Here is a 70,528-nt window from a genome sequence, read left to right on the forward strand (position 1 = left end):
CCAGCAGAACTTCATGATCAGCATCAAATCAGTGCCTTCTCACTGTCAGTGGGTGGAACCCTTCATCAGTACTTGCAGAGTTTGAGGCACTCATGAACTCACGATCAGACTCTTTACTCAGGGACAGGATGTAAGCCAAGCAAAAGACCTTCCACAGGTGGTGAATTTGGAAGCCTGCCCAATGTGACCTGCAAGTTTTCACTGGCAATATGCAGGTGCAGATATGACAAAGAATAACCATGACCTTTACATCACCCCCAGCTGTTGAGGAATGGGATCCTTTTGACCCTTTCTGTCCATAGAACCAGGTTACTCATCTTGTGTGGCAACAACATATGTGGTCTACTTAACAGAGAAGAAGACTCTGTAAAAAAAAATGTTTATTATGAAGTAAGCAAAGAAATGGGAATAGATGTGAGATTATTTGGGGAGATAAAGGAAGTTGAAGGTTTTGAAAGGAAAAATAAGGAGGATTATACAAATTGTTTTGAAAGACTCATACTTGGTCATAAGGATTAAAACCAAAAGGGCATCAGTGCAATGTTAGATAGATTCCTCTTACACCCACTCAATAACCCCCAACACGTTCAGCAAGTCTTGGTTCACTCCCAGGTTCCCATTAAAAACCCAGCTCAACCCTGACCAGCTCCACCCTCACTTCCATTTGTAATTTTGACGTGACTTTATTACAGGACCATCAGGTTCCTATGCCTGCTGCACAGTAGCTTAGCAATATGCTGAGACAGCAGGGTTTGCAGCAGACAGTTTAATGATCACAAGGTGGCTGAATGAGAAGCTAGGAGGAGATCCTCAAATTCATCTCCCCAAGGAGTACTGAGCGTTTCCAGTGGATCCTGGATAGCAAGGGGCTGGAAAGTTGGGGTAGCGGTAAGAGGGAAGAAGTCAACAGGATGTAGAAACTGCATTCTTTGGTGAGTTGGTGCATTGCAGGGCCCTTCAGATCAGCTGGCATCAGTAGTTTCACTGACATGCAGAACCTGAAAGAATATCTCAGATGAAAAAGTTAATGTTTTCCAATGCGTAAATCGTTGTCTGCAGGGATGTTAAGGGGAACTGTAATCTAAGGTCTATATGATTTTGCAACAGTAGGTTGCCAGCAACCATGAGGAACCAGGTCAGAGAGCAAGAAGACCTCCTGATGAATGCTGAATGTGTTGCAAGCTTGGTTTATTTTTGTTTCTCTCCCTCCCTTCTTCACTGATTAAATTTATAAAGTTTACCGATGTGGTTTCAATTTCTTCCAAAGAAGCCTTAACCTAAGCCCTGAGACCACTCACGCCCTCAGTGGCACCTCTCCTCCACCAGCACGAGCATGTAATCTGCTACCTTAGGTTATACAAAATCCCGAAGACCATTCAATACATTGAGATTTTTATTCTGATTTTGTAGAGACGACACCTCTGTTTTTATAAAGCTTTTTAAAATAGAAAGCATTTTTATATTTTGATGTGGCCAAAGATCTCCTAACAACACTACTTTCAGATTTTATTTTTCTGTCTAATGTCGTAAACAGATCAAATCCTTCCCTGCCTCACACTCAAGACTATGAAGTTCACATATTAGTAAAATACCATCAGTGTTTGTGGAGTTCATGAATGAATGATTTTTTTATTTTTTGACAGAATGTCCCTCTGTCACCCAGACTGGAGTGCAGTGGCACAATTCTGGCTCACTGCAACCATTGCCTCCTGGGTTCAAGCAATTCTCCTGCCTCAGCCTCCCAAGTAGCTGGGTTTCAGGCACCTGCAATCACGCCCAGCTAATTTTTGTATTTTTGTATTTTTGTAGAGACAGGGTTTCACCTTTTTGACCTGGCTCATCTTGAACCCCTGACATCAGGTGATCTACTCACCTTGTCCTTCCAAAGTGCTGGAATTACAGCTATGAGCCACCTCACCCACCCTTGAATGAATGTATTCTTGACTTCTACCCTATCCCTAACACTGTCAATTTCTTGCTTCACGAACTGAATACAGATATGTGATATGAATGGATATGTGACTCAATCCATTAATCTGGGGAGAGCCAAAAACCCAATCAGGATTAACTGGGTGGAGCTTCACAAATGCAATCAGATATCACTTTTTGATTGGAAGGTAGCAGCGGATACGTGGAGGGGCGTGGGTGGGAGTTGTGATTAGAAAGGTCAATAAAAGCTTCTAAAGACCCACAGGAGAGACCCAAAGTCTTCAAGCCTGGAGTTCCTGCTTGGTTCTTCCTGAGGTCTGAGCACCTTCTAGACTACATCCAGATCTGGTAAGTCACTAATTTCTGTAAGGACACTCCCATCTGACCTATAGTCAGCTGGTCTGGGATGGTGACAGTGCAGCCTACGATGGCACAGAGCTATATCCTGTCCTTTTTTTTTTTTTCATGTGAACAATTTGAAGCTTTGAATGTTTTCCTCTAAAAACAGTTCTGTCTTTGTTTCAAAAAAGTTGATTGTGCTTTGGTTTCGGTCATTTCAGAATTCTTGAAGGGAGCAGTGACTCATGCCTTTAACCCCAACACTTTGGGAGGCCAAAGTGGGAGGATCATTTCAGCCCAGGGGTTTGAGACCAACCTGGGCAACATGACAAAAACCCTCCTCTACACAACGTTTTTTTTTTTGAGGGTGGGGATGGAGTCTCACTGTGTTGCCCAGACTGGAGTGCAGTGGCACGATCTCAACTCACTGCAACCTTTACCTCCCGGGTTCAAGCAATTCTCATGCCTCAGTCTCCATCCTCAGAAGCTGGTGTCACAGACATCTGAAACCATGCCTGGCTAAGTTTTGTATTTTTAGTAGAGGTGGGGTTTCACCATGCTGGCCAGGTTGATCTCGAACACCTGACCTCAAGTGATCCACCTGCCTTGGCCTCCCAAAGTGCTGGGATTATAGCTGTGAGTCACTGGTGCTTGGCCTCTACTTTTTTTTTTTTTAATTAGCCGAGCATGGTGGCATGCATCTGTAGTCCCAGCTATTTGGGTGGCTGGTGTGGGAGAATCACTTGAGCCCAGAAGATTGAGGCTGCAGTGAGCCATGCTCACACCACTGCTGTACTCCAGCCTGGGCAAAAGAGAGAGACCCTGTCCAAAAAACAAAAACAATATCTTAACCAAAAAGGATCTATGACCTTAATTTTAAGCCAATCACGTCCTCACTGTAATTCTTCCACTGGAATGGAGACATGGGTGTGGGGGTGCATGCCTGTAATCCCAGTTACGTGGAAGGCTGAAGCATGAGAATTGCTTGAATCTTGGAGGCCGAGGCAACAGTGAGCCGAGATGACACCACTGCACTCTAGCCTGGCCGATGAAGTGAGATTCAGCTCCCTCAACACCAAAAAGAATTATGCCACCTAGGTGATCATTGAATATATGAAGATTTCCATTGTGTTTTCTTAGGGACTGTCATCTCTGTCTTTGAAAACTGTTTTAGCTCTGAAATATTTTGATAAATTTGATGTGGCCAAGGATCCCTCAACAAAGATACTTTCAAGTTTTCTTTCTTTCTGTCTAATATCAGGAAGAGATTCAACCCTTCCCTATCTCACACTCAGGACTTTGAAGGACACATATTAGTAAAACTCCATGTTTGTGAAGGGAATCAGTGAATGAGTCCTGGACTTTCACCCTATCCCTAAATCTTTCATTTTGATGGATGAATATCTAATTCGATCAGTTAATATTTAAGAAAGGCAAAAATCCAATCAGGATTAACTGGGTAGAGATTAAGAATTCGAATCAAATGTAGCTCTCTCTGTCTCTCTGTTCAGTCTAGCCTATTTCCCAGGCTGGAGTGGAGTGGTATGTCAGCTCACTGCAACTTCTGCCTCCTGGGTTCAAGCAATCCTCCTACCTCAGCCTCCCTAGTAGCTTGGACTACAGGCGCAGACCACTGCACCTGGCTAATTTTTGCTGTCTTAGTAGAGGCAGGGTTTTACCATGTTGGCCAGGCTCATCTTGAACTCCTGATCTCAGATGATCCACCTGCCTCAGCCTCACAAAATGCTCAGATTACAGGTGTGAGTCACTGCACCCAGCCAAAATGGTTCACTTTGAATATGTGTAAGAGGTGTGCATTGGAAGCATCTATCTTGTGAGTGATGCATAACAGTGTCACACAGCTTTCAGAGCTTCTCACTGAAATTTTCAATAATGACGCTGGGGCGGAGGCTCACACCTATAATCCCAGTATGTTGGGAGGCCAAGAGGGATAGATTGCTTGAGACTAGGAGTTCAAGACCAGCTTGGACAACATAGCGAAATCCACTGTCTTTACAAAACGTCAAAAAATAAAAGATGAGCTGGGTGTGGTGATGCATAACTGTGGTCCCAGCTACTTGGGGGGCTGAGGAGGAAGAATCCTTTGAGCTGGGAGGTCAAGGCTGAACTGAGCTGAGATCCCACCACTACACTCCAGGCTGGGTGACAGAGCAAGACCCTGTCAGAAAGAGAGTGAGAGAGGGAGAGAGAGAAAGAGAGAGAGAATGAGAGAAGGGAGGCAGGGAAAGAAGACAAGAAAGAAAGAAGGGAGAGAGAGGGGGAAAGAAGGAAAGAAGAAAGAGAGAGAAAGAGAAAGCAAGCTTAAATAATGAAAAGAAAACAAATAGAACCTGTTCTAGGGATGCCCCATGAATGTTCCCAACAAGCTTATTTGTAGGAACTGAAAATGTGGGCATGTAGGCTTGTGACACTCCCATTCCCGTTGTTTTAGAACCCTCAACAATTAGTAATTTCCCCCAATGGTAGGAGGGGTTCACTTTCAGGTTCCTCCACACTCACTAGTCACTGGATGGAGCACTGGATAGAAAGGAAGGGCTAGTGGTGGCCCTGCTTCCTCACTGCTTCGGAGACACTCATGCTGATGCAGCAGAGGCAGAATGCTGGCTTAATGGCCACTGAGTACAGAGCAGAATTGGAGTAAACTGAGGGCTCTTTCACCATTGCTAGAGCAGTGACTTTGGCCCTGGGAGAAGATGATATTGCATGGGCTTGGCCTGAGAGTGATGCCTTTTCTCTGGGTTTGTCCTCTGGAAGTTTTCCCTGCAGATTCATGAAGATGAGCATCCGGACTCCACCCAGACTCCTGGAGCTTGCGGGGCGGAGCCTGCTGAGGGACCAAGCCTTGGCCATGTCCACCCTGGAGGAGCTGCCCACGGAACTTTTCCCCCCACTGTTCATGGAGGCCTTCAGCAGGAAACACTGTGAGGCCCTGAAGCTGATGGTGCAGGCCTGGCCCTTTCGCCGCCTCCCTCTGAGGCCTCTGATAAAGATGCCTTGTCTGGAGGCCTTCCAAGCTGTGCTCGATGGGCTTGATGCACTGCTTACCCAAGGGGTTCGTCCCAGGTGAGGTGGCCCAGGTGGGCTGGTGGGGAGGGCCCAGGTGTCCAACTGAAGGAACAGCTGGGTCATGACAAGTGAGGAGGCCCAAGGGGGATGGTGGTGGTGAGGAAGCTGAGAGGACTTGGCCATTCACCAGCTCCTCAGGGAAAGCACTGCTGACCATGCCAGGTCCATGGAGGTAACAGGAACCTCTCCTCTAATGGCACTGAAAGGCACCATGAAAAGTGAGAACTGGGCCAGGCACGGTGGCTCACAATGTAATCCCAGCACATTGGGAGGCTGAGGTCAAGAGTTGGAGGCCAGCCTGTCCAACATGGTAAACCCCAACTCTACTAAAAACACTAAAATTAGCTGGGCATGGTGGTGGGTTCCTGTAATCCCAGCTACTTGTGAGGTTGAGGCAGGAGAATCATTTGAACCCGGGAAGCAGAGGTTGCAGTGAGGTGACATCACAGCAGTGCACTCCAGCCTGGGCGACAGAGGGAGACTTGGTCTCAAAAAAAAAACAAAAAAATATGGAAGTGGGTAGGATCCAAGGGGAAAACAGGGTGAAGAAAAGTCAGAGAGAGGGACAAGAAGCAGGGAGGGGAGGAGCTGCTATCCAGGATGTGGAGTTTTAAGTTCAGAAATGAGTTCTGAAATTCTCAGTCTCACCTCTACTTTCCCACAGGAGATGGAAACTTCAAGTGCTGGATTTACAGGATGTCTGTGAGAACTTCTGGATGGTTTGGTCTGAAGCTATGGCCCATGGGTGCTTCCTCAATGCCAAGAGGAACAAAAAAGCAGTGCAGGACTGTCCAAGGATGAGAGGACAGCAGCCCTTGACTGTGTTCATAGAACTTTGGCTCAAGAACAGGACTCTGGATGAATACCTCACCTACCTCCTTCTATGGGTCAAGCAGAGGAGAGATTTACTACACCTATGCTGTAAGAAGCTGAAAATTTTGGGAATGCCCTTCCGCAATATCAGAAGCATCCTGAAAATGGTGAACCTAGACTGTATCCAGGAGATGGAAGTGAATTGCAGGTGGAAACTGCCCATCCTGACACAGTTTACCCCATACCTGGGCCACATGAGGAATCTTCAGAAGCTCGTTCTCTCCCACATGGGTTTCTCTCGCTACGTTTCCACAGAGCAGAAGAAGGAGATTGTTACCCAGTTCACCACTCAGTTCCTCAAGCTGCGCTGCCTCCAAAAGCTTTATATGAACTCTGTTTCTTTCCTCGAAGGCCACCTGGACCAGCTGCTCAGGTGAGGGAGGGTGGTGAGCTTTCTCTGCAGACCACAGCGGAGCCTGTTACACTAAACGCTAGTGGGCATCTACTGTGAGCCAGCCTATGAGGATGTAACAGTGAAGGGGACACTAGAATGTCCATGCATTGTCCTGTTGGCGGCCCTGTCCTGTAGTGGGTATCACGCAACCATCCCAATAGAGGCAGAGGGATCAGCCAAGGGAGATGCTATAGAGAGGTTGCTATAATAGGAAGCTAGCTACTGGGGGGTTCAGATCTAGTGAGGGTGCCTTTCTGAATTCTTCCTGAGGAAGTGTGTCTAAGTTAAGATGATGAAAAATAGGCCAGGGGCGGTGGCTCATGCCTGTAATCCTAGCACTTTGGGAGTCTGAGGCAAGAGGATAGCTTGAGCCTAGGAGTTTAAGACCAGTCTGGGTAACATCCCAAGACCGCTGTCAGAAATGAATAAATAAAAGTAAAAACAAACAAGATAACTTTTTTTTCTGAGATGGATTTTCACTTTGATTGTCCAGGCTAGAGTGCAGTTGTGACATCTCAGCTCACAGCGGCTTCTGCCTCCCAGGTTCAAGCGATTCTCCTGCCTCAGCCTCCTGAGTGCCTGGGATTACAGGCGTGAGCCACCACACCTGGCTAATTTTTATATTTTAAGTAGAGACAGGGTTTCACCATGTGGCCAGGTTATTCTCCAACTCCTGACTTCAGGTGATCCACCCACCGTGGACTCCCAAAGTGCTGGGATTATAGGCGAGAGCTACCATGCCCAGCCAACAAGATAATTTTTAAGAAGATGATGTGAAGTAGGGAAGTGAAGTGGGCACTGAAGAGGGGAATGCTCAGCAAACCTGCACATGTCAGAAAATCAGCTTTGTGCCCCACAGTTTCGTGAACATGAATGATCCCATCTCTAATTCCCTGGTGTAAAAAGTTTCTTTTGAGCTCCAGGTAAATTAATTACCTAGGAAATGCATGATTCTGAAACAGAGGGTCAGGGAGCAGGCACAAAGAATGGTGAAAGTGATAGATGGTTTGCTGATGATACAGGCATGTCAGGGACGCCTGCAGCCCGCCCACCCCAGCTGATGTTGCAGGATCCTGCCTCGGTTTGTCCTTTATGCCTGAATCTCCACTGGGCTCCTGTGGCCCAGGGATGTGGTTTTCTGCCTGACAGATGAGGAAAGGGAGCTTTAGGGATTCTGTGAACTTGATCCATTCCTGTTTTTTTTTTTTAACACAGAGTCTCTCTCTGTCACCCAGGCTAGAGTGTAGTGGCATGATCTCTGCTCACTACATCCTACACCTCCTGGGTTCAAGCGATTCTTCTGCCTCAGCTTCCCAAGTAGCTGGAATTGCAGGCTCCCGCCACCACACCTGGCTAATTTTTGGATTTTTAGTAGACAGGAGGTTTTGCCATGTTCAGCAGGCTGGTCTCAAACTCCTGATCTCAAGGAATCCACCAGTCTCAGCCTCCCAAAGTTCTGGGACTACAGGTGTTAGTTACTGGGCCGGGTCTAACGTGGAATTGACCTCGGTGGCAAAGCTCTTCATCACGCATCATCCTAAGTGTTGACCATCAGGCCATCAGAATGACCCTGGACTTGGGCAAAAAGGTCTCCATCCATTACCTTGAAGCCATTCGCCACCACCCTCCACTCACCCCTATGATTCCCCAGAATTAACTTCTTGCTCTCTCTCCCCAGCTGTCTGAAGACCTCGTTAAAGGTCCTCACAATAACTAACTGTGTGCTTTTGGAATCAGACTTGAAGCATCTATCCCAGTGCCCGAGTATCAGTCAACTAAAGACCCTGGACCTGAGTGGCATCAGACTGACCAATTACAGTCTTGTGCCTCTCCAAATTCTCCTAGAAAAAGTTGCAGCCACCCTCGAGTACCTGGATTTAGATGACTGTGGCATCATAGACTCCCAAGTCAATGCCATCCTGCCTGCCCTGAGCCGCTGCTTTGAGCTCAACACCTTCAGCTTCTGTGGAAATCCCATCTGCATGGCCACCCTGGAGAACCTGCTGAGCCACACAATCATACTCAAAAACTTATGCATGGAGCTGTATCCTGCCCCGCGGGAGAGTTATGGTGCTGATGGTACTCTCTGCTGGAGCAGATTTGCTCAAATTAGGGCTGAGCTGATGAAGAGAGTGAGGGACTTAAGGCACCCCAAGAGGATCTTGTTCTGTACTGACTACTGCCCTGACTGTGGCAACAGGTCATTTTATGACCTGGAGGCAGATCAATACTGCTGTTGAATGCCTGCCTATTTGGGTGGATATGTCAAACGCTTTCTTCTGGACACTTGGAAACTAAAATCTAGGTCTTAGGTACATCCTAAAGGGAGCACAGAACCCATCGTTTCACACATGGGCTCTGAAAGTGGGAAAGGAAAGGTGATCAAGCAGGGGCCGGACTTGGGGGAAATGTTGCCATGGATTCGATGGGACTTTGGGCACCTGTGTCCTGTAGAGTCGAAAATGGGAATCTGAATGTCTAGAGTGGAGGCTTGAGAATACATGAGGGAGTTACTCTTGCATGGATGGTTGTAAGGAAACAATCAGAAATAAAGGAAAACTGAGCAGAATCTGTCTGGTGCCCTCTATTATTAAGTAACCTTTTTTCCAGTTTAAGCCTCAGGAATCTTCAGTTATTGATGGAAAAAACAAAAGGCACTGAGTTGTCCAATCAATAAGATGCAGCCCAAGAAAATCAAGGCATTTAAATGAAATTTGGTTATTGTAATCAGTTTCCTCCCATTCTTTTATTTGAGACAGAGTTTCACTCTTGTTGCCCAGGCTGGAGTTGAGAGTGCAATGGTGCCATCTCAGCTGACTGCAACCTCCACCTGGGGTTTAAATGATTCTCCTGCCTCAGCCTCCCAAGTAGCTGGGATTACAAGCATGCACCACCATGCCCAGCTAATTTGTGTATGTTTAGTAGAGACAGGGTTTCCTCACTATGTTGGTCAGGCTGGTCTCAAACTCCTGACTTTGGGTGATCCACGCAAGTAGGCCTACCAAAGTGCTGGGATTACAGGTGTGAGCCACTGTGTGAGGCTTGTTTTTGTTTTTGTTTTTTAAAGGTCTCCTGTCACTCAGGCTAGAGTGCAGCAGCACAATCATACCTCACTGCAGCCTCAATTTCCTGGGTTCAAGCGATCCTCCCACCTCAGCCTCCTGAGAAGCTAGGACTACAGGCGTGTGAGCAACCATGCCTGTTTGCTTGTTTTTTTAAGTGGTGACAAGTTCTCGCTGTCTTGCCCAGGCTGATCTGGAACTCCTGAGCTTGTGATTCTCCTGCCTTGGCCTCCCAAAATGCAGGGAGTATAGGCGTGGACCACCACGCTTGGCTTGGCCTCCTCCAGTTCTTCACTTCTTTAGATGTCTGTTAACTCCTTGTTAGTTTCTGTGGCTGTTCAGTGGGTTAATACACACTAGGTGGACACCAAGGGCCTGGAACATCACTGGGCAAGAACAGTGAGCCAATCCACGTGGAAAGCACCTTCTTCTCAGGTCTTTCACTGCTAGCCAGATGCTGAGACCCTGCCCACTCCTTGTGAGTCTCCACATGGTTCCAGAAGCCTTAGTTGGTGGACGTCAGCTTCACTGCACAAGGAGCCACTCTCTTCCCGCTGCCCTGGAAGGGGATGTCCATATTGTGTATTAGCTGGAGACTCTGGGCAGCACCAACCCTTGCTTGTTCCCCTGACGACTAGCAGCCCTTCTTGAATTAAACTGGTTGTAGCCAGTAAAGACAGCCACATTCCCTTTAAGTAAAATCTAAAACTACACAGGTATGTAACACTTTTTAAATATTTCCATCTGAAATTTAAAAAGTGACTTCTTATTAGGGAGCTAGGTCAGATCGATGAGAGATTTTCTCGTAACACCTCCCCTCTCTCCCTATCAAGGAAGAGACTAGTGCAGCGTGTTCTGGAATCTCACATCATCAAAGGGTGGATAACAATCAAGTGCCTGTGGGTGATGAGTGACCTTCCCTGTGCTGAGGAAGCCTGCATAATGGCCACCCAAGTGAAGGATCCTGCTGAGTACTCAGGGGCTGGTGTTGCTGTCAGGGATGTTAGCCAAGAGCCTCAGTTCCCTGTAAAATGAGGATGATGATGTCCAACAGCTTATAGGACCCTGGAAGGATCCAATAAGATGGTTCATGTTTAGGGCTTGGCATGGGGCCTGGCATACAGTAAGATCAATACATCTTGTTCTTTTTTCTCTTCTCAGCAGAAGTCCCAGAAATTTTCATCTTTCAATCTCACCTCCTATTCCTGACAACAGGGAGGCAACAAGAAGCCAGGGCATGCAATGGGGCTCATCTTCTACCCTCTGCCACAACTTCATCATGACTCCCCCAAACAGCAGAGCCCCAGGAGCCAGCAGGGGCCAGGGTGGGAATTTCTGGACTGGATTCATTCCTAAGAAGAGTAAAATGTCCAATCCATGGGTTTCGCGTTCCATCTGCTGGTAGATCAGACCAGATGGTGTAATTTAATGTTGCAAGGATTATATTATATGGTATTTTTTAAAATTTACTATTATGAGCCAGGAGCGGTGGCTCATGTCTGTAATCCCAGCACTTTGGGAGGCTGAGGCTATTGTCATGGCCAGGCTTGGTGTCTCACACCTGTAATCCCAGCATTTTGGGAGGCTGAGGCGGGCAGATCACTTCAGGTCAGGATTTTGAGACCAGCCTGGCCAACATGGTGAAACCCCGTCTCTACTCAAAATACAAAAAAAATTGCTGGGCGTGGTGGCATTCGCCTGTAATCCCAGGTATTCAGGAGACTGAGGCAGGACAATCGCTTGAACCCGGGAGGCGAAGGTTGCAGTGAGCTGAGATTGCACCACTGCACTCCAGCCTGGGCAACAGAGCAAGAAAAGAAAATTTACTATAATGTAAATACTAGTTGAGTATAAATATTTGTGTTGTAATTTATGTATATGAGAGATATAAAACTTTTAAAGAATGCAACGTGATATTTTAAGAATGGTTAATGGCCAGGCATGGTGGCTCATGCCTGTAATCCCAGCACTTTGGGAGGCCGAGGCAGGCAGATCACGAGGTCAGGAATTTGAGACCAGCCTGGCCAATGTGGTAAAAACCCGTCTCTACTAAAAATACAAAAAATTAGCCTGGGGTGGTGACGGGCCCCTGTAATCCCAGATAGTCAGGAGGCTGAGGCAAGAGAATCTCTTGAACCCAGGAGCAAACGCTGTTGACCACGTGATGCATGGAAACGTTTGTCATGGGTACAGTCACTAAATTGCTAACTTGCGGACGTCAACATTAGCTCACTACCAATAATATAAATAAATTGGATTATGGAAAAAATTGCCTTTGTGATACCATATCCATGTGTGTCATGAGAGTCCAGCAATTGGCCTGGTGTGGTGGCTCACGTCTGTAATCCCAGCACTTTGGGAGACTGAGGCGCATGGATCACTTCAGGTCAGGAGTTCGAGACCAGTCTGGGCAACATGGTGAAACTCTGTATCTATTAAAAACACAAAAATTCTCACCTATGAGTGAGAACATGTGGTGTTTGTTTTTTGTCCTTGTGATAGGATGGGAATTGAACAATGAGAACACATGGACACAGGAAGAGGAACATCACACACTGGGGCCTGTTGTGTGGGGAGGGGGGAGGGATAGCATTTGGAGATATACCTAATGTTAAATGACAAGTTACTGGGTGCAGCACACCAACATGGCACAGGTATACATGTGTAACTAACCTGCACGTTGTGCACATGTACCCTAAAACTTAAAGTATAATAAAAACAAATACAAAAATTAACTGGGCGTGGTGGCACGTATCATCCCAACTCCTGGGGAGGCCGAGGGAGGCGAATTGCTTGAACCCAGCAGGTGGAGGTTACAGTGATCAAAGATCGTGCCACTGCACTCCAGCCTGGGCAACAGAGCTAGATGCCATATCAAAAAAAAAAAAAAAAAAAAAAGAGAGAGAGAGAGAGAGAGAGAAAAGAAAACAAAACAAAAGAAAGTCCAGCATGGTAAAAGGTACATAGAGGTACATGTGGGTGAGCTTCCTTTGTTTTTCATTCTTTTTCCCTTCTCTGGACAGAATTCTCAATGCAAAACATTCCAAAAACACAGAGCAAATGTCTTCTATAATCTTCCCTTTTTTTGAGACTTCTCTTCACAGTGTATGTGCTAGTGTCTTCCAGAGTTTTGTATGACGTGCTATACAGAACATCAGATCAAACGGGCACATCCCTAATAAGTGGTGACTTGCCAGATCTGGACTCACTTTGCAGGGTGCTGGGACCTCTCCGAGAATCAAGCAGTAGCTCCAGGAGCCAGGGCTTTGGGTCTCTTCTGTGCATCTTCAGGAGTTTTATTGACTTTTCTTACCACGACCCCCTTCTCAATTACCAACTTCCAATCCAAAAATGACATCCAACTGGATCCTGAACTTCCACCCAGTTAACGGTGATTGAGTTTTCAACTTTCTTCTTATTAAGTGATTAAATTAGATATGGATTTATGAAAGTGACAGAATTAATAATAGGGTGAAGGACTAAAACTCATTTATTCACTTATTCCATAAATATTGGTAAAGTTTGACTAATATGTGACCTTCATAGTGATACAGGGAAGGTTTTAATCTGTTTCTGACATTAGAAATACATATATTTATATATATGGTATCTTTATTGGAGAACCTTTGGCCACATCAAAAGTATCAAAACGTTTCAGAGTTAAAACAGCTTTAAGATAGACAGTGATATCATCCCTAAAAACACAATAAAAATCTCAGTGTATCCACTGGTCACCTGGGTTTTGTGCTACCTAACATGGGAGATCATATGCTCATTCAGGTGGAAGATAGGAACTACTGAGGGTGTAATTTTTCTCAAGGTTAAGGTCAAGGCATCACTGAAAGCAATCAGGCCTAAATTACAAAGTGAAGTGGAGGTTGGGCTGGACAGTACTGACTGTTCTAATGGCACCCTAGGAGGGAACCAAGACAACATAAAACATGGCAGGTATTTTGTGGGCATCTAGACAAAAGGATTGAAAGACTTCCTTCTGGATTGAGTTTAAAAATTAAAAAAACCTAATTACAAAAGACATAATGCAGACTCGTAAAACATCACAGTGTCTTTGAGGGCAGAGAGGGCAGATACAGTCTTGACTCCTACTGGAAGGTGAAGCATCATTACTCACAAACGTGATGGGCTTCCCTCAGAATACCAGCTTGGGAAGAGTGAATCTGAGTGTGTGAGCTGGGGCAGAGCCCAGAGAGGAGCAGTGTGGTCAGACATAAGGAGGGAGACTTTTCAATCTGGAAGCATGAATGGTGCAAGCTGTGTATCTGAAGAATTTGGGAGAAAAATGAACCCCTTGGGGAAATCCTGCACCATCCTCAGGACCCCAGTGAGAATCCTGCAGTTTGGGGGGTCTTTCTACCATGTTCTTGTTGCCTGTGCTTCTGAAGGTGCTCCTCTGCTGTCCAGGTCAGAGTAGCTTTCAGAGCCCATCTGAAGGGATGGCCTGACTTCAATTCCACTCACAGAATTTCTACTGGGATTCCAAAGCTTCTCCAGGCTTTTGATTGGGGTCTCTAAAATATTTCTGAACTTCTGTTTTCCTCCCCCAGCCTGAGTTGTCAGAGAAGCTGAATCCTCTGCTCCCTGGAAATGTCAGCCGATCTCTCCTGCACTGAGGACTATGGCCACAAACAATGCTAAGAGACACTCTCCCTGGAATCAGCAGTGACTCATACATTCTCCCCAAATTCTACTGAGCTTTTTGGGTGCACATAGCAAGGCACAAAGCAGGGAGCTCCTCAGCTGCTCTTCTGGACCTAAAGAGGCACTCAGGACCAATGGAGGGGAAGTTTGTCTGCCTTCCACAGGAAGAGCTGACTCCTCTGGTTTTCCTAGAAGTGCCAGGCTGTTGGCAGAGCCTGGAACAGGTCCCAGTGCAGGGGCCCATCCCTTCTAGGATCCCCTTGCCCAGCCTTAGAGCTGAGGAGGCTGCACCTGGAATGCAGTGAGTCTGTTTCTGAGTCAGCGCTTTCTTTGCCTGTGGTGTTTGCCCTCTCCATGTTTCTAGCAGTAGAAATCACTGCTCAGGCCCTGCTGGACTTCTTTAGTCCTCAGCAGGATCTCATTCCAGGTCGCATTTCTGACCGTCTTTTCCAAGATCAGGGGCTGCCCCTCCTTTTTTCCCCAATAAAGATCTGAGGAGAAGCTCACTCTGAGAGCAGAGTGGATGCCTAAGAAGGTGCTTGTGGCAGCCTGGGGTGGGGGAGGTCTGGGAACTCGCTGCAGGCTGGATGGAGCCAGGGGGACTAAGGAAAAGAACAGGGCCCAGAAAGGGAGTGGCCCAGAGGAGCTGACGTGGGCCAGAGTAAGTGCAGAGGAGAGAGATGGCAGCAGGGTAGGGGGCCGGGTTATTTGGCTTTCACAGAGCCGTGTCCCTGATAAGCTGTGGACTTGTGTCTGAGATCCTCAAAGGACCTGTGCCTGGATGTGGAGCTGTGAGTTTCTAAGGCCCTTTGATTTCACCCTGGTCTACATGAGGCTCCAGTGTCTGCCCCATCTCACCCCAGGGGCAAAGAGTCAGTCTAGCAGGGAGACATGGGGAGAGAGAGTCAATGGCAAACATCCACCCTGGATGCAAAGACAAGGGACATGTCAGAGGGAGGGAGACTTGGTGTGAGGCCAGGGGAAGGGAGGCACGTTGGATATGATGCAGTTCTGTCTCTGCACTTGCCACAGCCTCATAAGACTGTGAGGATTGAACTTTGCAGGAGGGAATGAGGTAGAATGGGGTCTGGACTGGAGTCCCTGTCATCCAAGTGACCCCATATCTACTCCTGCCAACCAGGTGAAGGTCTTGCTAGATGTAAGTCAAACCAGGACCTATCAGACTGCCTGGCACTTTCTGGTGGATCTAGAAGGAGCACAGTGATCCTCAGTCAAACAAATCTTGCATTGTCCAGGGCTGAGGATTTTCAGGTGGCCCTGGAGGGGGAGACTCTGGGGAAAAACCACAGAGAAGATTTTGGCACATTTGACACTATTAACATCCAGTGCCTCCCCTTCCTATTGGTCAGGTGTGGTGGCAGGAGAATTGCTTGAACCCGGGAAGCAGAGGTTGCAGTGAGCTGAGATCACGCCATTGCACTCCAGCCTGGGTGGGCAACAAGAGTGAAACTCTGTCTCAAAAACAAACAAACGAACAAAACAAACAGACAAAAAAATGTGAAACAACAACAAAAAAAACCTTTGACTGAGTGCCTGCAATGTGCCACCTACTATTCTGGGTGCTACTTAGGATAAACAAGAAGCAAGGCAGCTGCAAAGTGAGCTCAACAGAATACACCTGGCTTGGCAGTGCAGTGCAGATCAGAAAAAAAATGCCTGTGCAGCATAAAATGTGAAGAGACATCTTCTTTTCTTTTCTTTTCTTTTCTTTTCTTTTCTTTTCTTTTCTTTTCTTTTCTTTTCTTTTCTTTTCTTTTCTTTCTTCTTCTTTTGAAAGACAGAGCCTTACTCTGTTTCTAAGGCTGGCGTGCAGTGGTGCAATCTCGGCTCAGTGCAGCCTCGGCCTCTCAGGCTGAAATGATCCTCCCATGTCAGTCTTCCAGTTAGCTGGAAATACAGGTGTGTTGCATGGAATATCTTTTTCTGCCCCTTCACTTTCAGACTACATGTGTCCTTATAGGTGAAGTGAGTTTCTGGAAAACAGCATATAGTATGGTCTTATTCTTTTACTCATTCAACGACCCTAAGCCTTTCACTTGCAGAACTGAGATAAATTATCTTCATTGTTGTTATTGATAAAGGCTTAGTACTCCCATTTCATTTCTTGTTTTCTGGTTGGTTAGAGACTTCTCTCTTCCATCCTTCTTTTCTTATTGTCTTTCTTTGTGTTTAAGTAATTTTCTCTTATGAAATCCTTGGGATGTGACTTTGCTGGCCAGAAGCCTCTATGGCTGGGGGCACCTTTGCCGGAGTTTTGATGGGATTCACTGGGTTTGTTCTGCCCACTCAGACTGGTAGACTATGCTTGGCTCATGCTTCAGGCCTGGATCACATGCCTATTAAGGGAGGGTCAGGACTGGAGCAGTGAGGGGTGTGTGAGTGAGCAGGGGGTCTGGCCACTTTGGACAGTCACTGGCTCCCGCAGCAGTGGGGCAGGCAGCTCCAGGTGCCAGCACAGGTGCCAGATTTTTGCAAGGCTGCAAATGAAACAGGCACAGCAAAAGCAGCTTCCATGTTTGTCCCTGGAGTACACAGTGGTGTCTGCTGCTCTTTCCAGGAAAGTCATCTCATCTTCTCCACAGCTCTCAGTAGAGAAAAGGTACCGGAGTGGATTGCTTGTCTCTGCAGGAAAATCATCCCAAGAGTGGGTAGTTTCACTCTGCCACTGTTCATCCTGATATTTTCCCTGAGTCTGGGGCTTTTGGGGCATCATGGGGAAGGAAGTATGTGCTGCTTGGGTCATAGGTAGCCATTGGCAGGCACAGAAAAGGCACCACATATTCCCACTCTGGTCCATAGCACTGGTGGACCAGCCCACAGGCTTCAGGCCCTCCTTGGTCACAAGGTAGAGCCTCACCAGGTACCTTCGTCTTCCCATCCAGGAGTCTGTCTGCCTCCCACCACCACCCATGGCACCCGGGTCACTTGCATCAAGGAGCATCCAAAGGCCAGCACTGATCTGTCCTCAGCCCCCTCTCAGCCTCCCTCCCATGCTCATCACGGCCCAAAGCCCAGAGTGTTCAAGACAGCAGGCGCACGGTGCATCAGCACGAACCTGAGCATGCACACACTCATCTGGGCTGCCACAGCATACATGCTTGACCCCAACCCCGCTCCAAAATTACAGCAGGTGCCAGGAGGGACCACACAGTGGGAGCAGACACCCCCATGCTGCAGGAGAAGGGGAGACCTCCTGAGCCCTCAAGAGCACTGGGGGACCTTGGTTGGAACTGCGACCTGGGCAGCTTCAGTTGTGCCTTTGGAGCTACTGTCCTGCCAACTCGGGAGGGCCAGGACTCCCTCTTGTCCCAGGATCCCATCAGGTTCAAAGTGTACATAGCCTCAGTTATGCCCTCTCTCTGTGTTTCTCCACAGAGGTGACAGGTGAGATGCAGGTTCACAGCAGCTCTGGCCAACCCTGCAAAAACAAACCCAATGCTTCTGGGTCTGGTTTAATGAGCCCCAACTGCACTCTAGTTAAGAATATTGCAGGCTAACAGCAGGCAGTGAGGAGTGAGTTTGAGGCTTTGTAGAGGCTCCAGACCTGGGAGCGGGTCTCATTAAGCCATGAGAGGGTGTGAGTGGCACAGCTGTCTGCCTCAGGAACACGGGGCACAGGCCTGGCTCACAACCTGCCAAGGTGGGGTGCCTCCAGGAGTGGACCGTGGTCCCCAGACCCAGCAATTAGGAACGTCAGTCTCTGTGGTCACCCCTGTGGGGGGCAGATCTTGGAAATGCAGCCCCAGGAGGATTAGCACAGAACCTCCCTTCGACACCCAGGAACTTGGCACTGTTAGCAGGGGGGGCACAGTGGCCCCATAGCTGGCCAGGTCATTGAACTAGGTGCCATTTCTGCTTCCCAACAAAGGCCCCTGTAGCTTGATTCCAGCTCTGCCTACCACCTCAAGCCCATCTTCTCCTCAGGGCCCCTCTCTGCCCGTCCCTTTGTGCCTGACTGAGCTGCTCCTTGCAGGCAAAAATGTAAGGAAAAAACAGATGACTGAAGAGAAGTAAAGAATGGGTGGAGATCATTGGCACACCCGTAATCCCAGCACATTGGGAGGCCAAGGTCAGCAGATCACTGAAGCCAGGAGCTCAAGACCAGCCTGGTCAACATGGAAAAACCACGTCTCTACTAAAAATACAAAAAATAGCAGGCTTGGTGGCACTTGCGTGCAATTCCAGCTACCAGAGTGGCTGAGGCATGAGAATCACTTGAGCCCCGAAGGATAGGATTGCAGTGAGCCCAGATGGGACCACTGCACTGCAGCCTGGGTGACAAAGCAAGATGTTGTCTTTTTTTAAAAAAAAAAAAAAGCAAAGAAAAAGAATGGGTGGGAATTAAATGTTTTGCAGCTGAATCTCAATCACAGACAACAGAGTACTTTGATACTTTTCCATCAGTAACTCAATAACTAGGGATTTCTGATGTATAAATCGCTAAAACAAGTCAATCAAATACAGAGGACACCAGAAAGTTTTCATTGAGGTTATTTCTGATATTCCTTGGTAACCGTCCCTGCAGGGATAACACTCTCATCACTGTAGAACTTTAGCTTCTCTTTCTGACTCTGTAGGACATGGGTCCTGTAAGGTCTCATTGACTCCACCTCAACATTTTCCTCTAGTCTTGCCCCCTGCTGTTATGTTTTTTCCCTCATACTGAGCACCTGCCTGAAGCAAAGAATTCTGTGCTTCCTGTAAGTTGCATGTGGCCTGGTCACAATCACTCATGCCAGTAATCCTAGCACTTTGGGAGGTCAAGGCAGGAGAATCCCATGTGACCAGCAGTTTCAGACCAGCTGGGGCAACACAGCGAAACCCTGTCTCAAATGTTCTTTAATAAAATTTTAGAATTATTAAAAAAGGAAATAAGAAAAAACAAACACAACTTGCACTTAACATACTAGATTTTAGTGTCCAAGTGCCTGGAAAAGAACTTTGGATTTATCAACCCCACTAGGCACGCCTTCCCTACCAGCAAAGATGGAGCTCCAGTTCCTCAGACGGTGATGAGCCACAGGAAGGGCAGGGAGTGGGAGCAGTGAAGATCCTCTTGGGCTGCCTGACTTCCCTCAGTGTACACATCAGCTCAGCCCAAAGTGGGGTGAAGATCTCCCAATCGACACTAACCAAGGAATTCAAACTCTCCTCAGGGGCAGGATACGTCTCCAGGCTTAACTTGCTCAGCCCACTGGTGTGGCGCAGCAGGTCCTTCAGGGCGTCCATAGACATGCAATTTCTGCCAAAGTAGAAGGTGGTGAGCTGGGAGCAGTGGCTCAGGCCAGGCAGGATGGCACTGAGTTGGGAGTAGTGGATCTGACAGCCCTCCAACACGAGGGTCTCGAGAGAGGCAGCAATTTTCTCCAGCAGAGCTCCGAGGGATTCAAGACTGATGCGGAACAGCAGCACGTAGCTGAGATTCAGATGCTTTAAGTAACCGAGGCTTGGGTACTGAGACAGACACTTCATGTCCTCTTCCAATAGGTAGCCATAAGTTAACTCCAAGTTCTCCAAGGGGTTCTGGAGGCACCTGTGGAGATCAAGAAGTTAGTTCTGGGCAATGGTACCAGTTAGATGAAGGTGGTGGGGAATAACTGAAAGGGAAATGTCTGCTTCACCCAAACACAAGTTTACTCCCATCATGTGATGATGGTCCACATGCAAGTTGCTGTGTGATGAGGACTCTGATCATTCAGGGGCAGTCCCAGTTTAGCCTCAATCCTTTCACCATTGCTTGTGTGATTGGTTCAAGGCCACAAAATCACATCACTAAAGCCTCTTTTCTTCATCTTTTAGCAGAAAATTTCATCTCCGGGCCACAGGTACCCGGTGGGAGATGTGCACGAAGAACTCAACTGAGCAAGGTCTAGGGTCATCAGCTAGGGCTACCTACTGGCAGGGGCTCCCTGACGTGCCTGCATCTGCAAACCAGCTATCACTTTTTACCACTCTCACGCCTACTCCCTCAGCCTCTGTTCAAGAAGCACACATTTCCCATGTCAGTTACCTTTCCTGGGGTTGAAAACAACCTTTTACAGACAGGGAATTAGAGACAGGATCATTTGTGATCACTAAGCTGGTGAGGACAGAGATTCTACTGTGAAATGCACAGGTTTGATGCGCTGTCCCTCCTTTCATACCCTCCTCTATTACCTCTTTTATATCATATCAACTTGAAACACACTTTGTAACAAGAAATTCACATATGCACCCCCCAGTAGAGCTGAAACCCCCACAACCTGGCTTGTACATGATGTAGCTCTCTAGCCTCTACCCCAGGTGACCCCGCTGCCCTCATTGCAGAGATCCTGTGATAGCCACTCCAGAACATGGAGCACTGAATGGGACAATGTGTTGATATTCTGGTGTCCCCTTCACTGTGATGTCGCCACTGGCTGACACAAAAGTTATGCCTTCTAGCGTTTGCTGTAACAAAAAAAGGCTGTGCTGTGGTCTGCAGAGAAAGTGCACGATCCTTTCTCACCTGATCAGCTGTTCCAGGTGCCCACTGAAGAAGGTGATCAATTTTACTTTAAGCAATTGGAGGTGTTCCAGCCTGAGGAACACAGGCTGAATTTGGTGAGTAACCATTCCTTGAGGTCATTGTCCGACGAGTAATGATGGCACCTGGAGAAAACGAGTTTGCGAAGATTCTTCATCTCCTTCAGGTAACAATGAAACTTTCTTATCAGATGCAGCCAGGACATGTTGTGAATTTCCAGCTCCTGAATACTATTCAGGTGGACTATTTTCAATGACTTTCTAAGATATTTAATGGGTGTTAGATAATTCACCAACTTACTACAGCACAGGTGTACTAAACCTCTCCTTTGGTAAACCCACTGGAAGAGGTATCTCAGGCATTCATCTTGGGGTGTTTCCTTGAGGCAGACGTCTATGAACACCTTTAAGGGCCGGTGCTCTCCCATCCTTGGATAGTCCTCTGCTGTCTGCCTCTTACTCATGGCCTCTGGGGAGGAGGACAAGGCCTAGCCTCCAGACCATCTGGCCCAGAAATTCTCATCAACATCCAGCAAGTCAAGCACTTGAAGTTTCCACCTCCTATAGGTAAAGTAAGGGAGAAGCTCAGAATTTAGAAGGACCCATCCCTGACTTTTGCTTTCATTCTCATTGCTCCCTGTTCTCTCTCTGACTTTTCTCAGTCCGTTTTCTCTTTCGATTCAGAAAAAGCAGGCTTCTGTTCCCACAGTGGACCCTGTATGGTGAGCAGTCCTTTCTCTGAGGATCTGGACAATGGCCAAAGCCTCCCAGAGCTTCCTCACCAGCACCATCAGAAGACTCTGGGCTACCCTGAATCAGGCTGGAAAACAAGCCGCTTTATTTTATGTATTTATTTATTTATTTATTTATTTATTTATTTATTTATTTATTTATGGATTTTGAGACCGAGTTTTGCTCTTGTTGCCCTGGTTGCAGTGCAATGGTGTGATCTCAGCTCACCACAACCTCCATCTCCTGCATTAAAGCGATTCTCCTGCTTCAGCCTCCCGAGTAGCTGGGATTACAGACATGCACCACCATGCCCAGGTAATTTTGTATTTTTAGTGGAGATGGTGTTTCTCCAAGTTGGTCAGGCTGGTCTCCAACTCCTGACCTCAAGTGATCTGCCCGCCTTGGCCTCCCAAAGTGCTGGGATTACAGGGGTGAACCACTGCGCTCAGCCTCAAGCCACTTTATATAGGGTTAAATAAACCCCCTCTGAGGGGACTTTGTGATTTGTAGAAGGTGACTCCCCAGGCCCTTTAGTTAGGAATTGGGGACCTTCATGTCCCAACTTCACCTTTGGATGCAGAGAACCTAATTATAATGCATTTAAATGTAAAGCCTCAACCACCAGGTGAACCTGGGACGTATGTGACATGTATATTTGCTCACCATACATGCATGCATCCCCCCCCTGTGAATTTTCGTAGCTGCTCCAATAACCTGCTGAATATGCACACTTGGCGGCCAACAGGTTCAGCATAGTTCCTGGGTCACCTTCCCTCCCTCCAAGCGCTTGCCTCAGGTCCTGCCTGGAGGCCCATTTCCCAGCGAGCAGGTTGTAAACCTTTAGAAGAAATTACGCTCCTTTTTTCTAAATCTATAGACCCCATAATTTTTAGTGGACCTCATTGGTGTTAGAAGTGGGATTCAAAGGGGACCTCTGATCTCTTCCTGATGCCTCCAGAACCAATGCATCCTGCACTGGCAAGAGCCCCGTGAGCTCTTCTCAATTGCGCCATGGGAAGGCCTCGGGTAAGTCTTCCTGAATTCAGATGTCCAGCTCTTAGGTGGAAGATCTCAGAGACTTTAATTCTTCCCAGCTGGTTCTCTCCAAACAGTTTCTGGAGGGGACCTTCTCCATCAGTTCCAGGTTTTGGGACCTATGGTGCCTTCCCTTCCCTGTTCCCTCTCAGTCCCTGTCCTGGCTCCCTAATTGGGATCTTGGAGGGAATCTCTTTGTTGGTCCTGGGTTTGAGGAGACTCTTCCAGTTCCCTCCATCTGGACTGGATAGAAGATTCCTCTGAGGACCCCTGCCTAGCAGGGAGACATTCAGGTCGGACTCCATGGGTCCATCAGATTTGGTGAAGATGCTCGCCCTCTAGTGGTGCTCACAGGGACGCCTGTGGTAGGTAAGTGCAGTTATGAGGGCCCTTAGTTCCAAGGGGACAGACTCAGGCCAGTGGCCATCAGGAACCCTGGTGACTCTTTGTTTAAAGACTGTGTCCTGTATTACATGGGGGGAAATCTATAAAAAACAGATGAAGTTCATCCATGTGATGACGGCACTGCCGTGACACACAGGTAGTGACCCTGGCAAAAGGAGGGTGACTTCATCCACATTCAATGTGTTTATATTATTGGTGGCAGCTCATGTTGACTGCCCAACATTTGCATTGTAGTGGCTATAAAGTGATTTCTAAGCACTATGTGATCAATAACCATTTACAGCCACCTGCCAGGCTCCATGCTCTGCTGTAGGACCACAGGGTGACAGAGACACAGTCCCTGCCCTTGAAGAAGCAGTCTCTGTCTACATGAGATTGTCAAGGAAAAAATCATTATCAAACACAACCTAGGCACATGGTCCAGCAGCCACGCTCCTTGGCATTTACCCAAATGAGAAAACCTAAAACCTGGATGTTTTTAACCACTACATTCGTAATAGACAAAACTTAATAGGGACCAACATATTCTTCAGCAGATAAATGGATGAATAAACTGTAGCACATCCTGACAGTGTAAATTATTAAGCCCTAAAAGACATAAAAAAAAACTTAAATGCACATAACCAAGTGAAAGAAGCCAACATGAAAAGGCCACATGACATTCCGGAAAAGGCAAATCTATGGACACAGTAGAAAGCCCAGGGGTTGCAAGGAGTCAGGGTAGAGTGGGATGGATAGAAAGAGAACAGATGATTTTTTTAGGGCACTGAAGCTACTCTGCATGATGCTATAAGGGTGAATACATGTCATCATCAATTCATCAGAACTCATAGAATATACAGCACCAGATGTGAACCCTTAATGTTAATTATGAACTTTGGGTGATAAGGATGGTTCGTGTGGTTCATGCATTGGAACAAATGGACCACGCTGGGGCAGGATGTGGATTCTTCAGGAGTCCGTGCTAGAGTGGGGTCATGAAGTATGTGGGAATGATCCACTTTCTGCTCAACTTCACTGCAACCTTATACCTGCTCTAACAAAATAAATCATATTTCCCTAAAAATATTGCACTTCCTTCCAGCTCCAAAATTGTATAAATTTAAATATTTTTAAATAAGAGCAATTCTTATTCATTGATCTTCAAAATCAGTTTTGAAGGTGTCATTTTATTTGAGACTCAACACCACATTAAGCATTTTCTAAACATACTTTAAGTTCTGGGATACATGTGCAGAACGTGCAGGTTTGTTACATAGGGATACATATGCCATGGTGGTTTGCTGCACATATCAAGCCATCATCTACACTAGGTATTTATCCTAATGCTAACCTCCCCCACCATCCCCACCCCTCAACAGGCCCCAGTGTGTGATGTTCCCTGTATCCATGTGTTCGCATTGTTCAACTCCCACTTATGACTGAAAACATGTGGTATTTGCTTTTCTGCTCCTGTGTTAGTTTGCTGAGAACGATGATTTCCAGCTTCATCCATGTCCCTGAAAATGACCTGAATTCATCATTTTTTATGGCTGCGTAGTATTGAATGTTGTATATGTGCCATATTTTTTTTTATCTAGTCTATCACTGAAGAGCTTTTGGTTTGGTTCCAAGTCTTTGCTATTAAGAACAGTGCCACACTAAACATACGTGTGCATTTGTCTTTATAGTATAATGATTTATAATCCTTTGGGTATATATCCAGTAATGGGATTGCTGGGTCAAATGATATTGCTAGTTCTAGATCCTTGAGGAATCACCACACTGTCTTCCACAATGCTAGAACTAATTTACACTCCCACCAACACTGTCAAAGCATGCCTAATTTCTCCACATTCTCTCCAGCATCTGTTGTTTCCTGAAAAATATGGAACTTGTCACGAATTTGCACATCATCCTTGCGCAGGGGCCATGCTAATCTTCTCTGTATCATTCCAACTTTAGTATATGTGCTGCCCAGGCCAACACAAATATTTTCTTTTTTTTTTTCTTTTTTTTTTGAGACGGATCTCACTCTGTCCCCCAGGCTGGGGTGCAGTGGCACGCTCTCGGCTCACTGCAAGCTCTGCCTCCTGGGTTCATGCCATTCTGCTACCCCAGCCTCCTGAGTAGCTGGGACTACAGGTGCCTGCCACCATGCCCGGCTAATTTGTTGTATTTTTAGTAGAGACAGGGTTTCATCGTGTTAGCCAGGATGGTCTCCATCTCCTGACCTCGTGATCCACCCATCTCGGCCTCCCAAAGTGCTGGGATTACAGTCGTGAGCCACTGTGCCCAGCCTACAAACCTTTTTAAAATATTGCACTACATACTTTAAAATACTAAATTCCCACTATAATTTAAAATTTCAATATACATATATTCAATATGTATAAAATTATATATATTCAATATGTATAAAATTATGTACATAAATTTATGTAAAAATATGTATTCAATATGTATAAAATTATATATAAATCACAATATTTATTCTCTATAAACACTTACATAACAGCAGATTTTTGGAGATACCACTCAATATCATCCTGTTTGCATCAATAAATTACACCAGATGGTCTGAGCAACCAGCAGACGGCGCATGAGTCTCATGGGTTGGAAATTTCTATCTCATGATCACCAGAGATGAACTCAGTCCTGCCCTGCCCATCCCAACCTCTGCTGGCTGCTGAGGCTCTGCTGTTTGGGGGAATCACGATTAAGTGGTGGTGGCGTGTAGAAATTGAGTCCCATTGCCTGCCCTGGGTTTCTGCTGCCTCCCTATTATCAGGAATAGAAGGTGAGATTGAAGGGTGAAGAATGCTGGGACTTCTATTAGGAGGGGGAAAAAAAAAAGAACAAGATGCATGTATTGAGCTCTTACTGTATGCCAGGCCCCATTCCAAGTCCTGACCGTGCACCGTCTCATTGGGTCCTACAATAGTCTCATAGGGTGGTGGCATCATCATCTTCATTTTACAGGGAAACTGAGCCTCTTGGCTGTTTCGTGCCCAACAGCACCAGCCCCTGAGTCCTCGGCAGGGTTCTACACTTAGGTGCCCTTTGTATAGGGTCCCTCAGCACAGGAAAGGTCACTAATTACCCACAGGCACTTGATCGTTATCCACCCTCTGAGGATGTGTGATTCCTACTGCGATGCACTAGTCTTCCTTGACAGGGAGAAAAAGGAGGAGTTAAGAAAAGGTCTTTCATTGATGTTACAGGTATTATATGCCTACATAATGTCAGCATTTTGCTAAAAGGGAATTTGGATGTCTTTATTGGCCACAACTACTTTAATTCAGCAAGGGCCGCTACCCACCACGACAGGCATGGGTTAGTGATGCCCTGAGGCTCCTGCTCATAGAGTGTGGAGCTCTCCTTCCAGGGCAGGGGCCACGCCTTGGGCAGTGAAGTCCTTTCCCAGCACAGGTAACGGTCAGGAACTGAGAGCTCTGAATCCACCCACTGAGAGTGAACAGGGTCTTGGCATTGGGACAGAATGAGGGCACCTGAAGGGGCTTAACTTTGGAGGCTGACACTCACTTTGCACTTAGAATGCTTCAGGCCCTGTGTGCGTCTCTCATGTGTATTAACCCATTAAATAGGCACAGAGAATAGCAAGAAGGTAACAGACGCACAGAGAGAAGAAAAGAAAAGGAGGGAATTGATCCAAATGATCAAATTCCATTTTGATGGCTTGATTTCCAGGAGCTGAACCTCATCAGTCACAGACAAATCAGTGCCTTATTAGCTCGATCAGTAACTGGACTTTTTTAGGTTTAAATTGTTTAATTGTTAAGCCATGTTAAGCAATTATGGAGGACACCAGATAGTTTCCACTCAGTTTCCCTTTATTTCTGACTGTTACTTTACAACCATCTGTGCAGGGGTAACCCTCTCATGTGTCTCTCCTACCTGATTCTCACTCTAGCAATTCAGATTCCCATTTCTGATTCTCTGGGACACAGGTCTCTGAAGAGCCCATCTACTCCAAGTCAACTTTTCCCCCAGTCCTGCCCCTCCTGCACCCTCATTCCTTTCCCATTCACACTGAGGAGGCATTTGAAACGATGGGTCTGTGCTCCCTTTAACATGCACTCATGGCCTAGGTTTCAGCTCCGAAATGACCAGAAGAAAGCTTTAAATATATCCACCTTGATGGCAGGCATTCAACAGAGGCAGTGACTGGGCTCCAGGTCATAGGAGGCCCTGATGCCACAGCGAGGGCAGGGGACAGTGCAGAACACAATGATCTTCGGCTGCCTTAAGTCCCTCAGTGTCTTCATCAGCTCAGCCCCAAGTTCAGCAAATCTCCCCCAGCAGAGAGCACCCTCGGTGTCATAACTCTCCAGAGGGGCAGGATACAGCTCCAGGCTTAGCTTGCTCAGCCCGACGGTGTGGCGCAGCAGGTTCTCAAGGGCAGCCATGGAGATGAGGTTCCCACAGAAGCTGAAAGTACTGAGCTGGGAGCAGCGGCTCAGGGCAGGCAGGATGGCGCTGAGTTGGGAATCCACGATCCCACAGTCCTCTAAGTCCAGGGTCTGCAGGGTGGCCACAACTTGCTCCAGCAGAACTGCGAGGGGCTCAGGGCTGAAATGGGTCAGTGTGATGCCCCTCAGGTCCAGCTCCTTTAATTGACGGATGCTCGGGCACCAAGAGAGATGCTTCAAGTCCGACTCTGACAGCAGGCAGTCGGTCATTACGACCGTCTCCAAGGGGGCCTGGAGACACCTGGGAGAGAACAAGAAGGAGTTAGAGGAGAGAGGTGGGGATGACTTCAGGGTGAGATGACGCTCTCCATAACCCAGGGCTGCTCTGCTCATCTGAGGATAATCAGCACCTGGGGTTTGGGAATGGAGACTCTGTTCCTTCAGTGCAGTCCCAATCGAGGCTCAGTCCTTCACCATCACCGAGGTGATTGGATCAAGTCCATGAACTCTAAGGCTCCCTTTCCTCATCTGTCAGGTAGAAAACCACATCTCTGGGCCACAGGAGCCCGATGGAGACACAGGCATAAATGACAAACCCAGGCAGGATCCTGCAACATCAGCAGGGGTGGCCAGGTTGCAGGGGACCCTGACATGCCTGTACCATCAGCAAACCATCTATCACTTTCACCATTCTTCGCTCCTGCTCCCTCACCCTCTATTCTATCATCATGTATTTCCCATACATTAATTACCTGACCTGGAGCTCAAAACAGGGTGCTGACAGGGAAACACAGGATTTTGCCTGTTCACTAGGCAGGTGAGGATAGACCTCATATTTTAAAATATAGGAGTGTGATGGGCATTCTCTTCTTTAGTGCCCTCTTCACCTCCCTATTTCCCATCATCTTAACTTAGACACACATCCTCAGGAGGAATTCACAAATGCACTCTCACCAGATCTAAACCCTGCAGTAGCTAGCTTCCTAGCTTGGCACCTTCTCTATAGCATCTAGGCCAGGAGATCCCTCTGACTTTATTGGGATGGTTGTGTGATACCCGTATCAGGACAGAGCCACCAACAGGATAATGCATGGATATTCTAGTGTCCCCTCACTCTTACTTCCTCACAGGCTCACAGTGCACACCCACTGGTGTTTACTGTAACAAAGAAAGGCTCTGCTGTGGCCTGAAGAGAAAGCTCACCATCCTTCCTCACCTGAGCAGCTGGTCCAGGTGGCCTTCGAGGAAAGAGATGGAGTGCATAAACAGATTCTGGAAATAGTCCAGCTTGAGGAACCGAGAGGTGAATCGGGCAATGAACTGCCCCTTGTTGTCTGGGGGAATGCAGGCAGATGCATGGATGTTGAAGAGAACAAGTTTGCGGAGATTCCTCATCTGGCCCAGGTAAGGGGCAAACTTGACAAGAATGGACAGCTCCCAGGGGCAGCACACTTCCACCTCCTGGATACAGTCAAGCTCCACCATGTTCAGGACCTCTATGATACTGTGGATGGGCATTCCAAAAACCTGCAGCTCCTTGCAACACACATGCAGTAAGCCTTTTCTCTGCTTGCCCCACTCTAAGAGGTGGGTGAGGCATTCATCCAGTGTCCTGTTCTTGAGACAAAGGTCTATGAACACCATGAATGGCTGCTGCCCGCCTGTCCCTGGACAGTTATCTGCTGTTTGCTTCTGACTCGGAGCCTCCGGGAAGGATGCAGTAGCTCCAGACAATACATCGCAGAAGTTCTCATCCACATTCCTCAGGTCCAGCACTTGAAGTTTTGACTGCCTGTGGGTAAAGGAGAAGAGAGGCTCCAAACTAAGGCAAGGACCTGAGCTTTTATTTACATCCCAGACATCAGCTGTTCTCCTCTCTGCCACTTTTCCCTCTCTGATTTTGTCCAACCCCTTTTCCCTCCGGATTTTGCCTCACCCCCATTGCCTGTAGCTTTCAGAGCCACTAGAAGAGAAGTTTCTGTTTTCTCAGTGGACCCTGCATGGTGAGCAGTCCTTTCCCAGAGGGGCTGGGCAATGGCCAAGGCCTTCCTGAGCTTCCTCACTGGCACCATCAGAAGCCTCTGGGCCTCCATTGTGCCCCTCCTCCTCCTGAAACAGCTGTCCCTACCCTGGACAAAAGGGCCCTCCCCACCTGGACACCTGGGTCACCTCACCTGGGGCGAACCTCTTGGGTCAGCAGCACATCAACCCCTTCCAGCACAGATTTTAATGACTCCAGATGAGGCGACTTCATCAGGGACCCTAGAGGGAGGTGGGTGAAGGGCCAGGCCTGCACCATCGTTTTCAGGGTTTCACAGCGTCTCCTGCTGAAGGCCTCCATGAACAGTGTGGGGAAGAGCTCCCCGGGCAGCTCCTCCACGGTGGAGATGGCCAAGGCCTGGTCCCTCAGCAGCCTCTGCCTTGCCAGCTCCAGGAGTCTGGGTGGGGCCCTGATGCTCATCTTGATGAATCTGCAAGGGAAAACTCTAGAGGACAAATCCAGAGAAAAGGCATCACTCTCAGGCCAAATATGATCACCTCATCTTCTCCTATTGCTAATCTCATTGCTCTGGTGGAGGTGGAAAAGCCCTCAATTCCCCCCAATTCCATTCTGCACTTGGTGGCCACAAATCTGTATCTGTGCCCCTGCGACTACCACAAAGAATGTCTTCCAAACACCAAGGAGGGGACAAGGTGGCCAGTGGCCCATTAATTTCTATGCATTGCTCCACTGAAACTCAGGATTACTGGGATCTGTCACTCAGGATCCTGAAAGCTAAGCTCCACCTTATTGAGGGAAATTTTTTTGTTACTTAACACCCAAAAACAATGAGAATGACTGTCCTGTGGCCCCACACAGCCTGCATTCTCAGTTTACACAATTAGCATGCTTGGGGAAGACTGAAGTGACTCCCTAAAATCAATGCCACTTGTTTTTATTTTGAAAAATTATAAGAGAAACTATAAAAGCAGTGTGGCAGTACTCTAGAGCATTTGGAAGGTACGGATGGAAACACTAAGTCTCAGATGAAGGATCCAATATGCATCCCTTCCACATACTCACAATCACCCACTTAGGGACAGAGTCTAAGGGCAGAGATAAATCCCATGTTCAGAACAAGACTTGAGAAAATCACAATACCACCTAGTGTGTGAACTGTAGCTGAAGGGCACAGAAACCAATAACTTCACATGTCAAGACATAAAAATTCATCCAACTGTAAATTTTTAATATCTTTTTTAAAAAACTGCTTCAATAAGAATTTTGAAATGAGAAAAATGAAGCAGAAATCAAAATTTGAGGGATGAAGTCAAAACTATATTTAGAGGAAAAATCAAAACCTACATCTGTTTAATTGAAAAAACAGACAGGAAATTCTCTGTGCCACTTTGGGCTGTGTGTCACCATCCCTGACTGGCTGGCTGCAGATCAGATGGGCATGTTCCTAAGGAGGTGGTGACTTACCAGATCTGGACTCAGTTTGCAGGGTGCTGGGACCTCTCAGAGAATCAAGCAGTAGCTCCAGGCACCAGGGCTTTGGGTCTGTCCTGTGCAAACCCAGGAGCATTTGTTGATGTTTCTAACCACACCCTCCCCTTCTCAGTCACCAGCTTCCAATCAGAAAGTGATACCTGATTAGATCCTGAAGTTCCACCCAGTTAATCCTGATTGAGTTTCACACTTTCTTCTGATTCATTGATTAAATTAGATGTGCATTTATGAAAGTGAAAGAATAAATAACAGGGTGAAAGTCCAAAACTCATTAATTCATTTATTCCCCAAACACTGATGAAGTTTGACTAACATGTGACCTTCATAGTGACGTGGAAGGTTTAATCTGTTCCTGGCATTAGAAAGAAAAAACAAAACCTGATGATATCTTTATGGGAGAATATTTGGCCACATCGAAATTATCAAAACGTTTCGTTAAGACAGTTAAAACAGCTTTAAAAAGACAGTGATGTCAACCCTAAGAAAACGGATTAAAAAGCTCCTTTATCCAATGGTCACCTGGGTTTTATGTTTTATAACGGGGCAGGACATATGCGGGTTCAGGTTGAAGAGGGGAACCACTGAGGGTGTTATTGATCACAAGACTAAGGTCAAGGCTTCACTGCAGGAAATCAGGACAGAATGACAAAGTGAGGTGGGGGCTGGGCAGGATGGGACCTGGTGTTCTAATAGAACCCTGGGAAGGAACCAAGACATCATGAAACATGGTGGGTATTTTGTGGGCATCTCCACAGAAGGATTGAAAGACTCTGTCTAGATTGAGTTTAAAAATTAAAAAGGGAATAATTACAGAAGAGGCAGTGCAGACTCTTCAAACACAACATTGTCTTTGAGGGCAGAGGAGGCAGATACAGTCTTGGCCTCTACTACAAAGGAAAGCGTGTTTACTCCCAAAAATGATGGGCTCACCTCGGAAAATCAGCCTGGGAAGATGGCATCTGAGAATGTGAGCTGGGGCAGATGCCAGAGGAAGGAAGGAAGGGAGGGAGGGAGGGAAGGAAATAAGAAGAAAGAAAGAAAGAAAGAAAGAGAGAGAGAGAGAGAGAGAGAGAGAGAGAGAGAAAGAAAGAAAGAAAGAAAGAAAGAAAGAAAGAAAGAAAGAAAGAAAGAAATAGAGAAAGAAAAAAGAAAGGAAGAGAGAGAAACTCAGCCTTCCTGGCTTTAAGAACGGTGCACACATCTGGTTGTATTGTGTGCAAATGTACAAGACATTTCCCCAACAAAACCTGGAAGCTCTATTTCATGTTAAAAGATCTGCTAAGTTCAGGAATGGCTCCCATCCTAAGCAGGATCACACAGTCATTCTTCTGATATTTTAGGACACAAAGTAGCAAGAACGTCCCCCACCTCCAGAAAGTCCTCCAGGCCTTTCTCTCCCGTTCCATATGAAACCCAAACAGCTCGGAGATGCCACTGGCTTCCAAAACTGCAGTACTTTGAAGGATGTTCTCTATCATGGAATATTTCTGTAAATGTTCTTTCTCCACATTTCTGATCTCACTATCAATGCCCTGCTATGTGTGCAATCGAGTTAAACTGAAACGTGCTCAGTGCGGCTTCTACTTCACCTGCCCTCACTTTGTGAGCCTGAGGTTGAGGGTGAGCTCAGCACCAAAGGTGATCGTGAGTGTCTCTGTTGATTGAGCATGCACAAGGCACAGCAGGGACTGGTACCATTCATCCAAGATCTCAGCTCTCCCTCACGAGGAATCTAAAGCATGTTGCTATATTCCCCATTTTTAAAGTGGTGACCCTGAGACTTGGCTAGGGAGAGGAGCCTGCCCATGTTCAGGCAGTAAATGATGGACAGACCCCTCAGGTGAGGGGCTCAGAGGATCCCCTAAGGATTTCAATAATCTAAATGTTTGAAAAGAACTGATTGACAGACTTTCCCTTCCTGCCCAATTCAGAAGGTCCAGCACCACCCCCAGGACCCCAGTGAGAATCCCGCACTTGGGGGCATTTCTACCACGTCCTGTCACCTGTTCTTCTCAAGGTGCTCATCTGCTGTCAAACTCAGAGCAGTCTTCAGAGCCCCTCTGAGAAGATGATCTGACCCCTTCTCCACTCACAGAATCTCCACCAGAATACCAAAGCTCCCCCAGGCCCTTGCTCAGGGTCTCTAGAATATTTCTGAGCTTCTGTTTCCCTCCTCCAGCCTGAGCTGTCAAGGCAGGCATCTCTTTATGCATCCTGGATACCTCAGCCCAAATCTCCTGAATAACAGAACATGGCCACAATGCTGGCAGACCCTCACCCCAGAGCAGTCATTGAGGAATTCTCCCAAAATTCTGTCGAGCTATTTTGGTGAACATGACAAGCCATAAAGCAGGGAGTTCCTCAGCTGCTGCTCTGGCCCTAAAGAGGCCCCTGGGACTGGACTGCTGGAGGGTGACCCTGCCTGGCACACAGAAGGAGACCTGACTCCTCTGGTCTTCCTATGGGTGCCAGGCTGAGAAGAGGTCCTGGGAAAGGTCCCGGTGCAGGGGCCTTCCCTTCCCAGGCTCCCCTGGCTCAGCCTTAGAGCTGACAAGGCTGCACCTGGAATGCAGTCAGTCTGTTTCTGTCCAAGTCAGGTCTCTTCTTAGCCTGAGTTGTTCACCCTCTGTGCATTTCTAAGAGTCAAACTCTCTGTTCTGGCCCTGTTGCCCATCTCTGGTCCTCAACCGGGTCTGATTCCAGGTCAGATTCATGCACATCGTGTGCTAAAATAGGGGCTTCCTCTCTTTCTTCCTCCAATCAAGTCTGAGGACAAGGTCACCCTGAAAGCAGACACTTGATGCTGAGGGAGGTGCTCAGAGCCTGGGGTGGGAGGAGGTCTGCACCCTCACTCCCGGCTGGACGGAGCCAGAGGGACTGAAAGTAGGAATGGGGCCAAGAAGGGGAGTGACCAGAGGAGCTGATGGGGCTGAAATAAAGGGGAAGGAGGGAGGTGGCAGCAGAGCAGGCAGCCAGGTTCTCTGGCTCTCATAGAGCTGTGTCTCTGAAAGGCAGGGACTTCTGTCTGAGACCGTGGGGCACTGGGGCTTGGACTTGGGTCTGTGAGTTCCCAAGACACTTTATGTGCCCTGGTCTGCATGAGGTTTTAGTGACTGCCCTATCCTGCCCCAGGGGCACAGAGTCAGGAGAATGGGGAATCCCAGGAGAGGAAGAGCGGGTGGCGAGTGTCCATCCTGGATGCAAAGACAGGCAGCAGGTCAGAGGGAAGCAGCTGCGGCTTGAGGCCAAGGAAAGGATTCTCTTTGGAAATCATGCAGCTCCATCTTTTCACTGGTCAGAGCCTTATGGGATGGTGAGGACTGGGCTTTTCAGGAGGGAATGAAAGAGAATGGGGTCTGGCTCAGAGTCCCTGACATCCAAGTTATTCCAAACCTCCTCTGACAAGCAAAGGGAAAATCATGGAGGATGGAAGTCCAACCAAGGCTCATCTGGCTGCCCAGAGCTTTCCAGTGGATCCAGAGAGGGCACAATGATCCTCAGTCAGAAAAGTCCTCCAACATCCAGCACTGAGACCCAACAAGAGTGCCTGGAGGGGACTCTCTGTGACACGTCTGAAGAGAAGATTCTGGCACATGTGACTCCTCCCACAGCCTCTGCCTCCCCCTGACTCCTCTCCCCTTGATTCATTCAAAGACCTTCACTGAGCACCTGGGATTGCTTCCTGCAATTCCTGGTGCTACCAGAGAAGACGAATAAAATGCAAGGAAGCTGGAAGATGAACTCAGCAGAGGACACCAGGCTCAGCACTGCAGTCCCGGTCAGAAAAATGACTGTGCAGGCTGCGCGGTGCAGAGCGATCATAATAACCCATGGGGATAATCACAGGTGTCCCAAATCCTTTAATCACTTTTTGTTGGAATATGAAGAGGTCTCTCACTGCTGAATATAAATATACAGGGAAATGAAAAACATTAGTAAAACGAACATTTACTAAGTGCAATGTGACTCAAAACACTGAGAAGCCAAGGGCTTTATTTCTTTGAAACAACTTGCCAAGGCAGTTTGAACAGTGATCATCTTCCTCCTGGGCTCAGCACCGCAGAGGCAGCTGGTGTCTTCTCCACCTGGGAGAGTTGTCCTGCTTTTTTTTAAGTTGGGATAGGCCAGTGAGTCGGGAAGTTTGTTCATCTTGGGCTTGGGGTACAGGAGGATTTGGTGGGGTGCCTGTGGCCACTCCACTGCCCTCTGGGATTAGGAGGAGACAGTGGGGTCAGGACTCACCCCCTGGCCTGTGCTTCAGGTGATCCCTCTCTGTCCTGTGGATGTGGGGTTGGGAGCAGGTTTGGGGTCCTCGCCTATCCCCATTGGCTCTTCTTGGGAAGATGAATTTATGGGGCACCTGCAGGTGGCCACGTGTGGGAAGGAATCTCAGAACTTACATGGATCCATGCAAATGAGGCTTCCTTCAGGCAGACACAGGAACTCTGAGCCTCCCTGATGCTGCAGGCACCTGGGTTTGGGGACCCTCTTGGAGACAAATGCATGGAGCATCCCAGCAAGTTTCCCTGTCTCCCAGCTCCTCCCTGGGCTTCTGCATCCGGGAGTCAGGGCCGGATCAAGAGAAGCCCTGTGGGGAGTGGGAAGGACATGGGATTCTCAGGGTCTCAAGTTCAGCTTTTAACATTATCCTCAAAGGTGGGGTTTTTCCCAGAGGCCTCCTTTCCACAGATCCCATGCCTTCTTGCTGGACTCACGGGAGACTTGCCCTGCTAGAGACATGGGATATTTTACTTTTCTCTGCCATGGAGCCATGCTGGAGAGCTGTGACTTCCTAGCTGACCACACACACACATAAACATGCAAACACCATGAGGTCATCGTAGGGATGCCCACTGGGCCTGCGGTTCTCCCATAGCACGCAGTTCATAAAAGCCTCTCTTCCACTCACCTGGGGCCTGGAGTCATTGGCCTCCTCCTGTCTCATTGATCCAGCATTTGGCCTTGACTGGCCAGTGACTCAGACCCCAACAAGAAGGACAAAATGACTAGTGATGAGACTGGAGAGGTGCAGCCAGGGACAAGGGTGACTCAGGGGTCATTGGCAGTTTGGGATTAGGGTTGTGAGGCCACTTGAAGCCTATTTTCCACATCCCTGAGGTGGCTGAGAGGACCGTGTTCCCTGGGGGAGATAACCAGAGGGCAGGGACACGCATCAGAAGATTCTTGCACTGTCTAGACAGGAGGTCCTGGTGTCCACTTGAGTGGCCATGGACAGCATGGGGATGTCCTGGAGGCAGAATCAGCAGGACTTGCTCTTAATTCTTCCTGGGGTGGATGTGAAGCTTGTGTCCTGGCAGAGGGAGTGGCTGGCACAGGAGAGGACTCTGCCTTAGGGCTGAGTTATCCCCTGTGGCCTCAACTGTTTTCCTGATTATGCCTGTTGTCTTTGAATGTCAACAAAAGTAGCCAACATTTATGGAGGGTTTATTATGCCCCATGCTTTGGGCTCAGCATTTTTACCTGAAGATTGAGATTATCCTTCTACACATTTGATGGAGAAAGAGACAGATTCAAAGAGAGAGGGAGAAATTTTCAAGGCCAGACAGCCTGTAAGTGTTGGGACTGGAATGACGGAATGTCTGTTTGTCAACATCTTTGGCGGTGACATGATACTGTCCCAGTCCCTGCAATCTGCTGCTCATTTTCATCCTTTCAAATAAAACTCCACAGTCAGAGGCTTGTGCAAGAGTTGGGGTCCAGAGCATCAGGTCTAATGTTTGCTATGTTTATATTCACTGCCAAATCTGTTATTCCAAAGAAATTTTACTAGTGAAATAGAAATACGTTGTCTGACAGCATTACCCCCTGTGATATGGGTTGGATCGAACCATTGCTCTCCAGCCTGGCAACAGAGTGAGACTCCATCTCCAAAAAAAAGCAATTAATTATAACAACACGTCCATTCACTCTCCAAAGTGTCTGGGACTGGACAATTAATTGTCAGGCCCTCTTCTGTAGCACCATACACTAGAGCATATACGTGGATTAAAATAAATACACACACAAAATGCAAGTATATATTCTTTTTTCATTATTATTATACTTTAAGTTTTAGGGTACATGTGCACAACGTGCAGGTTTGTTACATATGTATACATGTGCCATGTTGGTGTGCTGCACCCATTAACTCATCATTTAGCATTAGATATATCTCCTATTGCTATCCCTCCCCCCTCCCCCCACCCCACAACAGTCCCCGGTGTGTGATGTTCCCCTTCGTGTGTCCATGTGTTCTTATTGTTCAATTCTCACCTATGAGTGAGAACACCTATGAGTTTTCTTCTAGGGTTTTTATGGTTTGAGGTCTAACGTGTAAGTCTTTAATCCACCTTGAATTAATTTTTCTATAAGGTGTAAGGAAGGGATCCAGTTTCAGCTTTCTACTTATGGCTAGCCAGTTTTCCCAGCACCATTTATTAAATAGGGAATCCTTTCCCCATTGCTTGTTTTTCTCAGGTTTGTCAAAGATCAGATAGTTGTAGATATGCGGCATTATTTCTGAGGGCTCTGTTCTGTTCCGTTGGTCTATATCTCTGTTTTGGTACCAGTACCATGCTCTTTTGGTTACTGTAGCCTTGTAGTATAGTTTGAAGTCAGGTAGCATGATGCCTCCAGCTTTATTCTTTTGGCTTAGGATTGACTTGGCAATGCGGGCTCGTTTTTGGTTCTATATGAACTTTCAAGTAGTTTTTTCCAATTCTGTGAAGAAAATCATTGGTAGCTTGATGGGGATGCCATTGAATCTATAAATTACCTTGGGCAGCATGGCCATTTTCACCATATTGGTTCTTCCTACCCATGAGCATGGAATATTCTTCCATTTGTTTGTATCCTCTTTTATTTCATTGAGCAGTGGTTTGTAGTTCTCCTTGAAGAGGTCCTTCACATCCCTTGTAAGTTGGATTCCTAGGTATTTTATTCTCTTTGAAGCAATTGTGAATGGGAGTTCACTCATGATTTGACTCTCCATTTGTCTGTTAGTGGTGTATAAGAATGCTTGTGATTTTTGCACATTGATTTTGTATCCTGAGACTTTGCTGAAGTTGCTTATCAGCTAAGGAGATTTTGGGCTGAGACGATGGGGTTTTCTAGATATACAATCATGTCATCTGCAAACAGGGACAATTTGACTTCCTCTTTTCCTAATTGAATTCCCTTTATTTCCTTCTCCTGCCTGATTGCCCTGGCCAGAACTTCCAACACTATGTTAAATAGGAGTGGTGAGAGAGGGCATCCCTGTCTTGTGCCAGTTTTCAAAGGGAATGCTTCCAGTTTTTGTCCATTCAGTATGATATTGGCTGTGGGTTTGTCATAGATAGCTCTTATTATTTTGAGATACGTCCCATCAATACTTAATTGATTGAGAGTTTTTAGCATGAAGGGTTGTTGAATTTTGTCAAAGGCCTTTTCTGCATCTATTGAGATAATCATGTGGTTTTTGTCTTTGGTTCTGTTTATATGCTGGATTATGTTTATTGATTTTCGTATGTTGAACCAGCCTTGCATCCCAGGGATGAAGCCCACTTGATCATGGTGGATAAGCTTTTTGATGTGTTGCTGGATTCAGTTTGCCAGTATTTTATTGAGGATTTTTGCATAAATGTTCATCAAGGATATTGGTCTAAAATTCTCTTTTTTTGTTGTGTCTCTGCCAGGCTTTGGTATCAGGATGATGCTGGCCTCATAAAATGAGTTACGGAGGATTCCCTCTTTTTCTATTAAGTGGAATAGTTTCAGAAGGAATGGTACCAGCTCCTCCTTGTACCTCTGGTAGAATTCGGCTGTGAATCCATCTGGTCCTGGACTTTTTTTGGTTGGTAAGCTATTAATGATTGCCTCAATTTCAGAGCCTGTTATTGGTCTGTTCAGAGATTCAACTTCTTCCTGGTTTAGTCTTGGGTGTGTATGTCGAGGAATTTATCCATTTCTTCTAGATTTTCTTGTTTATTTGCATAGAGGTGTTTATAGTATTCTCTGATGGTAGCTTGTATTTCTGTGGGATCAGTGGTGATATCCCCTTTGTCATTTTTTATTGCATCTATTTGATTCCTCTCTCTTTTCTTCTTTATTAGTCTTACTAGCAGTCTATTAATTTTGTTGATCTTTTCAAAAAACCAGTTCCTGGATTCATTGATTTTTTGAAGGGTTTTTTGTGTCTCTATTTCCTTCAGGTCTGCTCTGATCTTAGTTATTTCTTGCCTTCTGCTAGCTTTTGAATGTGTTTGCTCTTGCTTCTCTAATTCTTTTAATTGTGATGTTAGGGTGTCAATTTTAGATCTTTCCTGCTTTCTCTTGTGGGCCTTTAGTACTATAAATTTCCCTCTACACACTGCTTTGAATGTGTTCCAGAGATTCTGGTATGTTGTGTCTTTGTTCTCATTGGTTTCAAAGAACATCTTTATTTCTGCCTTCATTTCGTTATGTACCCAGTAGTCACTCAGGAGCAGATTGTTCAGTTTCCATGTAGTTGAGCAGTTTTGAGTGAGTTTCTTAATCCTGAGTTCTAGTTTGATTGCACTGTGTTCTGAGAGACAGTTTGTTATAATTTCTATTCCTTTACATTTGCTGAGGAGTGCTTTACTCCCAACTATGTGGTCAGTTTTGGAATAGGTGTGGCGTGGTGCTGAAAAGAATGTACATTCTGTTGATTTGGGGTGGAGAGTTCTGTAGATATCTATTAGGTCTGCTTGGTGCTGAACTGAGTTCAATTCCTGGATATCCTTGTTAACTTTCTGTCTCATTGATCTGTCTAATGTTGACAGTGGGGTGTTAAAGTCTCCCATTATTATTGTGTGGGAGTCTAAGTCTCTTTGTAGGTCACTAAGTACTTGCTTTATGAACCTGGGTGGGGCAACCCGCTCGGGTCCCCTTCCACAGTGTGGAGGCTTTGTTCTTTCGCTCTTTGCAATAAATCTTGCTACTGCTCAAAAAAAAAAAAAAAATATGAATCTGGGTGCTCCTGTATTGGGTGCATATATATTTAGGATAGTTAGCTCTTCTTGTTGAATGGATCCCTTTACCATTATGTAATGGCCTTCTTTGTCTCTTTTGATCTTTGTTGGTTTAAAGTCTGTTTTATCAGAGACTAGGATTGCAACCCCTGCCTTTTTTTGTTTTCCATTTGCTTGGTAGATCTTCCTCCATCCCTTTATTTTGAGCCTATGTGTGTCTCTGCACGTGAGATGGGTTTCCTGAATACAGCACACTGATGGGTCTTGACTCTTTATCCAATTTGCCAGTCTGTGTCTTTTAATTGGAGCATTTAGCCCATTTATATTTACGGTTAGTACCGTTATGTGTGAATTTGTTCCTGTCATTATGATGTTAGCTGGTTATTTTGCTCGTTGGTTGATGCAGTTTCTTCCTAGCCTTGATGGTCTTTACAATGTGGCATGTTTTTGCAGTGGCTGGTACTGGTTGTTCCTTTCCACGTTTAGTGCTTCCTTCAGGAGTTCTTTTAGGGCAGGCCTGGTGGTGACAAAAATCTCTCAGCATTTGCTTGTCTGTAAAGTATTTTATTTCTCCTTCACTTATGAAGCTTAGTTTGGCTGGATATGAAATTCTGGGTTGAAAATAATTTTCTTTAAGAATGTTGAATATTGGCCCCCACTCTCTTCTGGCTTGTAGAGTTTCTGCCAAGAGATCCGCTGTTAGTCTGATGGGCTTTCCTTTGTGGGTAACCCGACCTTTCTCTCTGGCTGCCCTTAACATTTTTTCCTTCATTTCAACTTTGTTGAATCTGACAATTATGTGTCTTGGAGTTGCTCTTCTCGAGGAGTATCTTTGTGGCATTCTCTGTATTTCCTGAATTTGAATGTTGGCCTGCCTTGCTAGATTGGGGAAGTTCTCCTGGATAATATCCTGCAGAGTGTTTTCCAGCTTGGTTCCAGTCTCCCCATCACTTTCTGGTACACCAGTCAGACATAGATTTGGTCTTTCCACATAGTCCCATATTTCTTGGAGGCTTTGTTTTTTTCTTTTTATTCTTTTTTCTTTAAACTTCTCTTCACACTTCATTTCATTCATTTCATCTTCCATTGCTGATACCCTTTCTTCCAGTTGATTGCATGGGTTGATGAGGCTTGTGCATTCGTCATATAATTCTCATGCTATGGTTTTCAGCTCCATCAGGTCCTTTAAGAACTTCTCTTCATTGGTTATTCTAGTTATCCATTTGTCTAATTTTTTCCCAAAGTTTCTAACTTCTTTGCCATTGGTTCGAACTTCCTCCTTTAGCTCGGAGTAGTTCAATCTTCTAAAGCCTTCTTCTCTCAAATCATCAAAGTCATTCTCCATCCAGCTTTGTTCTATTGCTGGTGAGGAGCTGCGTTCCTTTGGAGGAGGAGAGGCACTCTGATTTTTAGAGTTTCCAGTTTTTCTGCTCTGTTTTTGGCCCATCTTTGTGGTTTTATCTACCTTTGGTCTTTGATGATGGTGATGTACAGATGGGTTTTTGGTGTGGATGTCCTTTCTGTTTGTTAGTTTTCCTTCTAACTGTCAGGACTCTCAGCTGCAGGTCTGTTGGAGTTTGCTGGAGGTCCACTCCAGACCCTGTTTGCCTGGGTATCAGCAGCGGTGGCTGTAGAACTGCGGATATTCGTGAACCGCAAATGCTGCTGTCTGATCGTTTGTCTGGAAGTTTTGTCTCAGAGGAGTACCCAGCTGTGTGAGGTGTCAGTCTGCCCCTACTTGGTGGTGCCTCCCAGTTAGGCTACTCGGGGGTCAGGGACCCACTTGAGGAGGGAGTCTGCCCGTTCTCAGATCTCAAGCTGCATGCTGGGAGAACCACTACTCTCTTCAAAGCTGTCAGACAGGGACATTTAAGTCTGCAGAGGTTATTGCTTTCTTTTGTTTGTCTGTGCCCTGCCCCCAGAGGTGGAGTCTACAGAGGCAGGCAGGCCTCCCTGAGCTGTGGTGGGCTCCACCCAGTTCCGGCTTCTGGGCTGCTTTGTTTACCTACTCAAGCCTCGGCAATGGTGTGGGCCCCTCCCCCAGCCTCGCTGCCACCTTGCAGTTTGATCTCAGGCTGCTGTGCTAGCAATGAGCAAGGCTCCGTGGGCGCAGGACCCTCCAAGCCAGGTGTGGGATATAATCTCCTGGTGTGCAGTTGTTACGCCCATTAGAAAAGCGCAGTATTAGGGTGGGAGTGACCTGATTTTCCAGGTGCCATCTGTCACCCCTTTCTTTGACTAGGAAAGGGAATTCCCTGACCCTTTGTGCTTCCCAGGTGAGGCAATGCCTCACCCTGCTTCGGCTCATGCACGGTGTACTGCACCCACTGTCCTGCACCCACTGTCTGGCACTCCCCAGTGAGTTGAACCTGGTACCTCAGTTGGAAATGTAGAAATCACCCGTCTTCTGCATCACTTATGCTGGGAGCTGTAGATTGGAGTTGTTCCTATTCGGCCATCTTAAGTATATATTCTAAATACTTGCTATATACTTATATTCTAAGAGGTCACATGCAAATTCAAGGCTAGGTCAAAGAGTAGAGTGGCTATCTATGGAAAGGGGAGTGGAAGTGAATCACGGTAATAAAAATTAAGTATAGATATAGATAGGAATAGATAGACATACACACATATAGATGCAAGAAAGGGGAATGTCATGGACCAATGATGACAGTGAGCCATGTAAAAAGGCTACAATTCTTGTGATTATGTGTCTGTTTTCAGGATGGGTTGTAGCTTACCTCTTTAGAAAGGCTGATGCCACAGCCATAGTGAATAAATGATTATAAAATGTGTTTCCTTTCTGGGGCGTCTCTGGAGAAATCTCCAGTGGTAGGAGAACTCCGTTTACTGGGTGGGTGATCACACAGATAAGATTTTTCAGATCCAATGGCACTACCATTAACTTCATTATCCTTGGTATCCTACAAAGGTCGAGTGAAGAAATGGTATCTTGAAACTAAAATTAGCTAAACTAACAAAGGAGACTGGGTTAATTTTTTTTTTTTTTTTTGAGACAGAGTCTCTGTTACCCAGGCTGGAGTTCAGTGGTGCTATCTCAGCTCACTGCAACCTCTGCCTCCTGGGTTCAAGTGATTCTCATGCCTTAGCCTCCCAAGTAGCTGGGATTACAGGTATACCACCACACCCAGCTAATTTTTGTATTTTTAGTAAATAATGGGGTTTCACCATGTTGCCCAGGCTGCTCAACTCCTGGCCTCAAGTGATCCACCAGCCTCGGCCTCCCAAAGTGCTGAGATTACAGGTGTGAGCCATCATGTCCAGCAAGACTGGATTACTTTAATGAAATTTTTACCACCCCCTGTGGGAAAACACAGCCAGATCCCCCAGAAGGTATCTTATTTTCACTAACTGCAATCAGAAACACTGATAATTAAGTATTTACTGGAGAACCTATGCCATTGATAATAGAACCTCATGTATCCCCTGCACTTTTTAGCTCTGATCATGTAACCAGAGGATCAACTCCAACAGATTAGTCATTGCTTAAGTTGTTACAGGTGATGACGCAAAGCCCAAATTGCTCAGGCATGTCCGATGGGAAAAAGGTTTAACCTCTTAACTATTAACACAGCCAGGTGGACTGTTTGAATTGGCATCATCTGAAACCAGTTGGAAAGATGATGCAAGCTTGCTCCACCATCCCCATATTGGGGAGACAGGTTTAGAACTTGTCTCCTATCTGCTTGTCAGTTAACTCTTTTTTATTTTTATTTTTATTTTTTTCTTTGAGACAGAGTCTCGCTCTGTTGCCCAGGCTGGAGTGCAGTGGCATGATCTCAGCTCACTGCAACATTGGCCTTCCAGGTTCAAGTGATTCTCCTGCCTCAGCCTCCCCAGTAGCTGGGATTACAGGCACGCACCACCATGCCCAGCTAATTTTTGTATTTTTAATAGAGAGGGAGTTTCACCATATTGGTCAGGCTGATCTGGAGCTCCTGACCTTGTGATCTGCCCACCTTGGCCTCCTAAAGTGCTGGGATTACAGGTATATATAACATATATATATAAGCCACTATGCCCAGCCCAGTTAACTCTTAATAAATTTTTTTTCCCAAAATGGAGTCTTGCTCTGTCACCCAGGCTGGAGTGCAGAGGTGCAATCTCGGCTCACTGCAACCTCTGCCTCACAGGATCAAGCGATTCTTCTGCCTCAACCTCCTAAGTAGCTGGGATTACAGGCATGGGTCATCATACCCAGCTAATTTGTGTATTTTTCATAGAGACAGGGTTTCACCATATTGGCCAGGCTGGACTCAAACCGCTGACCTTGTGATCCGCCTGCCTTGGCCTCCTAAAGTGCTGCAAATATAGGTGTCAGCCACCATGCCCAGCCTCTTTTGCTTTTCTCTGCACTTAGGAGAGTGAGCCCATCGTTCAGTAACAATATGACTCAGTACTGCAAGACCTTTCAAAGCCTATTTCCAGTTGGTGAAGGAGGGTTTTGATGATCACTGGATCTTCATGCCCTACCATTTGGAGACTGCATCTTTTATTTTTTTATTTTTTATTTTTAATTGATCATTCTTGGGTGTTTCTCGCAGAGGGGGATTTGGCAGGGTCATAGGACAATAGTGGAGGGAAGGTCAGCAGATAAACAAGTGAACAAAGGTCTCTGGTTTTCCTAGGCAGAGGACCCTGCGGCCTTCCGCAGTGTTTGTGTCCCTCGGTACTTGAGATTAGGGAGTGGTGATGACTCTTAACGAGCATGCTGCCTTCAAGCATCTGTTTAACAAAGCACATCTTGCACCGCCCTTAATCCATTTAACCCTGAGTGGACACCGCACGTGCCCCAGAGAGCACAGGGCTGGGGGCAAGGTCACAGACCAACAGCATCCCGAGGCAAAAGAACCCCTCCCAGTACAGAACAAAATGAAGTCTCCCATGTCTACTTCTTTCTACACAGACACAGCAACAATCTGATTTCTCTATCTTTTCCCCACCTTTCCCCCTTTTCTATTCCACAAAACCGCCATCGTCATCATGGCCCGTTCTCAATGAGCTGTTGGGTACACCTCCCAGACGGGGTGGTGGCCAGGCAGAGGGGCTCCTCACTTCCCAGAAGGGGTGGCCGGGCAGAGGCGCCCCCCACCTCCCTCTCGGACAGGGTGGCGGCCGGGCAGAGGCATCCCCACCTCCCTCCCTGACGGGGCGGCTGGCTGGGCGGGGGCTGAATCCGCACCTCCCTCCCAGACGGGGTGGCTGCAGGATGGAGACGCTCCTCACTTCCCAGACGGGGCGGCTGCCGGGTGGAGGGGCTCCTCACTTCCCAGATGGGGCGGCTGCCGGGTGGAGGGGCTCCTCACTTCCCAGACGGGGCGGCCGGGCAGAGACGCTCCTCACCTCCCAGATGCAGTCGCAGCGGGGCAGAGGCGCTCCCCACATCTCAGACGATGGGCGGCTGAGCAGAGACACTCCTCACTTCCTAGATGGGATGGCGGCTGGGCAGAGTGGCTCCTCACATCCCAGACGATGGGCAGCCAGGCAGAGACGCTCCTCACTTCCCAGATGGGGTGGTGGTCGGCTGAGGCTACAATCTCGGCACTTTGGGAGGCCAAGGCAGGCGGCTGGGAGGTGGAGGTTGTAGCTAGCCGAGATCACGCCACTGCACTCCAGCCTGGGCGACATTGAGCACTGAGTTAACGAGACTCCGTCTGCAATCCTGGCACCTCAGGAGGCCGAGGCTGCCGGATCACTCGCGGTTAGGAGCTGGAGACCAGCCCGGCCAACACAGCAAAACCCCGTCTCCACCAAAAAAATACAAAAACCAGTCAGGCTTGGCGGTGCGCGCCTGCAATAGCAGGCACTGGGCAGGCTGAGGCAGGAGAATCAGGCAGGGAGGTTGCAGTGAGCCGAGATGGCAGCAGTACAGTCCAGCTTCAGCTCGGCATCAGACGGAGACCGTGGAAAGAGAGGGAGACCATGGGGAGAGGGAGAGGGAGAGGGAGGGAGAGGGAGAGGGAGAGGGACTTCATCTTTTAAAATGACACCAAGGGAAATCTGCCCATGAGCAGCATTGGATGGGACCATACCAGGTGACTTAAAATTAAGGATAACCAAGGAACAAAGCCTTTCTTACAAGCAGACATCATCACATGGTAGACAGCTTTTTTAAGAAAATGGGACAAAACTCCATTTGATCTCCTTCTATTGACTGAGACTTGGTTTTGTTTTGTATTAACACAAAATGATCAAGCCTACATTTTATTTTGTTGCGTACTTTCACCAGTCAAAGCAAACACTTTCTAAGTTCTCCTATTCAAAATTTAGCCACTATCACTAACCAAAGCAATTGCTGGCCTATGGAGTCATTTAGATGAATGGGAAGGATCACAACTAATAGTAGAACCTGCTCTCACACATGGTTGGTTAATATTTATAATTAAATGACTCGGCACCGAGCAGAAGCTATAGATGCAAATGGGTGGCCTATGACTATTGTTGATTTTATTACTTGTAACTTATCTCTATGCATAGGAAACATTAGTGTAACCGGGTCTAATCTAGGTAGTGTCCCAGACTCCCCCTAGAATCAAACTCTTTCATTTGACACACATTATGAAGACTGAAATGCTGTAAGTATTGACATAGACACAGAATCAGAACATGACAATGTTACCCTCTGCCATATAATCAGAGAACTTACTGAAACTAGACATTTGTTCATTGGAAACTCGAGGCAAATAGAATGCATCTATAGCTCTACTATATGAAATAAACAATAGTTTCATTTATTGGATGCATCCATACTCAGCACATATTTGGAGAAGACCCTATTCATTCTTCAATGGAGATGACATGCAAGGATTATTTAATAAAATTCATAAAAATATTTTTTCATCCCACCCCAGTTCAAACTGTCACCATGCAACCTGGTGTCAGTGGAAGGTAAGGCTCTTAAGGCAGAAATAATTAAATAAATCTTCATTGGAAGCTAAATGTGAGAATCAATGTGGAAGACACACACCAACAAAGTGGGTGTGTTCCAAAGTCTGTTACAAGTTGGAATGCTTTTGTGAGAAAAGTTAAAAGAAGGGAATGAGACTCCTATCAGTTTTTTTTTTTAATTTTCTTTTGGTTTACTGACCTGGCAAGGCTCAAATAGAGTTCAGTTTTTGTTTTGTTTTTGTTTTTTCCATTGGAAGGTACAATACAGAGGTTACAATCATTGACTTTAGCTGACAACATAACAAGTTAAACATTTTCCTTGCAAGATAACCAGTGAAACTTCATGATCAGAATCAAATCAGTGTCCTTCTCACTGTCAGTGGGTGAAGCTTCATCAATACTTGCAGAGTTTGAGGCACTCATGAACTCAAGATCAGATTCTTTACTCAGTGACAGAATGTAAGCCAATCATAAGACCTTCCACAGGTGGTTAATTTGGACTCCTGAAAAATGTGACCTGTAAGTTTTCACTGGCAATATGCAGGTGCACATATGACAAATAATAACCAGGACCTTTATATCGCCCCCAGCTGGTGGGGAATGGGATCCTTTTGACCCTTTCTCTCCATAATACCAGGCTAGTCATCTTGTGTGGCAATAAAATATATGGTCTACTTCACAGAGAAAGAGATTCTTTTTTAAAAAAAAGGATTTTTATTATGAAATGAGCAAAGCAATGGGAATAGATGTGAGATTATTCAGGGAGGTAAAGGAAGACAAAGGTTTTGAAAGGAAAAATCAGGAGAATTACATACACTGTTTTGGAAGACTCATTCTTGGTCACAAGTGTCAACACCAAGGGGGCCTCAGTGCAATGTTGGAAAGATTCCTCCTCCATGCCCTCAATAACCCCCAACATGTTTACCAAGTCTTGGTTCACTCCCTGGATCCCATTAAAACACACAGCTCAACCCTGACCAGCCTCCACCTTCACTTCCCTTTGTAATTTTGACATGACTTTTTTACAGGACCGTCAGGTTCCTATGCCTGCAGCACAGTAGCATACTAATATTCTGAGACAGCAGGGTTTGCAGCAGAGAGTTTAACGATCACAGGGTGGCAAAATGAAAAGCTGGGAGGAGACCCTCAAATTCATCTCCCCAAGAAGTACTGAGAGTTTTCAGAGGATCATGGATAGCAAGGGGCTGGAAAGTTGGTGCAGTTTGGTGGCAGTAAGAGGTATGAAGTCATCAGGATGTCAAAACTGCATTCCTTGGTGAGTTGGTGCCTTGCAGGGCCCTTCAGATCACCTGCCATCAGTAGCTTCACTGACATGCAGAACCTGAAAGAATATGTCAAATGAAAAAGTTAATGTTTTACAAGGCCTAAATTGTTGTCTGCAGGGCAGTTAAGGGGAACTATAATCTAAGGTCTACATGATTTTCGGACAGTAGGCTGCCAGCAACCATGAGGAAGCAGGTCAGAGAGCAAGCTGACCTCATGATGAATGCTGAATGCACTGCAAGCTTGGTTTATGTTTGTTTCTCCCCCTCCCCTCTTCACTGATTAAATTTATAAAGTTTATAAGTATGGTTGCAATTTCTTCCAGAGTAGCCTTAACCTAAGCCCTGAGACCACTCAAGCCCTCAGTGGCACCTCTCTTCCACCAGCAGGAGTGAAAAAATTGCTACCTTAGGTGATATAAAACCCACAAGACCATTCAATACATGGAGATTTTTATTCTGATTTTGTAGGGACGACTCCTCTGTTTTTATAAAGCTATTTTAACTATAAAACATTTTTGTGATTTTGATGTGGCCAAAGATCTCCCAACAATACTACTTTCAGATTTTAGTTTTCTGTCTAATATCTGGGAAAGATTAGACCCTTCCCTGCCTCAAACTCAGGACTATGCAGGTCACATATTAGTGAAATTCCATCAGTGTTTGTGAAGTTCATGAATGAATGAATTTTTTTTTCCGACAAAGTCTCCCTCTGTCACCCAGAGTGGAGTGCAATGGTGCAATCTTGGTTCACTGCAACCATTGCCTCTTGGGTTCAAGCGATTCTCCCACCTCAGCCTCCTGAGTAGCTGGATTACAGGCATGCGCCATCATCTGTGACTAATTTTTGTATTTTTGTAGAGACGGGGTTTCACCTTGTTGGCCTGGCTCATCTTGAATGTCTGAACTCAGGTGACCCACCCAACTTGTCCTCCCAAAGTGCTGGGATTACAGGAGTGAGCCACCTTGCCCGGTCTTGAATGAATGCATTCTTGATTCCCACCCTATCCCTAACACTGTCAATTTCTTGATTCATGAACTTAATACGGATATCTGATATGAATGGATATCTGATTCAATCCATTAATCTGGGGAGAGCCAAAAACCCAATCAGGATTAACTGGGTGGAGCTTCACAAATGCAATCAGATATCACTTGTTGATTGGAAGCTAGCAGTGGATACGTGGAGGGGTGTGGGTGGGAGTTGTGATTAGAAAGGTCAATAAAAGCTTCTAAAGACCCACAGAAGAGACCCAAAGTCTTCAAGCCTGGAGTTCCTGCTTGGTTCTTCCTGAGGTCTGAGCACCCTGCAAACTGAGTCCAGATCTGTAAGTCACTAATCTCTCTGTAAGGACACTCCCATCTGACCTACAGTCAGCTGATCTGGGATGGTGACAGTGCAGCCTAAGATGGCATAGAGTTATATCCTGTTTTGTTTTTTTTCTCATATGAACAATTTGAAGCTTTGCATTTTTTCCTCTAAATGCAGTTTTGTCTTTATTTCAAAAAATTGGATTGTGCTTTGGTTTATGTCATTTCAAAATTCTTGAAGGGAGCAGTGACTCATGCCTTTAACCCCAACACTTTGGGAGACCAAGGCAGGAGGATCATTTCAGCCCAGGGGTTTCAGACCAACCTGGACAACACAGCAAAAACCCATCTCTATAAAATATTCTTTATTGAAGGGGGGATGGAGTCTCGCTCTGTTTCCAAGGCTGGAGTGCAGTGGCACGATCTCAAATCATTGCAACCTCTGCCTCCCAGGCTCAAGCAATTCTCATGCCTCAGCCTCCTGAGTATCTGGTATTACATCCAACTGCCAACTTGCCTGGCTAATTTTTGTATTTTTAGTAGAGGTGGGGTTTCACATGCTGGCCAGGTTGGTCTCAAACTCCTGACCTCAAGTGATCCACCTGCCTTGGCCTCCCAAAGTGCTGGGATTACAGCCATGAGCCACTGGTGCTTGGCCTCTACAAAATATACATATTTTTTAATTAGCCGGGCATGGTAGCATGCATCTGTCTTCCCAACTGTATGGGTTGCTGACATGGGAGAAACAATTGAGCCCAGAAGATTGAGGCTGCAGTGAGCCATGCTCACACCACTGCTGTACTCCAGCTTGGGCAACATTGTGAGACCCTATTAAAGAAAAAAAATCTCAACCAAAGAGGATCTTTGACCTTAATTTTAAACCAATCACATCCTCATTGTAACTCTTCCACACAAACGGAGACATGGGTGTAGAGGTGCATGCCTGTAATCCCAGCCACATGGAAGGCTGAAGCATAAGTATCACTTGAACCTGGGAGGCAGAGGTTACAGTGAGCCGAGATGGCACCACTGCACTCCAGCCTGGGTGATGAAGTGAGACTCAGCTCCTTCGACACGAAAAAAATTAAATTATACCACCCAGGTGATCATTGGATTCGTGAAGATTTCTACTGTGTTTTCTTAGGGACTGTCATGTCTATCTTTGTAAAACTGTTTTAACTCTGAAATATTTTGATAAATTTGATGTGGCCAAGGATCTCTCAACAAAGATACTTTCAAGTTTTTTTCTTTCTGTCTAATGTCAGGAAGAGATTCAACTCTTCCCTTTCTCACACTCAGAACTACAAAGGACACATATTAGTAAAATTCCATGTTTGTGGAGTAAATCAGTGAATGAGTCCTGGACTTTCACCATATCCCTAAATATTTCACTTTCATGGATGAATATCTAATTTGATAGTTAATCTGGAAGAAAGACAAAATCCAATCATGATTAACTGGATGGAGCTTAAGAAGTCTAATCCAATGTAGTTCTCTCTCTCTCTCTTTTTTGAATCTAGCCAATTTCCCAGGCTGCATTTTAGTGGTATAATCTCAGCTAACTGCAACCTATGCCTCCTGGGTTTAAGTGATCCTCCTGCCTCAGCCTCCTTAGTAGCTTGGACTATAGGCGCAGACCACTGCACCTGGCTAATTTTTGTAATTTTAGTAGAGGTAGTGTTTTACCATGTTGGCCAGGATGGTCTCAAACTCCTGAACTCAGATGATCCAATGCCTCTGCCTCCCAAAGTGCTGGGATTACAGGTGTGAGTCACGGCGCACAGCCAAAGTGGTTCATTTTGAACATGTGTAAGAGGTGTGTATTGGAAACATCTGTGTCTTGCGAATGATGCATAACACTGTCACATAGCTTTCAAAGCTTCTCGCTGAAATTTTCAATAATGAGCCCGGGAAGAGGATTACGCCTGTAATCCCAGTACTTTGGGAGGCCAAGGCGGGTGGAATGTTTGAGTCTAGGAGTTCAAGACCAGCCTGGACAACATAGTGAAACCCACTGTCTTTACAAAAAGTGAAAAAATAAAAGATTAGCTGGGCATGAGATCCGAGCTTCAGAGATCCTCGGTAACATTTCCCAGTGCTATGAGTTTATTGCAACAGTGGCTAATAATTCATGGACTAGGAGTGATCTTGCCTGCACTTTAGAGGTTGGGACACACTCTTCTTGGTACCAGAAGGGTAGAACTATGCCTCTGTGGCCACTTATTGCAGAATGGAATTGGAGTAAACTGAGGGCTCTTTCACACATGCTAGAGAAATGACTTTGGCCCTAGGAGAAGTGGGGGTTGCTGGGGAATGGCCCGAGAAACTTGCCTTTTCACTTGATTGTCCTCTAGAGTTTTTCCTCGGAGATTTGTCAGAATGAGCCTCCAGGCCCCACCCAGACTGCTGGAGCTGGCAGGGCAGAACCTGCTGAGGAACCAGTTCTTGACCATCTTCACCCTGGATGAGCTGCCCAGGGAGGTCTTCCCTCTGATGTTCATGGAGGCCTTCAGCATGAGACATTTTGAGGCCCTGAAGCTGATGGTGCAGGCCTGGCCCTTCCTCTGCCTCCCTCTGGGATCCCTGATGAAGACACCTCATCTGGAGACCTTGCAAGCTGTCCTGAGGGGACTTGATACACTGGTGGCCCAGAAGGTTCGCCCCAGGTGAGGTGACTCATGTGGCTTGCGGGGAAGGGTCCAGGCATCCAGGGAAGGGACAGTTGGCTCAGGAGGAGTGGTGGGGTTGGGGAGCTAGGGTGACTCAGAGGCTTCTGACGGTGCCCATGAGAGGCCTTGACCATTGCCCAGATCCTCTGGGAAAGGTCTGCTCACCATACAGTGTCCACTGAGGAAACAGGAGCCTGCTTCCTCCCAGCAGAAAGTAAAGGTACTAGAAGTGGATACCAGGCAGAATCCAAGGGGGAACCCGATGGAGAAGAGACAGAAGGAGGAGCACTGAGGACAGGAGCAGCTGACTGATGTCCTGGATGTGGAGTGAAAGCTCAGGTCAGGGGTGGGTCCTTGCCTACATTCTGAGCTTTTCCCCTATGTTACTCACAGGCGGTGGAAACTTCAAGTGCTGGATTTGAGGGATGTTGATGAGAATTTCTGGACCATATGGTCTGGAGCCAGGGTCCTCTCCTGCTCCCCAGAGGCCATGAGTAAGAGGCAGACAGTGGAGGACTGTCCAAGGATGGGAGAGTGCCAGCCCTTGAAGGTGTTCATAGACCTCTGCCTAAAGGAAAGTACACTGGATGAATGCCTGAGCTACCTTTGTGGGTGGATCCACTACAGAAGAGGTCTAGTGCACCTGTGTTGTAATAAGGTGCAGAATTACTCAATGTCCACTTCAAGTTTCTGCAATTTATTGGAAAGGATATACCCAGACAGTATCCAGGAGTTGGAAGTCTGGAAAAAGTCCTCTCTGAATAAAACAGGAAAGTTTGCCCCTTACCTGAGCCAGATGAGCAATCTTCGTGAACTCTTTTTAGCCTTCGGTTATGAGCGTGAATTATACGTGAGCATCCAGTGGCCATGCATTCCTGACTTGGACTCTCCATTCCTCTGCCTGTACTACCCCCAGATGCTTTATATAAAAAAGATCAGTAATATCAAAGAGCACCTGGAGCACCTGCTCAGGTAAGAAATGATGGTGAGCTTTCTCTGCAGACCATACCACAGACTTATGTTCTTTTTCACAGTAAATGTTAGTGGGCATCTACTGTGTGCCAGCCACCGGTGATGTCACAGGGAATGGGATGCTAGAATGTCAACTCATTATGCTCTTCAGTGCTCTATATCCTGAAGTGGGTATCACAAGACCACTCACATAAGGGCAGAGGGATGGCCTGGGGTAGATGCCACAGAGAGAGGTGTGTAGGGAGCCGGTTAGTTGAGGGTTCAGATCTAGGGAGGGTGCATTTGTGAACTCCTTGTGAGGAACAGTGTATAAAGTTAATACGATGAAAACATATTCTTCATACAGAGGATGGTATGAAAGAAGGGAAGGTGTGGCCGGGTGTAAGCACCTGTAATCCCAGCTGCTTGGGAGACTGAGGCAAGGGAAGTGGAGGCTGCTGTGAGCTGAGTTGGTGCCACTACACTCCAGCCTAGGTTACAATGTGAGACTGCCTCAAAAAAAAAAAAAAAAAAAAAAAAAAAGAGAAAGTACATCTAACCTGTGCATTTCACAGTAGCAGCTCTGTCTTCAGCAGCTTAGTAAACTACTCTAATTCCCTGTTTGTAAAACGTTGTTTTGAACTCCAGGAAAGATCATTGATATCAGAAGTGCATGCTTCTGGGATGGAGGGTGAGGGAGTAGGTGTGAGAGTGGTACCAATCACACAGGCAAGGGTGAAAGGACTGAGCCTAAAATGGAGCTGCCCCTGGATGATCTGAGTCTTCATCAGGCAGCACCTTGCACGCAGACCATCATCTGATGATGGGAACAAACTTGTGCTTGGGTGAAACAGGCTTCCCCGTTGCAGTTACTATAACACCTGTGTGGTAGTAAGGTGCAGAATTACTCAATGCCCACTTCAAGTTTACCATTGAGATTATTTCCCAGCCCCCTCCTCTAACTGGCACCATTGCCCATAACTAACTTCTTGCTCTCTCCAGGTACCTCAAGAACCCCTTGGGGGCCTTTATATTCAGTGATGCTTACCTAACTGATCGGGACATGGAGTGTCTGTCTCAGTACCCAAGCCTCAGTCAGCTAAAGGAGCTGCGTCTGATTCATATCCTAATGTGGACCACCCATCTTGAGCCCCTTGGAGTTCTGCTGGAGAAAGTTGCTGCTACTCTCGAGATCCTCGTCTTAGAGAACTGTCGGATCCAGGACCCCCAACTCAGGGTACTCCTGCCTGCCCTGAGCCACTGTTCCCAGCTCACCACCTTCAACTTTCATGGAAATGAGACCTCCACAAATGCTCTGAAAGACCTGCTGCGTCACACAGGCGGGCTGAGCAAGTTAGGCCTGGAGTTGTATCCTGCCCCTCTGGAGAGTCTTGACTACAAGGGTCATGTCAACTGGGAGATCCTCATCCCAATTCGGGCTGAGCTGATGCGTACACTCAGGGAAGTCAGGCAGCCCAAGAGGATCTTCTTTGGTCCCGTCCCTTGCCCTACCTGTGGCTCATGGCCATCTGAGAAAGTGGACTTCCATCTTTGCTCCTAGGGAAGGCCTGGTTCATGGGATGGATAAGCTTTCTTCTGGACACTTGGGAACTAAAATATTGTACATGGGTGCATTTTTTTAATTTTTGTTTTATTTTTTATAGTTTTTATTTTATTTTATTTTATTTTATTTTTTTGAGACAGAGTCTCACTGTGTCCCTCAGGATGAAGTGCAGTGGCACAATCTCAGCTCACTGCCAAGCACCACCTCCTGGGTTCAAGTGATTCTCCTGCCTCAGCCTCCCAAGTAGCTGGTGTTATGGGTGTATGCCCCCACGCCCGGCTAATTTTTGTATTTTTAGTAGAGACAGGGCTTCACGATGTTGGCGAAGGCTGACCTCAAACTCCTGACCTCAAGTGATCTGACCACCTTGGCCTTCCACAGTGCCAGGTTTACAGGTGTGGGCAGCAGGGCCCGGTCAGCCGCTTCTTAAAGGAAGCACACAGCCACATATTTGAGGCACGTGCTCACTGTGAGTGGAAAAACAAAGGTGACTCAGCCAGGGGTAGGACTGGGTAAAAATGCTGACTTGGCATTGATGAAGCCTTCAGGGACCTGTGTCCTAGAGTCAGAAATAGAACCTGAAGTTCTAGAGTGATGCAGGAGTTACCCCTGCAAGGATGATTATTTAAAAATGTCAAAAATAAATGGAACCTGAATGGAAACTTTCTGGTGTCTTCCATGATTGATCAACCTGTTTTAGACATTTATACATCAGAGGTCTCTAGAAATCTGCCTCCTGGGTTCAAGCAATTCTCCTGCCTCAGCCTCCTGAGTAGCTGGGACTACAGGGACCCGCCACCATGCCTGGCTACTTTTTGTATTTTTTGTAGAAAGGGGGGTTTCACCATGTTGACCAGGCTGGTCTTGAACTCCTGACCTCAGGCACACCATCCGCCTCAGCCTCCCAAAGTGCTCAGATTGTAGACATGAGCCACTGCACCTGGCCTGAAATTCTGATATAAGCATAAAATGTGTAATGTTCAAATCATGGTAACAGGGATAGCCACCATCTCAAGAATTTATCATTTCTTTGTGTTAGCAACATTCCAATTCCATTGTTTTAATTATGTAGAAATTTACTATGAACTATTGTCAACATGATTTGCCCTATTGTGCTACTGAACCCTGGATCTTATTCCTATCTGTGTTTTTATTCCCATTAACCATCCCCTTCTTATTATCCGTTTCCCAGTACCCTTCCTAGCTTCTGATAACAGTCATTTTACTATTTTTAAGTTTCGTGTTTTTAATTCCCAAATATGAGTGAGAAGATGCCATGTTTGTCTTCTGTAGCTGGCTTACTTCACTTAACGTAATGCCCTCCAGTTCCATCCATGTTGTTGCAGATGACAGGATTTCATTCATGTTATGGCTGAATGATATTCTATTGTGTGTATTTACCACATTTTCTTGATCCATTCATCTGTTGATGGACACTTTGTTTGATTCCATATTTTGGCTATTGTGGATAATGCTGCAATAAATAGGGGAGTGCAGGCTGGGTGCAGTGGTGTACGCCTGTAATCCCAGAATTTTGGGAGGCTGAGGCAGGTGGATTACTTGAGGTCAGGAGTTCGAGACCAGCCTGACCAACATGGTAGTGTAGATATCTCCTGGATGTATTTATTTAATTTTGGATATATATCCAGCAGTGGGATTTATGGTTCATATGATAATCCTATTCTTATTTTTTAGAGGAAACTCCATACTCTTTTTCATAGTAGCTGTACTAATTTACATAACTACCAATGTTGTACCACGGTTCTCATTTCTCATATTCTCCGTAGTATCCATTATTTTCTGTTGGATTTTTATTTTTATTTGTTCAGAGACAGAGTTTTGCAATGTTCCCCAGGTTGGTTTTGAACTTCTGGCCTCAAGTGATCCTCCCGCCTCAGCCTCTCAAAGTGCTGGGATTACAGTTGTGAGTCACTGCACCGATCTACTGAGTAAATTAGAATCCTCGCAGGAGGCTGTGACTGTGGGTTACCTGGTTTATATCAGTTGACACAAATGTATTAGGACCTGGGAAAGCCTAAAAGTGAATGACTACAGCAGGGTGGAAAAAGCCTGAGGAAAGTATGAATATTGTGTAACATTCTATTACACAAACCTGGGTTTATACTTTTTGTTGATAGATTTTATGCCAAAAATGTAGGAGAAAAATGCCAAGCAGGAAATGCTATCACTTCTGAAGATGAACTCATAGAGATGGAAATTCTTTCAGAATTTATTTTTCCAGCTTTTTGGGGTTTTTTTTTTGTTGTTTTGTTTTTGTTTGTTTGTTTTGAGATGGAGTCTCGCTCTGTCACCAGGTTGGAGTGCAGTGGCGCGATCTTGGCTCACTGCAACCTCCTCCTCCTGGGTTCAAGCGATTCTCCTGCCTCAGCCTCTTGAGTAGCTAGGACTACGGGCGGACGCCACCATGCCCAGCTAATTTTTTTATTTTTTAGTAGTGATGGGGTTTCACCATGTTGGCTAGGATGGTCTCAATCTTTTGACCTAGTGATCTGCCTGCCTTGGCCTCCCAAAGTGCTGGGATTACAGGCGTGAGCCACAACCGCGACCGGCCTTCTTTTTTTTTGAGACGGAGTCTCACTCTGCTACCCCGGTTGGAGTGCAGTGGCGAGATCTCAGCTCACTCTAACCTCTGACTCTGTAGTTGAAATGATTCTCCTGTCTCAGCCTCCTAAGTAGCTGGGATTACAGGCCTGTGCCACCATGCCTGGCTAATTTTTATATTTTTTAGTAGAGATGGGGTTTCGCTATGTTGGCCAAGATGGTCTCCATCTTCTGACTTTGTGATCTGCCTGACTTGGCCTCCCAGAGTGCTGGATTACAGACGTGAGCCACCGCTCCCAGCCTATTTTTCCTGTTTTAAAAGTTGGTTAATTCTGTTGCATTTATTTTAGAGTTTATATCAGAACAATTTACAGTAAGATACACCCCTACTAGAGCTTGTAATATCGTCAAAGACAAAGTAGTTAATACTTTTACAAATAGTAGATATGCCTTTGGAGTGATTGATAATTTTAAAATATTATGTAAACTATGAGAATTTCTCACTTCTAGTGGAAGCACATTAAATATAGACCACGAGTGAACAAGGTTTTGTCCTGAAGGGATTTTTTTTTTTTTTTTTTTGAGACAGAGCCTCACTCTTTCACCTAGGCTGGAGTGCAGTGGTGCAATCTCAGTTCACTGCAACCTCCACCTCCCAGGTTCAATCGATTCTCCTGACTCAGCCTGCTGAGTAGCTGGGGTTACAGGCACACACCACCATGCCTAGCTAATTTTTTTTTGTATGTTTAGTAGAGAAGGCTTTTCACTGTTTCACCGGTGAGCCACTGCAACTGGCCAACATCTCTTTATGATAAAACTCTCCACAAAACACCTGAGAATAATAAAGGGTATTTTTCACACACCCACAGCCAACATCATACTGAATGTGGAAATTGAAAGCCTTTTTTTCTGTGATCTGGAGCAAGACAGCAAAGTTCTTACTAAAATGTCAGCTAATAAATGCAACAGTGCATTAGAAAGTATTATATAGGCCAGGCATTCTGAATCTCGCCTGTAATCCCAGCACTTTGGGAGGCCAAGGTGGGTGGATCACACGAAGTCGGGAGTTTGAGACCAGCCTCACCAAAATGGAGAAAACCCATCTCTACTAAAAATACCAAATTATCTAGGTGTGGCGGTGGGTGCCTGTAATCCAAGCTACTCAGGAGGCTGAGGCAGGAGAATCCCTTGAACCCAGGAGGCAGATTTGCAGTCAGCCGAGATCACGCCATTGCACTCCAGCCTGGGCAGCAAGAGTGAAACTGGGTCTTAAAAAAAAAAAAAAAAGGAAAAGAAAGTAATATATAATGGCCATTCCAGGAATGCCAGACAATCTCAGAAAAATCTATGCATAATTCACCACACTAACAAATTAAAGGAGGGAAAGCAAGGTTCCTAAAAAATGCAGAAAAGAATTGCAGAAAAATCAAAGTAAATGTATAATAACATATTTTGGAAAATGAAATATTATATATTAAAAATTTGCATTAAACATCAGATGTAATGGAGAAACATTAGCTCCCTTCCTACTGAGATATGAAACAAGGTAAGACCCTCAGCACCTTAGGATTTAGAGGCATGTAGATACTTTGGTTAGTAGTAAAGATTCCAGATCCAGATTGATTAATTTAGGTTCAAATCAGGCTCGGTGGCCAATGGCTGTGTGATCTTATCCAACTTACTTAACCTCTGTGCCCCAGCTCACTCACCCATAAAAAGGAATAATCACAATATTGATTTCACAGAGTGCTATGAGTTAATCTATTTAATTACTTTAAGCTGGATTTGACATAGGGCAAGCAATACTTTTATTCTTATTATATTTGAAAGATATATTATTAAAAATTTGGTAAGAGACCAAGGTCTATAGTTAAGTTGATTATAAGCCTTCACTCACCCTGTTGTTCTGAAAATCTTAATTATAACAAGGCCGGACAAGATGGCTCATGCCCATAGTACCAGCACTTTGGGAGGGTGAGGTGGGTGGATCACCTGAGGTCAGGGGTTCGAGACCAGCCTGGCCAATATGGTGAAACCCTATCCTAATAAAAATAGAAAAAATAGCCAGGCATGGTGGCGGGTGCCTGTAATCCCAGGTAGAGTGGAGGCTGAGGCAAGAGAATCGCTCAAACCCAGGAGGTGGAGGTTGCAGTGAATCGCGATCATGTCATTACACTCCAGCAGCCTGGCAACAGAGTGAGACTCCATCTCCAAAAAAGAAGAAAAGAAAGAAAATTAACTATAGCAGCATGTTCATTCACTCTCCAGTGTCCAGGACTGGACAATTAATTTTCAGGCCGTCTTCTGTAGCACCATACACTATAGCACACATGTGGATTAAAATAAATACACATATGAAATGCCAGTATATATTCTATATACTTTCCATATACTTATATCCTATAAGGTCACATCCAAATTCAAGGTTAAGTCAAAGAGTAGAGTGGCTATCTATGGAAAGGGGAGTGGAAGTGAATCATGGTAATAAAAGGAAATAGATATAGATATAGATATGAATAGATGGACATACACACATCTAGCTGTAAGAAAGAGGAATGTCATGGATCAATCATAACAGTGAGCCAGGTAAAAAGGCTACAATTCTTGTGATTGTCTGTCTGTTTGCAGGATGGGTTGTAGCTTACCATTTTACAAAGGCTGATGCCACAGTCATAGCAAATAAATGATTATAAAGTGTGTTGCCTTTCTGGGGCATCTCTGGAGAAATCTCCAATGGTAGGAAACCTCAGTTTACTAGGCAGGTGATCACACAGGTACAATTTTACAGATTCAATGGCACTACCATTAACTTCATTATCCTTGGTATTCTGCAAAGGTATTCAAGAACAAATGGTATCTTGAAACTAAAATTAGCAAAAGTAACAAAGAAAACTGGATTATTATTATTAATATTTTTTTGAGACTGAGTCTCTGTTGCTCAGGCTGGAGTACAGTGGTGCTATGTCAGCTTACTGCAAAATCCACCTCCCAGGTTCAAGAGATCCTCCTGCCTCAGCCTCCTGAGTAGCTGGAATTATGGGCGCACCCCATCACACCCAGCTAATTTTTGTATTTTTAGCAGAAACAGGATTTCACCATGTTGGCCAGGCTGGTCTTGAACCCCTGACCTCGTGATCTGCCTGCCTCAGCCTCCTAAAGGGCTGGGATTATAGATGTGGGCCACCACACCCAGCTGAATCTTTTTTCTTTTCTCAAAAGATAGTGTCATAGTATTGGCTTCTATGCACTTAGGAGAGTGAGCCCATCATTCAGTAACAATGTGACTCAATACTGCAAGACCGTGATGCAGTATTTGAAAGACTATTTCCAGTAGGTGAAGGAGGCTTTCAGTGATGCTTAGACCTTCATGCCCTAGCGTTTGGAGTTTGCGTCTTCAGAAATGACACCAAGGAAAATCTGCCCATTAGCAGCATTGGATGGGACTGTACCAGGTGACTTAAAATTGAGGATATCCAAGGAAAAGCCTTCCCTAGAAGCAGACATCATCACCTCGTAGACAGCTTTTCCAAGACAATGGAACAAGACTTTATTTGATCTTCTTCCATTGACTGAGACTTGGTTTTGTTTTCTGTTAACACAAAATTATCAAACCTATATTCTATGTTGTTAGGTACTTTCACCACTCAAACCAAATACTTTCTAATATCTTCTGTTCAAAATGTAGCCACTCTCACTAACCAAAGCAATTGCTGGCTATGGAGTCATTTAGATGAAAGGGAAGGATCACAGCTAATATTACAACCTGATTTCATACACAGTTGGGTAGCAATTGAGGATGCTAAATTCATGATAAGATTGGTAATTTTGGCATGATTTTATTACAGGACCATCAGGTTCCTATGCATGCTGCACAGTAGCTGACCAATATTCTGAGACAGCAGGGTTTGCAGCAGAGTTTAATGATCACAGGGTGGCTGAATGATGAGCTAGGAGGAGATCCTCAAATTCATCTCCCCAAGGAGTACTGAGGGTTTCCAGTGGATCCCAGATAGCAAGCGGCTGGAAAGTTGGTGTAGCGGTAAGAAGTATGAAGTCATCGGGATGTTGAAACTGCATTCTTTGGTGAGTTGGTGCCTTGCAGGGCCCTTCAGATCACCTGGCATCAGTAGTTTCACTGACATGCAGAACCTGAAAGAATATGTCAAATGAAAAAGTTAATGCTTCACAATGCTTAAATTGTTGTCTGCAGGACAGTTAAGGGGAACTGTAATTTAAAGTCTACATGATTTTGGGACAGTAGGCTGCCAGCAACCATGAGGAAGCAGTTCAAGCTGACCTCATGATGAATGCTGAATGTGTTGCAAGCTTGGTTTATTTTTGTTTCTCCCCCTCCTTCTTCACTGATTAAATTCACAAAGTTTATATGTATGGTTTCAATTTCTTCCAGAGAAGCCTTAACCTAAACCCTGAGACCACTGACACCCTCAGTAGCACCTCTCTTCCACCAGAATGAGCATATTTCCTGCTACCTTAGGTGATATAAAACCCGCAAGACCATTCCATACATGGAGATTTTTATTCGTATTTTGTAGGGATGACTTCTCTGTTTTTATAAAGCTATTTTAACTATAAAGCATTTTTATAATTTTGATGTGGCCAAAGATCTCCCAACAACACTACTCTCAGGTTTTATTTTTCTGTCTAATGTCCAGAACAGATCAAGCCCTTCCCTGCCTCACACTCAGGACTATGAAGGTGACATATCAGTAAAATTCCATCAGTGCTTATGGAGTTCATGAATGAAGGCATTCTATTTTTTTTTTTTTTTTTTTTTTTGACAGAGTCTCCCTGTGTCACCCAGTCTGGAGGGCAATGTGCAATCTCAGCTCACTGCAACCTCAGCCTCCTGGGTTCAAGCAATTCTCCCACCTCAGCCTCCCAAGAATCTGGATTACAGGCAGCCGCCATCATGCCCGGCTAATTTTGTATTTTTGTAGAGACAGGGTTTCACCATATTGGCCAAGCTTGTCTTGAACTCCTGATCTCAGGTGATCCGCCTGCCTTGGCCTCCCAAAGTGCTGGGATTACCAGCATAAGCCAACTCAGCTGGCCTTAAATGAATGAATTCTTGACTTCCATTCTATCCCTAATGCTGTCAATTTCTCCATTCATGAAATGAATATGGATATGTGATATGAATGGATATCTGGTTAAATCCATTCATCTGCGGAAAGCCAAAAACCCAATCAGGATTAGCTGGGTGGAGCTTCAGAAATGCAATCAGATATTGCTTTTTGATTGGAAGCTAGCAGTGCATACGTGGAAGGGCGTGGGTGGGAGTTGTGATTAGGAAGGTCAATAAAAGCTTCTAAAGACCCGCAGGAGAGACCCAAAGTCTTCAAGCCTGGAGTTCCTGCTTGGTTCTTCCTGAGGTCTGAGCACCCTGCAAACTGAGTCCAGATCTGGTAAGTCACTAATTTCTGTAAGGAAACTCCCATCTGACCTACAGTCAGCCGATCTAGAATGGTGACAGTGCAGCCTACGACAGCGCAGCGCTATATCCTGTCCTTTTTTCTTTTTTTATAAGAACAGTTTCAAGCTTTGATCTTTTTTTTCTAAATGCAGTTTTGTCCTTATTTCAAAAATGTTGATTGTGCTTTTCTTTACGTCATTTCAGAATTCTTGTTGGGAGCCATTTTGTGAAGAGATGAAGACTGAGCTGTTGTGGCCGCATTTCTGGCCTCGAGCTGCAGTCAGCTTCTCCACGTAGAACCCGGCAGTAGGAGACTTAGAATCGAATCTCTTCTCCCTCCCGCCTCCTGTTTTTGGCTTTTTGAGAAACCTTATCATCCAACACAATGGCCAGCAACGTTACCAACAAGATGGATCCTCACTCCATGAACTCCCGTGTGTTCATTGGGAATCTCAACACTCTTGTTGTCAAGAAATCGGATGTGGAGGCGATCTTTTCCAAGTATGGCAAAATTGCGGGCTGCTCTCTTCATAAGGGCTTTGCCTTCGTTCAATATGATAAGGAGAAAAACGCCCGGGCTGCTGTAGCAGGAGAGGATGGCAGAATGATTGCTAGCCAGGTTGTGGATATTAACCTGGCTGCAGAGCCAAAAGTGAATCGAGGAAGCGCAGGTGTGAAACGATCAGCAGCGGAGATGTACGGCTCCTCTTTTGACTTGGACTATGGCTTTCAACGGCATTATTATGATGGGATGTACAGTTTCCCAGCACGTGTACCTCCTCCTCCTCCCATTGCTCTGGCTGTAGTGCCCTCGGAACGTCAGCGTGTATCAGGAAACACCTCACGAAGGGGCAAAAGTGGCTTCAATTCTAAGAGTGGAAAGCGGGGATCTTCCAAGTCTGAAAAGTTGAAAGGAGATGACCTTCAGGCCATTAAGCAGGAGTTGACCCAGATAAAACAGAAAGTGGATTCTCTCCTGGAAAACCTGGAAAAAATTGAAAAGGAACAGAGCAAACAAGAGGTAGAGGTGAAAAATGCTAAGTCAGAAGAGGAGCAGAGCAGTAGCTCCATGAAGAAAGATGAGACTCATGTGAAGATGGAGTCTGAGGGGGGTACAGATGACTCTGCTGAGGAGGGGAACCCACTGGATGATGATGTTAATGAAGATCAGGGGGATGACCAGCTGGAGTTGATCAAGGATGATGAAAAAGGGGCTGAGGAAGGAGAGGATAACAGAGACAGGGCGAATGGCCAGGATGACTCTTAAGCACATAGTGGGGTTGAGAAATCTTATCCCGTTATTTCTTTACCTAGGAGCTTGTCTAACAACAAATTTTTCACCAGATCCTCTCCCTTAGTGTCTTCAGCACATGCTTACTGTTCTCCCCATCCTTGTCCTTCCCACATTCATTAATTCATATTGCCCTGCCCCTAGTCCCATCTTCACTTCCCTTGATGCTCCTAGAAGTTTTCTTAAGTCTTACCCTGCAATTTTTGCTTTTTATTAGATACCTCTTTATGACACAACAGTAAAAAGGATGTATGGTTTTTATCAACTGTCTCCAAAGTAATCTCTTGTTACGCAGGGAATACAGTTCTTTTCATTCATACATAAGTTCAGTAGTTGCTTCCCTATCTGCAAAGGCAATCTCATTGAGTTGAGCAGCTCCTGAAAGCAGCTTGGAGTTAGAAGTATGTGTGTTACACCCCATGTCAGTGTGCTGTGTGGGGCAGTTCAACAAAAATCTAACAATGTATTTTTGTGAATGAGAGTTGGCATGTCAAATGCATCCTCAGAAACATAATTAGTGTTATAGTCCTAAAATATGTTTTCTAAAGTTGATACTGTGGGTTATTTTTGTGAACAGCTTGATGTTTGGGACCTTTTTTCCTCAAAATAAACAAGTCCTTATTAAACCAGGAATTTAAAGAAAATTCTTGGTGGGAGCAGTGACTCATGCCTGTAATTCCAACACTTTGGGAGGCCAAGGTGGGAGGATCATTTCAGCCCAGGGGTTCGAGAACAACCTGGACAACATGGCAAAACCCTATCTCTACAAAACATTTGTTTTGAGGGGTGGGGATGGTATCTGGCTCTGTTACCCAGGCTGGAGTGCAATGGCATGATCTCAACTCACTCCAACCTCTGCCTCCCAGGCTCAAGTGATTCTCATGCCTCAGCCTCCTGAGTAGCTGGGATTATAGCCACCCGCCACCATGCTCGGCTAATTTTTGTATTTTTGGTAGAAACAGGGTTTCACCATGTTGGCCAGGCTGGTCTTGAACTCCTAACCTCAGGTGATCCACCTGCCTTGGCCTCCCAAAGGGCTGGGATTACACCAGTGAGCCACCAATACCCTGCCTCTTTTTGAAAAAATTAGCCAGGCATGGTGGTATGCATCTGTAGTCCCAGCTACTTGGGTGGCTGAGGTGGGAGAATCCCTTGAGCTCAGAAGATTGAGGCTGCAGTGAGCCATGTTCACACCACTGCTGTACTCCAGCCTGGGCAACAGAGTGAGACCTTGTCAAAAAAAATATCCTTAACCAAACAGTTTTTAAAAAAATCCAATTAATTGTAATCAGTAGGCAGATCCCAAATTCCCCATAAAAAGGAGAGAAAGAGAGTTTAGAAGGCTCTACATGCTAGCATCCCATTCAGACTGTTTAATCCTACCATTGTGGTTTTGTAAGAAAGACAGTCTTAAAGATTTCCAATAATTCCCACAATGGCCATAAATTATCCTGGGTGTCATTTTCCCATTAATTTAAAAAGGGACATGAGAGGCTGAGTGCGGTGGTTCACACCAGTATTCCCAGCACTTTGGGAGGCTGAGGCGGGTGGATCAGCTGAGGTCAGGAGTTCAAGACCAGCCTGGCCAACATGGAGAAACTCCATTCCTACTAAAAATACAAAAAAGAGCCAGGTGTGGTGGCAGGCACCTGTAATCCCAGGTACTCGGGAGGCTGAGGCAGGAGAAGCACATGAACCCGAGAGGTGGAGGTTGCAGTGAGCCGAGATCATGTCATTGCACTCCAGCCTGGCCACAGAGCCAGACACTATCTCCAAAAAAAAATAATAATAATTATAATTATAACAGCATGTCTATTCACTCTCCAAAGTGTCTGGGACTGGACAATTAATTGTGAGGCCCTCTTCCGTAGCACCCATATGCTATAGCATATATGTGGATTTAAATAAATACACATACGAAATGCAAGTATATAGTCTATATGCTTTCCATATACTTATGTTCCATGAGGTCACAAGCAAATTCAAGGCTAGGTCAAAGAGTAGAGTGGCTGTCTATGGAAAGGAGAGTGGAAGTGAATCATGGTAATAAAAGGAAATAGATATAGATATGAATAGGTAGACATACACACATATAGCTGCAAGAAACGGGGTTGTCGTGGACCAATGAGCCATGTAAAAAGGCTACAATTCTTGTGATTGTGTGTCCATTTTCAGGATGGGTTGTAGATTACCTTTTTAGAAAGGCTGATGCCACAGTCATAGTCAAAAAAATGTTTATAAAATTTGCTTCCTTTCTGGGGCATCTCTGGAGAAATCTCCAATGGGAGGAGAACTCAGTTACTGGGCAGGTTATCACACAGATAAGATTTTACAGATCCAATGGCATGAATATTAACTTCATTATCCTTGGTATTCTACAAAGGTTGAGTGAACAAACGGTATCTTGAAACTAAAATTAGCTAAGCCAACAAAGGAGACTGCATTCTTATTATTTTTTGTTTAGAGACAGAGTCTCTGTTGCCCAGGCTGGAGTACAATGGTGCTACCTTGGCTCACTGCAACTTCTGCATCCTGGGTTCAAGTGGTTCTCTTGCCTCAGCCTCCTGAGTAGCTGCGATTACAGGCACATGTCAGCACACCGAGCTAACTTGTATTTTTAGCAGAAAGGGGGTTTCTCCATGTTGGCCAGGTTGGTCTCAAACCTCTGACATTGGGATCCACCTGCCTCAGCCTCCTAAAGTGCTGGGATTATAGGCGTGAGCCACCATGCCTGGCTGAATCTTTTTTACTTTTCTCAAAGGTGGTGTCATAGTATTGGGTTCTATGCACTTAGGAGAGTGAGCCCGTCGTTCAGTAACAATATGAATCAATACTGCAAGACCTTGATGCAGTATTTGAAAGACTATTTCCAGTAGGTGACGGAGGTTTTCAGTGATACTTAGACCTTCATGCCCTAGCATTTGGAGATTGCATCCTTTAGAAATGACACCAAGGGAAATCTGCCCATGAACAGCATTGGATGGGACCGTACCAGATGACTTAAACTTAAGGATATCCGAGGAAAAGCCTTCCCTAGAAGCAGACATCATCACCTGGTAGACAGCTTTTCCAAGACAATGGAGCAAGACTCCATTTGATCTTCTTCCATCGACTGAGACTTGGTTTTGTTTTGTGTTAACACAAAATTATCAAACCTACATTTTATGTTGTTAGGTACTTTCACCACTCAAACCAAACACTTTCTAAGATCTTCTGTTCAAAATGTAGCCACTGTCACTAACCAAAGCAATTGCTGGCTATGGAGTCGTTTAGATGAAAGGGAAGGATCACAGCTAATACTACAACCTGCTTTCATACACAGTTGGGTAGCAATTGAGGATGCTAAATTCATGATAAGATTGGTAATTTTGGCATGATTTTATTACAGGACCATCAGGTTCCTATGCATGCTGCACAGTAGCTGACCAATATTCTGAGACAGCAGGGTTTGCAGCAGAGTTTAATGATCACAGGGTGGCTGAATGATAAGCTAGGAGGAGAGCCTCAAATTTATCTCCCCAAGGAGTACTGAGGGTTTCCAGTGGATCCCAGATAGCAAGCGGCTGGAAAGTTGGTGTAGCGGTAAGAGGTATGAAGTCATCAGGATGTTGAAACTGCATTCTTTGGTGAGTTGGTGCCTTGCAGGGCCCTTCAGATCACCTGGCATCAGTAGTTTCACTGACATGCAGAACCTGAAAGAATATGTCAAATGAAAAAGTTAATGCTTCACAATGCTTAAATTGTTGTCTGCAGGACAGTTAAGTGGAACTGCAATTTAAAGTCTACATGATTTTGGGACAGTAGGCTGCCAGCAACCATGAGGAAGCAGTTCAAGCTGACCTCATGATGAATGCTGAATGAGCTGCAAGCTTGCTTTATTTTTGTTTCTCCCCCTCCCTTCTTCACTGATTAAATTCATAAAGTTTCTATGTATGGTTTCAATTTCTTTCAGAGAAGCCTTAACCTAAACCCTGAGACCACTGACACCCTCAGTAGCACCTCTCTTCCACCAGAATGAGCATATTTCCTGCTACCTTAGGTGATATAAGGTCCCTTTCATTTAGATGAAAGGGAAGGATCACAGATAATAGTAGAACCTGTTCTCATACACAGTTGGGTAGCAATTGAGGATGCTAACTTCATGATAAGGTTTGTTATCCTTACTTTGGAAGGTTGTTTAATATTGATAATTAAATGACTTGGTACTGAGAAGAAGCTATAGGTGCAAATGGGTGGCCTATGACTATTATTGATTTCATTACTGGTAATTTATCTCTATGCCTAGAAAACATTAGTGTAACTGGGTCTAACCTAGATAGTGTTCCAGACTCCCACTAGAATCAAACTCTTTGGTTTGACATGCATTATGTAGATGGGAATGCTATAGATATCAACATAGACATAGAGTCAGAACATGACCATGTTACCCTCTGCCATATAATCAGAGAACTTACTGAAACTAGGCATTGGTTCATTGGAAACTCTAGAGGCAAATAGAATGCATCTATAGCTCTACTGTATGAAATAATAGTTTTATTTATTGGATGCATCAATACTCAGGACATATTTGGAGAGGAAACTATTCTTTCTTCAATGAAGATGGCATGCAAGGATTACTTTATAAAACACACAGAAATATTTTTTCTTCCCACCTCAAGTCCAATCATTACCGTGCAAGCTGTTGTCAATAGACATTAAGGCAGTTGAGGCAGAAATAATTAAATAAAGCTTCATTGGAAGCTAAATGTCAGGATCGACCTGGAAGACACACACTGACAAAATGAGTGTTTTCCAGAGCCAGAGTCTGTTACAAGTTGAAATGCTTTTTTTTTTTATTACTATACTTTAAGTTTTAGGGTACATGTGCACATTGTGCAGGCATATGTATACATGTGCCATGCTGGTGCACTGCACCCACTAACTTGTCATCTAGCATTAGGTATATCTCCCAATGCTATCCCTCCCCCCTCCCCCCACCCCACAACAGCCCCAGAGTGTGATATTCCCCTTCCTGTGTCCATGTGATCTCATTGTTCAATTCCCACCTATGAGTGAGAATATGCGGTGTTCGGTTTTTTGTTCTTGTGATAGTTTACCGAGAATAATGTTTTCCAATTTCATCCATGTCCCTACAAAGGACATGAACTCATCATTTTTTATGGCTGCATAGTATTCCATGGTGTATATGTGCCACATTTTCTTAATCCAGTCTATCATTGTTGGACATTTGGGTTGGTTCCAAGTCTTTCCTATTGTGAATAATGCCGCATTAAACATACGTGTGCATGTGTCTTCATAGCAGCATGATTTATAGTCCTTTGGGTATATACCCAGTAATGGGATGGCTGGGTCAAATGGTATTTCCAGTTCTAGATCCCTGAGGAATCGCCACACTGACTTCCACAATGGTTGAACTAGTTTACAGTCCCACCAACAGTGTAAAAGTGTTCCTATTTCTCCACATCCTCTCCAGCACCTGTTGTTTCCTGACTTTTTAATGATTGCCATTCTAACTGGTGTGAGATGGTATCTCACTGTGGTTTTGATTTACATTTCTCTGATGGCCAGTGATGATGAGCATTTTTTCATGTGTGTTTTGGCTGCATAAATGTCTTCTTTTAAGAAGTGTCTGTTCATGTCCTTTGCCCACTTTTGGATGGGGTTGTTTGTTTTTTTCTTGTAAATTTGTTTGAGTTCATTGTAGATTCTGGATATTAGCCCTTTGTCAGATGAGTAGGTTGTGAAAATTTTCTCCCATTTTGTAGGTTGCCTGTTCACTCTGATGGTAGTTTCTTTTGCTGTGCAGAAGCTCTTTAGTTTAATTAGATCCCATTTGTCAATTTTGTCTTTTGTTGCAAGTTGGAATGCTTTTATAAGAAAGGTTGAAAGAAGGGAATGGGACTCCTCCTATCAGTTGTTGTTTTTTGTTTGTTTGGTTTATTTTAATTTTCTTTTGTTTTATCCTGGCAAGGCTCAAATAGAGTTGAGCTTTTTTGTTCTTGTTTTTTCCATTGGAAGGGACAATACAGAGGTTACAATCATTGACTTTAGATGACAACATGACAGGCAAAAATATTTTCCTTGCAAGACAACCAGCAAAACTTCACAATCAGAATCAAATCAGTGTCCTTCTCACTGTCACTGGGTGAAGCCTTCATCAGTACTTGAAGAGTCTCAGACACTCATGAAGTCAAGATCATTTTCTTTACTCACGGACAGGATGTAAGCCAATCATAAGACCTTCCACAGATGATTAATTTGGAAGTCTACCTAATGTGACCTGCAGGTTTTCACTGGCAATATGCAGGTGCAGATATGACAAAGAATACTCCTGACCTTCATATCACCCCTAGCTGTTGAGGATTGGGATTCTTTTGTCCCTTTCTCTCCATAAAACCAGGTTACTCATCTTGTGTGGCAACAAAATATATGGTCTACTTAACAGAGAAAGAGACTCCACAGAAAAAAAAAAAGGATTTTTATTATGAAATGAGCAAAGCCATGGGAATAGATGTGAGATTATTCAGGGAGGTAAAGGAAGACAAAGGTTTTGAAAGGAAAAATCAGGAGAATTACATAAATTTTTTTGAAAGACTCATTCTTGATCGCAAGTATGAAAACCAAGGGAGCCTCAGTGCAA

General features: G+C 45.6%; 4 protein-coding genes, 1 non-coding gene and 1 pseudogene across 5 annotated transcripts; 3 read left to right on the plus strand and 3 right to left on the minus strand.

Moving 5' to 3' along the window:
• Positions 1-5,044: 5,044 nt before the first annotated feature.
• LOC115933244 (PRAME family member 15-like) lies at positions 5,045-9,004 on the plus strand. The gene is made up of 3 exons (XM_055374147.2): positions 5,045-5,352; positions 6,020-6,601; positions 8,301-9,004. The coding sequence occupies exons 1-3, from the start codon at positions 5,060-5,062 to the stop codon at positions 8,860-8,862; spliced, it is 1,437 nt and encodes a 478-aa protein (XP_055230122.2). The 5' UTR covers positions 5,045-5,059; the 3' UTR covers positions 8,863-9,004.
• Positions 9,005-19,335: 10,331 nt separating this feature from the next.
• Positions 19,336-22,351, minus strand: LOC101151955 (PRAME family member 1-like; annotated as a pseudogene).
• A 2,547-nt stretch (positions 22,352-24,898) lies between these two features.
• LOC129530101 (U6 spliceosomal RNA) lies at positions 24,899-25,005 on the minus strand. The gene has a single exon (XR_008675643.2). It is a non-coding gene; the product is annotated as a U6 spliceosomal RNA (small nuclear RNA).
• A 2,183-nt stretch (positions 25,006-27,188) lies between these two features.
• Positions 27,189-29,910, minus strand: LOC129533091 (PRAME family member 8). Its single transcript, XM_055384811.2, has 3 exons — positions 29,624-29,910; positions 28,666-29,241; positions 27,189-27,750 (listed from the first exon to the last, which is right to left on the minus strand). The coding sequence occupies exons 1-3, from the start codon at positions 29,908-29,910 to the stop codon at positions 27,189-27,191; spliced, it is 1,425 nt and encodes a 474-aa protein (XP_055240786.2).
• A 21,886-nt stretch (positions 29,911-51,796) lies between these two features.
• LOC129533087 (PRAME family member 10-like) lies at positions 51,797-54,598 on the plus strand. Its single transcript, XM_055384807.2, has 3 exons — positions 51,797-52,083; positions 52,480-53,058; positions 54,040-54,598. Exons 1-3 carry the CDS (start codon positions 51,797-51,799, stop codon positions 54,596-54,598), a joined length of 1,425 nt encoding a protein of 474 aa, XP_055240782.2.
• An 8,369-nt stretch (positions 54,599-62,967) lies between these two features.
• Positions 62,968-63,864, plus strand: LOC129525052 (heterogeneous nuclear ribonucleoprotein C-like 1). Its single transcript, XM_055353270.2, has one exon. It carries the CDS (start codon positions 62,983-62,985, stop codon positions 63,862-63,864), a length of 882 nt encoding a protein of 293 aa, XP_055209245.2. The 5' UTR covers positions 62,968-62,982.
• Positions 63,865-70,528: the final 6,664 nt, after the last annotated feature.

Source organism: Gorilla gorilla, chromosome 1 (genome assembly GCF_029281585.2).
Source record: "Gorilla gorilla gorilla isolate KB3781 chromosome 1, NHGRI_mGorGor1-v2.1_pri, whole genome shotgun sequence".
In the NCBI taxonomy this organism is placed as follows: Eukaryota; Metazoa; Chordata; class Mammalia; order Primates; family Hominidae; genus Gorilla; species Gorilla gorilla.

Coding starts and splice junctions, on each gene's coding strand:
- LOC115933244 (XM_055374147.2), top strand. CDS start 5,060: ATGAAGATGAGCATCCGGACTCCACCCAGACTCCTGGAGCTTGCGGGG. Junction 5,353..6,019: donor ACCCAAGGGGTTCGTCCCAG/GTGAGGTGGCCC, acceptor ACTTTCCCACAG/GAGATGGAAACTTCAAGTGC. Junction 6,602..8,300: donor CACCTGGACCAGCTGCTCAG/GTGAGGGAGGGT, acceptor CTCTCTCCCCAG/CTGTCTGAAGACCTCGTTAA.
- LOC129533091 (XM_055384811.2), bottom strand. CDS start 29,910: ATGAGCATCAGGGCCCCACCCAGACTCCTGGAGCTGGCAAGGCAGAGG. Junction 29,242..29,623: donor ACCCAAGAGGTTCGCCCCAG/GTGAGGTGACCC, acceptor CTTTACCCACAG/GCAGTCAAAACTTCAAGTGC. Junction 27,751..28,665: donor CACCTGGACCAGCTGCTCAG/GTGAGGAAGGAT, acceptor GTTCTCTCCCAG/GTGTCTCCAGGCCCCCTTGG.
- LOC129533087 (XM_055384807.2), top strand. CDS start 51,797: ATGAGCCTCCAGGCCCCACCCAGACTGCTGGAGCTGGCAGGGCAGAAC. Junction 52,084..52,479: donor GCCCAGAAGGTTCGCCCCAG/GTGAGGTGACTC, acceptor TGTTACTCACAG/GCGGTGGAAACTTCAAGTGC. Junction 53,059..54,039: donor CACCTGGAGCACCTGCTCAG/GTAAGAAATGAT, acceptor TGCTCTCTCCAG/GTACCTCAAGAACCCCTTGG.
- LOC129525052 (XM_055353270.2), top strand. CDS start 62,983: ATGGCCAGCAACGTTACCAACAAGATGGATCCTCACTCCATGAACTCC.